General features: G+C 46.1%; 1 protein-coding gene and 4 long non-coding RNA genes across 6 annotated transcripts; 3 read left to right on the top strand and 2 right to left on the bottom strand.

Annotated features, from left to right (window-relative positions):
- Nucleotides 1–22,258: 22,258 nt before the first annotated feature.
- LOC127312887 (uncharacterized) lies at nucleotides 22,259–22,828 on the bottom strand. The gene is made up of 3 exons (XR_007858648.2): nucleotides 22,742–22,828; nucleotides 22,461–22,641; nucleotides 22,259–22,346 (listed from the first exon to the last, which is right to left on the bottom strand). It is a non-coding gene; the product is annotated as an uncharacterized lncRNA (long non-coding RNA).
- A 12,259-nt stretch (nucleotides 22,829–35,087) lies between these two features.
- LOC127316802 (uncharacterized) lies at nucleotides 35,088–38,998 on the top strand. The gene is made up of 5 exons (XM_051347267.1): nucleotides 35,088–35,702; nucleotides 36,047–36,499; nucleotides 37,257–37,394; nucleotides 38,110–38,349; nucleotides 38,546–38,998. Exons 1-5 carry the CDS (start codon nucleotides 35,103–35,105, stop codon nucleotides 38,657–38,659), a joined length of 1,545 nt encoding a protein of 514 aa, XP_051203227.1. The 5' UTR covers nucleotides 35,088–35,102; the 3' UTR covers nucleotides 38,660–38,998.
- Nucleotides 38,999–44,212: 5,214 nt separating this feature from the next.
- Nucleotides 44,213–46,360, top strand: LOC127316803 (uncharacterized). Its single transcript, XR_007860653.1, has 2 exons — nucleotides 44,213–45,218; nucleotides 46,038–46,360. It is a non-coding gene; the product is annotated as an uncharacterized lncRNA (long non-coding RNA).
- Nucleotides 46,361–46,712: 352 nt separating this feature from the next.
- Nucleotides 46,713–47,957, bottom strand: LOC127312888 (uncharacterized). 2 transcript variants are annotated; one of them, XR_007858649.2, is made up of 4 exons: nucleotides 47,448–47,957; nucleotides 47,248–47,349; nucleotides 47,030–47,129; nucleotides 46,713–46,921 (listed from the first exon to the last, which is right to left on the bottom strand). It is a non-coding gene; the product is annotated as an uncharacterized lncRNA (long non-coding RNA). The 2 variants fall into 2 exon arrangements; XR_011748695.1 differs by having other exon boundaries at nucleotides 46,713–47,129.
- Nucleotides 47,958–64,096: 16,139 nt separating this feature from the next.
- Nucleotides 64,097–65,458, top strand: LOC139833010 (uncharacterized). Its single transcript, XR_011747984.1, has 3 exons — nucleotides 64,097–64,185; nucleotides 64,303–64,469; nucleotides 65,215–65,458. It is a non-coding gene; the product is annotated as an uncharacterized lncRNA (long non-coding RNA).
- Nucleotides 65,459–72,089: the final 6,631 nt, after the last annotated feature.

The raw sequence follows: 72,089 nt of genomic DNA, 5'->3' as shown, positions 1-72,089 counted from the left end.
GCATTGGATTTCTCGCTATTGATTATTCTCAACTTAGACATACATACCGGGACAACATAGACAACAGATAATGGACTCCTCTTTTATGCATAAGCATGTAACAACAATTAATAATTTTCTCATATGAGATTGAGGATATTTGTCCAAAACTGAAACTTCCACCATGGATCATGGCTTTAGTTAGCGGCCCAATGTTCTTCTCTAACAATATGCATGCTTAATCATAAGGTGGTAGATCTCTCTTACTTCAGACAAGACGAACATGCATAGCAACTCACATGAAATTCAACAAAGAGTAGTTGATGGCGTCCCCAGTGAACATGGTTATCGCGCAACAAGCAACTTAACAAGAGATAAAGTGCATAATTACATATTCAATACCACAATAGTTTTTAAGCTATTTGTCCCATGAGCTATATATTGCAAAGGTGAATGATGGAATTTTTTAAAGGTAGCACTCAAGCAATTTACTTTGGAATGGCGGAAAATACCATGTAGTAGGTAGGTATGGTGGACACAAATGGCATAGTGGTTGGCTCAAGTATTTTGGATGCATGAGAAGTATTCCCTCTCGATACAAGGTTTAGGCTAGCAAGGCTTATTTGAAACAAACACAAGGATGAACCGGTGCAGCAAAACTCACATAAAAGACATATTGTAAACATTATAAGACTCTACACCGTCTTCCTTGTTGTTCAAACTCAATACTAGAAATTATCTAGACCTTAGAGAAACCAAATATGCAAACCAAATTTTAGCATGCTCTATGTATTTCTTCATTAATGGGTGCAAAGCATATGATGCAAGAGCTTAAACATGAGCACAAAAATTGCCAAGTATCACATTACCCAAGACATTAATAGCAATTACCACATGTATCATTTTCCAATTCCAACCATATATCAATTTAACGAAGGAGAAACTTCGCCATGAATACTATGAGTAGAAACTAAGGACATACTTGTCCATATGCTACAGCGGAGCGTGTCTCTCTCCCATAAAGTGAATGCTAGGATCCATTTTATTCAAACAAAACAAAAAAACAAAAACAAACCGACGCTCCAAGCAAAGCACATAAGATGTGATGGAATAAAAATATAGTTTCAGGGGAGGAACCTGATAATGTTGTCGATGAAGAAGGGGATGCCTTGGGCATCCCCAAGCTTAGACGCTTGAGTCTTCTTAGAATATGCAGGGGTGAACCACCGGGGCATCCCCAAGCTTAGAGCTTTCACTCTCCTTGATCATGTTGCATCATACTCCTCTCTTGATCCTTGAAAACTTCCTCCACACCAAACTTAGAACAACTCATTAGAGGGTTAGTGACAATAAAAATTAACATGTTCAGAGGTGACACAATCATTCTTAACACTTCTGGACATTGCATAAAGCTACTGGACATTAATGGATCAAAGAAATTCATCCAACATAGCAAAAGAGGCAATGCGAAATAAAAGGCAGAATCTGTCAAAACAGAACAGTTCGTATTGACGAATTTTATCGAGGCACCAGACTTGCTCAAATGAAAATGCTCAAATCGAATGAAAGTTGCGTACATATCTGAGGATCACTCATGTAAATTGGCATAATTTTCTGAGTTACCTACAGGGAAAACATCCCAGATTCGTGACAGCAAAGAAATCTGTTTCTGCGCAGTAATCCAAATCTAGTATGAACTTTTCTATCAACGACTTTACTTGGCACAATAAAACACTAAACTAAGATAAGGAGAGCTTGCTACAGTAGTAAACAACTTCCAAGACACAAAATAAAAACAAAGTACTGTGGGTAAAAACATGGGTTGTCTCCCATAAGCGCTTTTCTTTAACGCCTTTCAGCTAGGCGCAGAAAGTGTGTATCAAGTATTATCAAGAGACGATGCATCGGCATTCTTACCAGGGGTGTTGCACTTACCTTTCTTACTCTTATTCCTACTCTTTGGTCTAGGGAATACATGACCGCATCCGGGTGTAGAGGTAAAATTTAGAGTGCCTTTCCCAACATCTATGACTGCTCCCATGAGTTTCAGCAGGGATCTTCCAAGCGTGATTTGTCCTGTCCCTACACATTCAATAACGAGATAATCAGTGGATACTGTCCTTCCAAGAAAGGTTGTGAAAACACCTTCAGCTATACCCTTAGGAATTACAACAGAGTTATCCGTAAGAGTTATTTCTTCTCCCCCTTCAGTAAGTCCCCAAAGTGTCAAAGATTTATAAATTTTTTCAGGCATGAGGCAAAACTCGGACATAATATCACAACGAGCAGGAAAAGTTTCACCACCAATAGTAACTTTAACGGTAGGCACCCACATTGAAGGTTCGAAGCTTAATGGAACATAATCATAGTATTCGCGAATTCGGTTATACACTTCTTTTAAACAGGATATATTTGTTTCAATAGTGTTTAATCTATTATGCATGCTAGCATGAGATGGATCAAAATTATTATCGGAGCTAAATGATGTAATCAATTTCCTTATGGCATTAAAAGCTTGATCCCCATCACAATGAAGGAAATCTCCTCCCACTACAGCATCTAAGGCATATCTATAGCGAAGAATAAGCCCGAAATAGAAATTACTAAGAAGCAAACTTAAGGTCATTTTAGGTTCAGTTTTACTATAAGCATCAAAAATTCTAGACCATGCTTCTTTAAAATTCTCTTCACCTCCTTGTTTAAAAGTGAAGATCGATTCCTCAGGTGATAGAGTAGCAACTACGGGATTAGACATGATAATAAAGTAAATGCGAGTAACTAATTTTTTGTGTTTTTGATATAGCAAACAAGATAGCAAATAAAGTAAAACTAGCAACTAATTTTTTTTGTATTTTGATTTAGTGCAGCAAACAAAGTAGTAAATAAAACTAAGCAAGACAAAAACAAAGTAAAGAGATTGAGAAGTGGAGACTCCCCTTGCAGCGTGTCTTGATCTCCCCGGCAACGGCGCCAGAAATTTGCTTGATGCGTGTGGTTGACACGTCCGTTGGAAACCCCAAGAGGAAGGTGTGATGCGTATAGCGGCAAGTTTCCCTCAGTAAGAAACCAAGGTTTAATCGAACCAGTAGGAGTCAAGAAGCACGTTGAAGGTTGATGGCGGCGGGATGTAGTGCGGCGCAACACCAGAGATTCCGGCGCCAACGTGGAACCTGCACAACACAACCAAAGTACTTTGCCCCAACGAAACAGTGAGGTTGTCAATCTCACCGGCTTGCTGTAACAAAGGATTAACCGTATTGTGTGGAAGATGATTGTTTGCAGAAAACAGTAGAACAGTATTGCAGTAGATTGTATTTCATTATAGAGAATTGGACCGGGGTCCACAGTTCACTAGAGGTGTCTCTCCCATAAGATAAACAGCATGTTGGGTGAACAAATTACAGTTGGGCAATTGACAAATAAAGAGGGCATGACCATGCACATACATATTATGATGAGTATAGTGAGATTTAATTGGGCATTACGACAAAGTACATAGACCGCCATCCAGCATGCATCTATGCCTAAAAAGTCCACCTTCAGGTTATCATCCGAACCCCCTCCAATATTAAGTTGCTAACAACAGACAATTGCATTAAGTATTGCGCGTAATGTAATTAGTGACTACATCCTTGAACATAGCACCAATGTTTTATCCCTAGTGGCAACAGCACATCCATAACCTTAGAGGTTCTTGTCACCCCTCCAGATTCACGGAGACATGAACCCACTATCGAGCATAAATACTCCCTCTTGGAGTTACTAGCATCAACTTGGCCAGAGCATCTACTAATAACGGAGATCATGCAAGATCATAAACAACACATAGACATAACTTTGATAATCAACATAACAAGTATTCTCTATTCATCGGATCCCAACAAACGCAACATATAGAATTACAGATAGATGATCTTGATCATGTTAGGCAGCTCACAAGATCCGACAATGAAGCACAATGGGGAGAAGACAACCATCTAGCTACTGCTATGGACCCATAGTCCAGGGGTAGACTACTCACACATCACTCCGGAGGCGACCATGGCGGCGTAGAGTCCTCCGGGAGATGATTCCCCTCTCCGGCAGGGTGCCGGAGGCGATCTCTGGATCCCCGAGATGGGATCGGCGGCGGCGGCGTCTGCAGTAGGTTTTCCGTATCATGGCTCTCGGTACTGGGGGTTTCGCGACGGAGGCTTTAAGTAGGCGGAAGGGCAGGTCAGGAGGCGGCACGAGGGCCCCACACCACAGGGCCGCGCGGCCAAGGGGGGGCCGCGCCGCCCTAGGGTCTGGGCACCTCGTGGCCCCACTTCGTCTCCTCTTCGGACTTCTGGAAGCTTCGTGGCAAAATAGGACCCTGGGCGTTGATTTCGTCCAATTCCGAGAATATTTCGTTACTACGATTTCTGAAACCAAAAACAAAGCAGTAAAACAAAGAATCGGCACTTCGGCATCTTGTTAATAGGTTAGTTCCAGAAAATGCACGAATATGACATAAAGTGTGCATAAAACATGTAGATAACATCAATAATGTGGCATGGAACATAAGAAATCATCGATATGTCGGAGACGTATCACTTACTAGGGACTCATTGTTGTTTACATAACACACATGTATCAATGTTTCGGTTAATACAATTATAGCATGGTATATAAACATTTATCATAAACACGAAGATATATATAATAACCACTTTTATTATTGCCTCTTGGGCATATCTCCAACAAAAGTTTCCTTTAAATCCTCGATCAATGTTGTCCCCTTTTTTGATGTTATGACGACATCGTCAATGTACACTTGTACGTTTTTTCCAATCTGTGTTGCCAAGCACTTCTGCATCATCCGCTGATATGTTGCTTCCGCGTTTTTTTAGACCAAAAGGCATTGTTCTGTAGCAAAACACGCCATAAGGTGTTATGAACGCTGTCTTGACTTCATCATCTTCTTTTAATCCGATCTAGTTATAACCAGAATATGCGTCCAGGAAGGAAAGACGTTCACATCCTGCCGTGGAGTCGATGATTTGATCGATCCTTGGGAGGGGAAAGTGATCCTTTGCACAGTGTTTATTGAGACACGTAAAGTCGACACACATGCGAAGGACTTTTGTATTTTTCTTCGGGACCAGCACTAGGTTAGCTACCCATTGATACGCGTACAGCACGCGTCCGTTGGGAACCCCAAGAGGAAGGTGTGATGCGGACAGCGGCAAGTTTTCCCTCAGTAAGAAACCAAGGTTTATCGAACCAGTAGGACCCAAGAAGTACGTTGAAGGTTGATGGCGGCGGAGTGTAGTGCGGCGCAACACCAGGAATTCCTGCGCCAACGTGGAACCTGCACAACACAACCAAAGTACTTTGCCCCAACGTGACAGTGAGGTTGTCAATCTCACCGGCTTGCTGTAACAAAGGATTAGATGTATAGTGTGGATGATGATGTTTGCAGAAAACAGTAAGAACGAGTATTGCAGTAGATTGTATTCGATGTAAAGAATGGACCGGGGTCCACAGTTCACTAGTGGTGTCTCTCCCATAAGATAAATAGCATGTTGGGTGAACAAATTACAGTTGGGCAATTGACAAATAAAGATGGCATGACAATGCACATACATGTTATGATGAGTAGTGTGAGATTTAATTGGGCATTACGACAAAGTACATAGACCGCTATCCAGCATGCATCTATGCCTAAAAAGTCCACCTTCAGGTTATCATCCGAACCCCTTCCAGTATTAAGTTGCAAACAACAGACAATTGCATTAAGTATGGTGCGTAATGTAATCAACACATACATCCTTAGACATAGCATTGATGTTTTATCCCTAGTGGCAACAGCACATCCACAACCTTAGAACTTTCTGTCAATGTCCCAGATTTAATGGAGGCATGAACCCACTATCGAGCATAAATACTCCCTCTTGGAGTTACAAGTAACGACTTGGCCAAAGCCTCTACTAGCAACGGAGAGCATGCAAGATCATAAACAACACATAGATGATAGATTGATAATCAACATAACATAGCATTCAATATTCATCGGATCCCAACAAACGCAACATGTAGCATTACAAATAGATGATCTTGATCATGTTAGGCAGCTCACAAGATCCAACAATGATAGCACAATTAGGAGAAGACGACCATCTAGCTACTGCTTTGGACCCATAGTCCAGGGGTGAACTACTCACTCATCACTCCGGAGGCGACCATGGCGGTGAAGAGTCCTCCGGGAGATGATTCCCCTCTCCGGCAGGGTGCCGGAGGCGATCTCCTGAATCCCCCGAGATGGGATTGGCGGTGGCGGCGTCTCTGGAAGGTTTTCCGTATCGTGGCTCTCGGTACTAGAGTTATTATCGACGAAGGCTTAAGTAGGCGGAAGGGCGGAGTCGGAGGGCTGACGAGGGGGCCACACACTAGGGCCGCGCGGCCCCCCCTGGGGCCGCGCCGCCCTAGTTTGGCGGTGCCTCGTTGCCCCACTTCGTTTCCCTTTCGGTGTTCTGGAAGCTTCGTGGAAAAATAAGATACTGGGCGTTGATTTCGTCCAATTCCGAGAATATTTCCTTACTAGGATTTCTGAAACCAAAAACAGCAGAAAACATCAACTGGCTCTTTGGCATCTTGTTAATAGGTTAGTGCCGAAAAATGCATAAATATGACATAAAGTATGTATAAAACATGTAGGTATTGTCATAAAACAAGCATGGAACATAAGAAATTATCGATACGTTGGAGACGTATCAGCATCCCCAAGCTTAGTTCCTACTCGTCCCGAGTAGGTAAACGATAACAAAGATAATTTCTGAAGTGACATGCCATCATAATCTTGATCAATACTATTGTAAGCACATGTAATGAATGCATCGATTCAAAGCAATGGTAAAGACAATGGTTAAACAATTGAATCATATAGCAAAGACTTTTCATGAATAGTACTTTCGAGACAAGCATCAATAAGTCTTGCATAAGAGTTAACTCATAAAGCAATAGATTCAAAGTAAAGGCATTGAAGCAACACAAAGGAAGATTAAGTTTCAGCGGTTGCTTTCAACTTGTAACATGCATATCTCATGGATATTGTCAACATAAAGTAATATAATAAGTGCAATAAGCAAGTATGTAGGAATCAATGCACAGTTAACACAAGTGTTTGCTTCTGGGATGGAAGGAAGTAGGTGAACTGACTCAACATAAAAGTAGAAGAGTGGCCCTTCGCAGATGGAAGCATGGATTGCTATATTTGTGCTAGAGCTTTTATTTTGAAAACATAAAGAGAGAATAAAAGTAAATTTTGAGAAGTGTTTGTTGTTGTCAACGAATGGTAGTGGGTACTCTAACCCCCTTGCCAGACAAACCTTCAAAGAGCGGCTCCCATGAAACATTTTTATTTTTGGGTGGCACTCCTTCCAACCTTGCTTTCACAAACCATGGCTAACCGAATCCTCGGGCGCACCAACAATCTCATACCATGAAGGAGTGTCTTTTTATTTTAGTTTTATTTAGATGACACTCCTCCCCACCTTTGCTTTCTCAAGCCATGGCTAACCGAATCCTCGGGTGCCGTCCAACAATCACATACCATGGAGGAGTGTCTATTTTTTTGTAAAATTATGAAGGTTAATTAATTTGGGACTGGGAATCCCATTGCCAGCTCTTTTTGCAAAATTATTGGATAAGCGGATGAAGCCACTAGTCCATTGGTGAAAGTTGCCCAACAAGATTGAAAGATAAACACCACATACTTCCTCATGAGCTATAAAATTACATTGACACAAATAAGGGATGATAAATTTTGAATTGTTTAAAGGTAGCACTCAAGCAATTTACTTTGGAATGGCAGAGAAATACCATGTAGTAGGTAGGTATGGTGGACACAAATGGCATAGTTTTTGGCTCAAGGATTTGGATGCACGAGATGTAATCCCTCTCAATACAAGGCTTAGGCTAGCAAGGTTATTTGAAACAAACACAAGTATGAACTGGTACAGCAAAACTCACATAAAAACATATTGCAAGCATTATAAGACTCTACACCGTCTTCCTTGTTGTTCAAACCCTTACTAGAAAATATCTAGACCTTAGAGAGACCAATCATGCAAACCAAATTTTAGCAAGCTCTATGTATTTCTTCACTAATAGGTGCAAAGTATATGATGTAAGAGCTTAAACATGATCCTTATGAGCACAACAATTGCCAAGTATCAAATTATTCAAGACATTCTACCAATTACTACATGTAGCATTTCCCGTCTCCAACCATACAACAATTAAAGAAGCAGTTTCAACCTTCGCCATGAACATTATGAGTAAAGCTAAGGACATATGTGTCCATATGCAACAGCGGAGCATGTCTCTCTCCCACACAATAAATACTAGGATCCAACTTTATTCAAACAAAACAAAAATAAAAGCATACAGACGCTCCAAGTAAAGCACATAAGATGTGATGGAATAAAAATATAGTTTCACTAGAGGAACCTGATAATGTTGTCGATGAAGAAGGGGATGCCTTGGGCATCCCCAAGCTTAGATGCTTGAGTCTTCTTGAAATATGCAGGGATGAACCACGGGGCATCCCCAAGCTTAGAGCTTTCACTCTCCTTGATCATATTGTATCATCCTCCTCTCTTGATCCTTGAAAACTTCCTCCACACCAAACTCAAAACAACTCATTAGAGGGTTAGTGCATAATAAAAATTCACATGTTCAGAGGTGACATAATCATTCTTAACACTTCTGGACATTGCACAAAGCTACTGAAAGTTAATGGAATAAAGAAATCCATCAAACATAGCAAAACAGGCAATGCGAAATAAAAGGTAAAATCTGTCAAAACAGAACAGTCCGTAAAGACGATTTTTTTAGGTGCACCAGACTGGCTCAATAGAAAATGCTTAAATTGAATGAAAGTTGCGTACATATCTGAGGATTACTCACGTAAATTGGCAGATTTTTCTGAGTTACCTACAGAGACTACTGCTCAAATTCGTGACAGCAAGAAATCTGTTTCTGCGCAGTAATCCAAATTTAGTATGAACCTTACTATCAAAGACTTTACTTGGCACAACAATGCGATAAAATAAAGATAAGGAGAGGTTGCTACAGTAGTAACTACTTCCAAGACACAACAAAACAGTAGCAAAATAAAAACATGGGTTATCTCCCAAGAAGTGCTTTCTTTATAGCCATTAAGATGGGCTCAGCAATTTTAATGATGCACTCGCAAGAAATAGTAGTTGAAGCATAAGAGAGCATCAAAAAGCAAATTCAAAACAAATTTAAACCTAACCCACTTCCTATGAAAAGGAATCTTGTAAATAAACAAATTCATGAAGAACAAAGTGACAAGCATAGGAAGATAAAACACGAGTAACTTCAAGATTCTCAACATAAAGAGGGGAAACTTAATATTATTAAGATGCATATAACCATGTTTCCCTCTCTCATAATAACTTTCAGTAGTATCATGAGCAAACTCAACAATATAATTATCACATAAAGCATTCTTATCATGAGTCTCATGCATAAAATTATTACTCTCCACATAAGCATAGTCATTACTATTAATTGTAGTGGGAGCAAATTCAACAAAGTGGCTATCATTTTTATTCTCATCAAATATAGGAGGCATAGTATAATCATAATAAACTTTATCCTCCATAGTAGGTGGCACCAAAATACCACTATCATCATAAATGGGAGGCAAAGTATCATCAAAGTAAATTTTCTCCTCCATGCTTGGGGGACTAAAAATATCATGCTCATCAAAACCAGCTTCCCCAAGCTTAAATTCCTCCATAGCATTAGCAATAATAGTGTTCAAAGCATTCATACTAATAACATTGCCATTAGCACGCATATAAAGTTCCATAGGTTTTTTAATTTTCTCTTCAAACACCTCATGTCCTAACTCAAGATAAATACTATAAAGATCTCTAATATTTTTGTTGTTTTCCATTAAGCCTAACTAGTGAAATAAAAACATGCATGGAATTAGGTAAAGTAAAACAAGTAACTAATTTTTTTTGTATTTTGATATAGTGCAGCAAACAAAGTAGTAAATAAAGTAAAGCAAGACAAAAACAAAGTAAAGAGATTGGAAGTGGAGACTCCCCTTGCAGCGTGTCTTGATCTCCCCGGCAACGGCGCCAGAAAAAGAGCTTGATACGCGTACATCACGCGTTCGTTGGGAACCCCAAGAGGAAGGTGTGATGCGTACAGCGGCAAGTTTTCCCTCAGTAAGAAACCAAGGTTTATCGAACCAGTAGGAGCCAAGAAGCACGTTGAAGGTTGATGGCGGCGGAGTGTAGTGCGGCGCAACACCAGGGATTCCTGCGCCAACGTGGAACCTGCACAACACAAACAAAGTACTTTGCCCCAACGTGACAGTGAGGTTGTCAATCTCACCGGCTTGCTGTAACAAAGGATTAGATGTATAGTGTGGATGATGATGTTTGCAGAAAACAGTAAGAACGAGTATTGCAGTAGATTGTATTCGATGTAAAGAATGGACCGGGGTCCACAGTTCACTAGTGGTGTCTCTCCCATAAGATAAATAGCATGTTGGGTGAACAAATTACAGTTGGGCAATTGACAAATAAAGATGGCATGACAATGCACATACATGTTATGATGAGTAGTGTGAGATTTAATTGGGCATTACGACAAAGTACATAGACCGCTATCCAGCATGCATCTATGCCTAAAAAGTCCACCTTTAGGTTATCATCCGAACCCCTTCCAGTTTTAAGTTGCAAACAACAGACAATTGCATTAAGTATGGTGCGTAATGTAATCAACACATACATCCTTAGACATAGCATTGATGTTTTATCCCTAGTGGCAACAGCACATCCACAACCTTAGAACTTTCTGTCACTGTCCCAGATTTAATGGAGGCATGAACCCACTATCGAGCATAAATACTCCCTCTTGGAGTTACAAGTAACAACTTGGCCAGAGCCTCTACTAGCAACGGAGAGCATGCAAGATCATAAACAACACATAGATGATAGATTGATAATCAACATAACATAGCATTCAATATTCATCGGATCCCAACAAACGCAACATGTAGCATTACAAATAGATGATCTTGATCATGTTAGGTAGCTCACAAGATCCAACGATGATAGCACAATTAGGAGAAGACGACCATCTAGCTACTGCTATGGACCCATAGTCCAGGGGTGAACTACTCACTCATCACTCCGGAGGCGACCATGGAGGTGAAGAGTCCTCCGGGAGATGATTCCCCTCTCCGACAGGGTGCCGGAGGCGATCTCCTGAATCCCCCGAGATGGGATTGGCGGCGGCGGCGTCTCTGGAAGGTTTTCCGTATCGTGGCTCTCGGTACTGGAGTTATTATCGATGAAGGCTTAAGTAGGCGGAAGGGCGGAGTCGGAGGGCTGACGAGGGGGCCACACGCTAGGGCCGCGCGGGCCCCCCTTGGGCCGCGCCGCCCTAGTGTGGCGGCGCCTCGTCGCCCCACTTCGTTTCCCTTTCGGTGTTCTAGAAGCTTCGTGGAAAAATAAGATCGTGGGCGTTGATTTCGTCCAATTCCGAGAATATTTCCTTACTAGGATTTCTAAAACCAAAAACAGTAGAAAACAGCAACTGGCTCTTCGGCATCTTGTTAATAGGTTAGTGCCGGAAAATGCATAAATATGACATAAAGTATGTATAAAACATGTAGGTATTGTCATAAAACAAGCATGGAACATAAGAAATTATCGATACGTTGGAGACGTATCACCCTTGTGGCCTTTGTATGCAGCTCTTTGATAAAACCAGCCTCTCTGAGTCGATCAATCTCTGACAGCATGGCTTTGCGGTTTGGTTCCAAAAAACGCCACAAAGGTTGTTTAATTGGTCTCGCTATTGGATCCAAGTTTAGGTGGTGCTCGGCAAGTTCCCTGGGTACTCCTGGCATGTCAGCTGGACACCATGCGAAGATTTTCTAGTGCTCACGGAGGAAGTCGACGAGCGTGCTTTCCTATGCGAGGTCCATGTCTGTTGCGATGGACGTCGTTTTCTTTGGATCTGTCAGGTGAATCTGCACCTCCTTGGAATCTTTCGTAGTATTAAAGGTTGGCTCCCTGAGAGGCCTTCCTACATCTGGCAACACATCATAATCAGTTGTGAGCCTTGACGCCATATATTCTGCTTGCATCCCGAAAGTTTCTGACAGTCGATGAAAATCCTTGTCGCATTTATCAGCTAACGCGAAACTTCCTTTGACTGTAATTGGTCCCTTAGTTCCAGGTAGCCTCCACAACAGGTACATGTATTGTGGTACAGCCATAAACCTGGCATATGTTGGTCACCCCAACAAGGCGTGATATTGCGACGGGAAATCCACGACTTCAAACTCCAGCCTTTCTATCATGTAATTTTCTCGGGTCCCAAACTGAACGTCGAGATTGATCTTCCCCAACGGATAACTTGGCTTCTCTGGCGTGATACTATGAAAACGTGTGTCAGTTGGTTTCAGATTTGCTAGGGATATGTTTATCTTCCTTAGTGTATCTGCGTACATAAGGTTTAGACTGATGCCTCCATCTATGAATACTCGAGATACGTCGAATCCTGCGATCCCTGCTGGTAAGATAAGTGCTGACTGCCCTGGTCGGGGAACTTGCTGCGGGTGATCCGCTATTGTGAAGCCAATGTCCTGTCCTGACCAATTTAGGTACTCAATCGTTGGTGGAGGCATCTTCTCTGCCATGAACACTTGACGCAAGATTACTTTCTGAGCCCTGTTAGACGGCCTAGCTTTTTGAATCATCGAGACCGCACCGTTGGAGTTGGGGTCGACATATGGAGGTGGGTGTGGTGCTGCCGCTATTCTGAGCTGGTGCCGATTTTCGTCCGTAATTGCGGGGGGAGGTGGTAAGTGGATCTCACTCCTGGGCCCCTGGGGGTTTCTATTTGTTGTTTGAGCATTGGCTTGCCCTGCAAACCTCAACATTGCTTGAAAATTTCGACAGTCCTTTTGTAGATGTCCCGACTGCCTCTTCCCATTATTGTCGAGATAGAAATGCATCTGACACGGCCCGTTCATCATATCCTCGGGAGATACAAAAGGTCTCTGAAACCTTGGTCCACTATTTTGCCTGTTATCTCGAGAGTCATCTCTATTATCGCCTCGCTGCTCGTTACTCCTTTGATATTCATCTCTATTGTTTCCTCCAGTGCTTCCCCGAAACCAGCCGATATTTGGCCAGGAGCATCGTAACTCGAGAATTGCCGAGTAAATCGCCGTCTATTTTGAAAATTTCGACCGCGGTCCTCCTCTGGTGACCTGTGTCGCTTATTGTGAACATCATCTTCTCCATCTGCCCACTTGTTTGCTATCTCCATCAGTGCTGATACTGTCCCTGGGTTGGTTCTCCCCAAGTCTTCGACAAAATCTCCTCGTTGAATTCCTACTACGAACGCATCTATCGCTCTCTCGTCAGATATGTTCTCTGCCGAGTTTTTAATGATGTTCCACCTTTGGATGTACTTTCTCATTGATTCATCGTGCTTTTGTCGACATGACCTCAACTCTTCTAGTGATGCGGGTTTTTTGCAGGTGGAACGGAAGTTCTTGACGAACACATCCTCAAAACTGTCCCAGCTGTCGATGGAACCCGGCGGAACCTTCTTTATCCAAGATCGCGTGGCTCTGCTCAGATGTACTTGAATGCTCTGCATGGCTGTTGCTCTGGTTCCTCCTATCAGCTTCACCGTCTCGAGATAATCAACTAGCCAGTCCTCTGGATCTTGCAGGCCGTCGAATTTTTTAAAATTATCGGGTAATTTAAACCCTGAAGGAAGTCGAGTTTTCCGGACCCTCCTTGTAAAGCACGGCAGCCACACATATCCTCGTCATCTATCTCTGGGGAATGCCGATGTTCCCTTCTATTTTGCTGTGCTCTGTCCACCCGTGCTTGTGTTGCTGTGTCTCTTGCCCCACTTGTTCTCTCGGGACACAGTGCTGCTGCAGTAGGTCGTGGACTATTTTGCCTTGCTGATCCTTCGGGAGGCGAATTTACAAACGCCGTTCCCATGGCTCCGACTCCTGCCATGGCCATATTGTACAATGCTTCTCTTGGATCTTCGGGAGGTGGCTTGGATGCGAGGATGAAGGCTTGCGTCGCCATATACCCAGCTTCCGGTGTCTTAGGGATAATATTCCCCCTCGTGCCTATCGACATAAAGGACATGTCGAGGTTTTGAACCAGATTTTCTGTGTCAGCCTCAGGTATATTTTGCAGCCAAGATCTTGCTCTATTTCGAGCTTCTCCGTGACTATCTCCTGAAGTTCCTGAATGTCGGCTTAACTCCGCCCTTCGCCTACTTGACGCGGAAGCTGCCTCCCTTCTTCTATTCAGACCAGCTGTCTGTTTTTCCAATACTCTTCCAACACGGGCGAGTCTATATTGGTATGCTTGCAATTCTTCCGACATAGCAGTTGTAGTCATTGGTTCTGTACCATCCATAGCTCTTGCTGCTCTATCCCACGCTGCTTGTGGAAGTTGAACCCTTAAACGCGGTGTAGGCCCGACATATTTAGTGCCTAAACCTCGCCTAAGGTCAGCGGGATCGACGTATGGATTTTCCACATCGTCGAAAGCTTATGATGTCTCCTCCTGTTCGCGACTTGGTTCTCCAATGGCATAAATCTGATGATATTTTGGATTCTGAACCTTGCTGGGTTTGGTGACACCATCATATAGATTGGTGAAGACCTCTCCAACAATAGTGGATCCGTCGATGAAGTTGAAGCTGTCGATGTTGCCCGAGTCATCGCTTATATCGGAGTCCGCAGATGACTCGAAAGACATGTCGCTGAAGATCTTGGCGAGTTTTTCACTTGCCATAGTGCTGATGAAGCGTGGCGACGAAATCTCCTCGTCGCCTGACTCGATTGACGATGCTGAACTCGAAAAATCGGGATCGGCCGCTGATAATGCCGACGAGATCGGAATTTCGAGACGATACGCTCCTTCTTTCTCGACGCGAAAGTGGAACTTTCCGAACATCATCTCCATGGGCTCCTCCAGATACGCATATGCATCCAAACGGGAGGGCAGGTGAGGAACAAAATCAACTAGACCAGTTTCGATATGTTTACCTCTCTCCATCGCGTTGCTTGTAGTTGATGAAGTCGACGATCTTGAACGTGCCATCGAGATCAGATCCTTAACACCTCTAATCCCCACAGACGGCGCCAATTGACAAGGGGTTAACTTATCAATGCCTACAGATTGTAGACTAGGGTTTTAGTCGGAAGTAGAGGGTAAGTAGATCTCAAAGGTTTCAGCCGAAAAGTACCCGACGATGTAAAAACTAGGGTTGCGTGAGACAATGAATCGATGCTTTCTTTGTCCCTCGACTCCCCCTTATATAGGAGGCGAAGCCGAGGGATTCGTAATACACAAGTTTACAGAGTCCGGGAAGGTTTCTTCCTCATCCCGTAAGATTACAAGTATGTATTTCCTAATACAACTCTAGCTTTCCTTAATACTAACTTGGGCTTCCGAACTTCATATTCATCGAGTCGTGGGCCTTCAGTAAACCCCGGGTACCATCTTTGGCAGGCCCATTGGGGATGCCTATGTCAGTTAGTGCACTAAACAAAAATCTTTGGTGGTACTCTCACAACTCACTCAAAACTGATAAGAAAGGTAAATCTTACCGCTCCAAAGTGAATTAGTATTGGTTACCAACTTGGATTGACGGACTAGTGCACGGATGTAGCGAAGCGAATATTAAGGGTATAAGAACAATCACACGACAAAGCAGGATATATGTGGGGCTGTAGGTAGGCTACCTATTTGCACCAATAACAAGCTCTAGCGCTGACCGTAGACAACCAAAGATACTCACACAAGGCGATAAATGTTGCAATGCACACGAGAGACGCTAGCAAAGCTCAACGGGACAGGCACAAGATTTCTCAACTACAAGTGCAGTTAAAGAAAACTTAGGCCTTCACTTGATTCTACTAGCACTTCACTTTTCTTTTTGAATTTTCTTTTTATCACACGCAACACTTGTACCTCTTTTTTCTTCTTTTCTATTTTTTATTTATTTTATGACACAACTCCTTGATAACACGACCAACAGAAATTGCAAAGCACCAAAACCCTAATGAGCAGCCTGTCGAGCGGTAAAACTAGTCTCTTCTGGGGAAGTTCCTAGTCACTTATATCGAAAGGCTGTGTCTATGGTTGGGAACAAGCGCACTGTACGCTATGTGGATTCGGAGTAACAAAAACTGAAACTAGATGATAGCGGAAACACAAACCCTAACAACTAGATGGAAGAAAAAGATACGCAAAAAAACTACAAAAAGCAACTAAAACTCGAAATTAGTGCAATCTAAGGCTATGGCAAACCCTAACCCTAACTTTTTATGGCCTTTTCTGGATAGGAAACACTCACAACTCAACTATGGGGTGGATTGTGTATGGCTTACCGAGGAAACGCCGAAATCTGCTACCAAGATGATAAGTGGTTGCCCGATCTTCTCAGTAAGCGACGGGGTGGAGATGAACACGCGATGAACACAGCAGATGGAATCGATGATATGTGGAAGATAACTTGTATGATGCCGACGAAGTCTCTCGATTGATTCCGGTCGCCAATGCAATAGTTCTCAACCCTGCAAGATATTCGCAACTCCACACACTTGCGCACGTAGCCGCCGACCACGAAGCGGTAAATTGCAATCTTCTAATCCCCAATGGAACATCAGATCACACAAACTTTCAGTAGCACAAACACCAGATCCCCCGAATTGGTGCGGGTAAAACTCCAGATCGATGCGAATTGGAGAGTATGATTCAATAGAGTTGCAAGGCAATCAACTATGAACTAGGGTTTATCTTAAACGTGGTCTAAAACTATTATGGGGGCGTCATGAGCACTTATATAGACGTTCAGGTCGACCTCAGGTCTAAAAGATACAAAAATAACCAACCCAGATCGTGATCTGGTCGAGACAGACTCGGACTCGGCCGGCCTGGGGGCCGGTCGACCGGGCCTGGCGCCGGGTGCTGACCGGGCGCGGGAATTGTCCTGCAGTACACCTCCCGGTTGGCATGAGCGTATCGTCCGGTTGGCGCCGGGGTGGATCCGGCATGACGCCCGGTTGGACCGGGCCAGGGACCGGGCGCGCCGGCGTGGCGGCCGGTCTGACCGGATGCTGGGCCGGCCTGGACTGTGACATCTCCTCCCACGCATGCCTCCCTCTCCTCCCTCGCGCGTCCATGGGGTGTCTTTATGTCCAGCTCCATGTCCAGCTTCACGTCCATCTTCACGTCCAGCTGCTACTCTCTCGTGTGATGCTTCCTCCCTCTTCATACCTGATCATACATAAATAACAGGATTTAGGCAGTATAAAGTTCCCATCAATCAAAGTATCGTTTAGGAACAAATTCACCTATTGTTTAAGTAGCTTCGCATGAGCCCTTGTAATAGGTCCAATCCTAACTTCATTGGACTTAAACTTCATAGCAACTTAATCTTCATCTTGTAATGATGGAGGTAGTAGTGTGTTAGGGATGTCCTCATCAATATATTATCGTTAATATATAAAGATTGTCAGTATAAAATTAGTATCATCATAAAGTGTTTTTTCAGTATGAATCCAATGATACTAACCACGCACAATATAATCAAGATTTTGTTGCAAAAAAAATTCTGGTCAAAATTTATCTTAAAATACGCGTGCGTCTTGCTAATTGAAATGGATGTAGTATGCTACAATCAACTAAGAGCAACTCTAGCAGATCTCGTAAATAGGCCGGAATTGTAAAATAACTGCTCATTTTCAGTTTTTTACGGAAAATCGGCACCCATCATATCCCGTAAATACGTGTGACATGTAATTTTTTTTTGAAGGGGTTCGGATCGACCTCTACATACTCAGTCTTTGCGGCTAAACCGAGTGTGACCTCTACTCGTCCTCGCATTTTGGTGGGACGGAAATTTCAGCTCGCGCCAACTGCTTTCGCCGGTACTCGCTGAAGTGTGGCCAAATTCTGGCAGAATCTGGCCGGGATGGAGCGTCGCGACCTACCTGACCTAGCTGCGCGTGCGATGGAGGCCGGCGCGAACTAGCCCTAGGCAGTGGCGGGGCAGGCGCCCGGGCGGTGCTAGGCACGCGGCTAGTGGTCAGTAGGAAAAAAATGAAGTTGAGGAGGAAAAGGAAAAAAAAAAAAAGCACTGACACGTGGATTTTAAGTGGCATATTTGCAGGATCTGTTCTACGTGATATATTTTCAGCCTTTGAATCATCCTTACCTTGCTCTTTATATGTGTTTTTAATGGTCGGTATGTACACACATGCTCTAAGTGCATCTCCAACCCCACGATCCAAACGGAAGTGTCCCGTCGTCTGATTTTGGTTGTTTTGGTCAGCCTCCGGGCACGCGGACAGGATGAGATGTCTGTGACCCAATTTAGTCCCCAACGCTCCTACCCAAACAACTATTTCTCCTTCTTCCCCACTAGTAGTACTACTTTAGAAAGTGGTCGTGGCCGACCTCTACCCCGCGCGCCCCGTCTGCCCGCCCGTGGCCGAGCTGCAGCTGCTGCCTGGCCGGGCCTGCTCGCCCGTGCCGCGAGTGGCCGACGCGGCCGACGGCGTGCCCGCCCGTGCGTGGCCGACGCGGCCGGAGTCGAGGCGCGCACGGACAGCTCCGGCCGGCTCCACCCCCTGCTGCCGACGCCCGCCCCCGCGCCGGAGACGCGCACGCCCGGTGACATAGGCATCCCCAATGGGCCTGCCAAAGATGGTACCCGGAGTTTACTGAAGGCCCACGACTCGCTGAATATGAAGTTTGGAAGCCCAAGTTAGTACTAAGCAAAGTTAGAGTTGTATTAGGAAATACATACTTGTAATTCTACGGGACGGGTTAGAAACCCTCCCGGACTCTCTAACTTGTGTATTACGAATCCCTCGGCTCCGCCTCCTATATAAGGGGGAGTCGAGGGACAAAGAAATGATCAACTCATTGTTTCACGCAACCCTAGTTTTCATAATCGTCAAGCACTTTTCGGCTGAAACCTTCGAGATCTACTTGCCCCGCCCGCTCCGGCCCGCTCCACCCCCTGCTGCCGACGCCCCCGTGCGGCGAGGCCAGAGGCGCGGCTTGGGCGCGGATAGAGATGCGGCACGGCCAGGACGACGCTGCGCGGCGCGGGGCTCGGCCTAGGCTCCGCCGTGGCGGGTGAGGGCGGGCGCGCCCGTGGCCGAAGCGAGGAGGCGCGGGCGGGGCCGTGGTGGGCGTGCCCGTGGGCGGAGTGTGCGACGCGCGCGGGGCACGGCCGTGGAGGTGCGGCACGGTGGTGCGGCGCGTGGGCGCAGGGCTCGGCCTAGGCTCCGCCGTGGCGGGCGGGGCCATGGCGGGCGGGGTGGGGCGTGCCCGTGGCCGGAGCCGCTGCCAGGCGCGGCCAGGAACGCGGCGAGGTCGTGTCTCGGCCATGGCGGGCTCGTCGGCGTCGAGTCCGACGTCACCACGGCCATTTCGGCTCCGGCGACTTCCACCATGCATGAAAAAAGGAGGCAGCGGCGACGAGGGCCTCCGAGCGAGGGCGGCGACGAAGCTTGGCCAGGCAAGCTTCAATCCGGCGAGGAGTGATGGAGATATCCATGGCAAAAAGCAAACAAAGAAGGGATAGAGGAAAGAGAAGATATGTGACCTTTTTTGTCACTGCCAAATGGCCACGAACGGACATGTGCGGATGAAAAAGAACGCCCGTGGTTGTCCGGCTCGCCCCAAAAGTCACGCAAATTTGAGCTGGCTTTACGTCGCGCTGAACCTCACGGACCGTCCGTTTTACATTTGGGTCTTCGCGTGGAAACGTGTTTTTACCCAAAAGGACGCACGCGGACGCTTTGCGTACCAGCGTTGGAGATGCCCTACTCCTCCTGAAATAGTAAAGTATCAAAATTTTATAAGCAGCAACTGCGTGCCATCCGGGTAGGTATCCGGCTACGAATATGGCCACCATATCGCGATATCCACTCTGTCTACGCTAATTTTATTTTCTTAATACTCTTCGTCTTGTTTTTCTAGGTAATAACTAGAATTTAGTTAGATCATATCCCCTTTAGCTCATCTCTATATACTCCCTCCGGACCAATTAAAGGGACGTGCACGTAGTTTAAAAAACACTTTAATCATTGTTTGTCAATAAAATATGAACTATATGTCACAAAAAAATCACTAGAAAGTTTTCAGAAATATGAATCTAAAGGTATAGCTTTTGTAGATATATAATTTATATTTTATTGATCAAATTAATAGTTAAAGTTTGTGTTAAACTATCTGGAGCCTGTTAAACTGTAACAGAGGGAGTTTGTTTAACCTCCTTCATCCACAAATTTTCCATTTTCCCCATATAATTGCTAATAAAACACCTAAGGAACTATCAGTTGAGGGCTCATGAGCTAAAACTTTTGGCAAGATCTTCGTCGTCGCTCTAGAGCCTTTAACGAATCGAGCCAATTTTAAGATCCACATCGATCCGAGCCTTAAACAAGCCGATCTGCACACTAAGGGCATCTCCAACGGCCTGGTGCAAACAGACTAAAAGTGTTGGTTTTAGTCAGGCCAGACAGAATTAGGGAAAAACCCTAGTCTAGAGGGCTGACGCAAAGTGATCGTTGTGTCCGTGCCAACGCATTTGCAGCCCAAATTTGAGCTCGAGATGCATTGGCGCGGACAACAAACGAGTCCGCGCCTTTCCTGTCCGCCTTATATAAAACATGGCCCGCCCGCCCGTGACACAATAGCCACTCCAAATCCCGCCACCCGAAAACTCGTATTTGGGCGGCGCCAAACCCTTGCCAACGATAGACGGTGCCGCCATGGACATCGACATAGCCACCCCAACTGGTGCTCCCACTGGGCGCAGACGCCTCTCCAAAGCCGACCCCGAAGCGAACCGCTGCATCGACCGTGGCGGGAAGCTAGAACAAGGTGCCGAAGAAGGAGCAGGCGTCAGAGGAGAGGGCGGTGCAGACAAAGAAACGCAAGGACTGCCGCGCCGTCGTGCGGGGGAAGAAAGCCCATCAAGATGCCGAAGCCGCCACCAAGGTCACCACCAAGATGGCCTTGGAGATGCAGACACACGCCAATGTCTAGCTTGGGATATCGATGTCCATGGCTGATGCCATGTTCATGTTGAAGCGGGAGCGGTTCATCGGCCACGCCTAGGCATCGTCAGCGAGCTGTGTAAGTTCCCATGCCGCAAGGCCACCCCTACATCCGCATCCGTCAAATATGCCGCCTGCTACACCGTGCCCCACAGTGCAGGTCCAGGCACCGCTTTCCCGCCTCACCGACTCGCGTTCGTCTTCACCTGACGACCTGTTCTATAGGGGCTTTGTCGGGCCCCTCACTTGGACCTGAACCACACGCCTGGCGGGGTTCCGAGAGCCGCCCCCTCCTTCGGGAAGGCTTGGGACATCCCGTCGGAGAACATTCCCGTTTCCCACGACCTGTTCGAGGAAATGCCACGGCCCCTTATGGCCATACCTGATGAACAGCTCTCGTGTATGCACTAGTGGAAAACTGCTCTTTTGCACCGGTTCAAAAGGGCCATATGCACCGGATGGCCAACCGGTGCAAACCATCCGGTGCAAAAGGCCCCCCCCCCTTTTGCACCGGTTCGGTTACAAACCGGTGCTAAAGGGGGCACCACGTGGCCGTCTGTGGAGCGTCCGGCGGGGGACCTTTTGCACCGGTTCGTAATACGAACCGGTGCAAAAGGGTTGTGCCGCGGCAGGGTTTTTGTGCCATTCCCTGCCGCGGTAGACTCTGCCGCGGCAGAGAATTGCACTAAAACGCTGCCGCGGCCTGCCGCGGCAGGAATTTTCACTAAAACGCTGCCGCGGGCAGACTCTGCCTCCATTCGAAACACGTTATAATGCACACACATATATATAGGAAACCATTATATTACATATATCGATCGAAGTGACACACGTTCATGCATATATATATATATGTCTACATCAACTTTGAAAATAATTTCTAGTTATATTGGATGGCGGGCACATAGTGTTCTCCGTCTGGAGCTATGACTTGCTCAAGTAAGAACCCCGCCAATTCTTCTTGAATTGCTCGTACACGCTCTGTTACTAGAAGACCGTCCCGCAACCGTTCGATCTAATGATTTGAAGAAGGTACGATGTATATATATATGTGTGTATGTGAATGAAACACAAGGTGATAAAATAAAGCCATGAATGTTGTTTAATTACTTACATCAAGTTGTTCCAAAATGTCCCTCACATGGTGGGTATTCTGGCGGATGAACTCGCAAACGTAGAACCCGCATAAATTATTCCCGTCCTCTTGCCTCAAGCACTTTACGAGAACAAAGTTCAATCAAAATAATATATATATATAATCAAGGATGATAATAATAATGGTATTGAAACTAGAATCAAAGAGATGCGTGGCCTAGCCAGTAGTACTTACCGGTACATGTTTTATTCGAAGTTCTTTATTCTTTAAACCCGGAGCTTTGTTGGTGAACCGTTTCCAAGCCTTGTGGAGGATATCAGCCATGTCCCCCCACGCCTCAAGGGGTTTACTCTTCGAGTCCATGACTTCTACTATCCCGGTGTCGGGTTCAATGACTAGCAGGATATAGTGAAACCTGCGGACACACACATATATATATATGCATAACTCATCAATTACACTTAACACATGGAGTAAGCAAAAAAGATTTAATGTGTGAAGAGAGTAACACTCACGCGAAGTTGTAAGGAAATAGTATTGCCCTTTTGTATGAGTTTTTCCTTAAGACATGTACCAAGTTATTCTCCGTGTCCTTGGGAGAGTTGTCGATAGTATACCCATTCACAGTATATGGGTCAACGAACCCAAGATCATAGATTTGCCCCTTGCGGCATTCGCGAATCTTCATTCTGCATAATACAGTGAGAGTATGGTTATATGCATGCAATAATGGACGAGCCGCGGTAGAGACTTAATTACATAAATAATACTTACAGACAGTATGCACTCAGCAGAGATTTGTCGAGGGCGTCTTGGTTGAATAACTGAAATAATTCAGAAAATTCGATGTTCATCACGCCAGTTCGCCCGTAGTGCTCATCTCTTATTGCCACCATGATCCAGTTCTGACCGTCCTTACATGCATCCAAGTACCAATTATGTAGTCTTCGCAGCTGTGTTGATAGATTAGGCAACTCCGCAGCTCTGACAAGAGGTTCCCCGTATGTGTAATGGTATGCTAATTGGACATCGTCCGTGTACATGAATTCGATGCGGCTTAAGTACTCAAGAATACTCATACCGGCCGCATCTGCCTCATCTTTGTATAGTTTTATCATCGTTGGATCAAGGCACGCTAGGACATCGGGATACACTTGGAGCGGGGGGCACTAGTTTTTCTGGGCTCCAAGCTGGGGAACTGGTTTCCCTTCTACCTTACTTTTTTCCCACCGCTCTCTTGCTAACACATTTGACTTGCGAATAGACCGGTCATAGTTCGATGAAAGACTTGGCTCAGGTTGATGAAGGTTCTTCAGCAGTTTCAACTTCTTTTCCAGAGATATAGCTGGCTCCGGCTCAAGCTGGGGCTTTTTCAGTTTCAACATTTGTTGCTTGTGCTGTTCAGCTACGATCTTGGCATTTTCCTCAACTATATAGTCATAAGGTCTCTTGGGAGCAACCTTAGGCACTCTTGGGAGGGGCTCTTGTTTGCGTCTCGGTGATTTGTTACGACTCAGCTGTGTCGTAGCGGTCCGCCTAATTTTCCTCTTAGACTTGGGCGGCGAAGAAGGCTCACGCGGCGGCGGGGAAGGCTCACGCGGCGGCGGGGATGGCTCACGCGCCGGCGGGGAAGGCTCACGCGCCGGCGGGGAAGGCTCACGCACTGGAGACGGCTGCATCGGTGGAGAATGCTGGCTCGGTGGAGACCTTGTTGGCGCCTTCCAACCCGGAATCACAATGAATTCCTTTCGCCATAGAACTGTAGTGTTCTTGGCCTCTCCCAGCTCTAGCAAATCCCCTCACCTGCAGGGTGGTCAAGCCTCAGCGGCCCATACCCATCCATAACTTGATCCACCCCGGCAACAGCGTATCCAGGTGGAACCGGATTGAAGTGATATCTTTGATCAGGTACTGGCGGTAAGACATAGCCGATCGCCGCCTTGAGCGTTAAGTAGCCCATCGTTTGGAAATGTAGCTCACAAGGTGTCGACTCTGTGATAAAGTCCACAGGGTAGAGATCAGGAGGCATCTGCGGATCCACAGGGGAGGGAGGAGCCATCTGCGGATCCACATCTGCATCATCACCAGGCAGCTCCGTGGAAGCCACGCTGCTCTTCCGCTGAGATCCCTGGCCGGTAGCATCGAATGCAACTTCTTCTATCCGCGGATTAGGTTGAGGTTGGGTGACTGTGACTGAGCCTGACATTATCATCCTCACTTGCTCCTCTAGCTTAGCAACGCGTTCTTGAACCACATCCTTTTGCCTCTGACGGCTTCTATCGGGATATTTCTTCGTTTCTGCTGGAAACCCAATACACCACGGCTTGCCACCTGGTATGGTTCGTGTTCGTCCTGGGTGTTCAGGATTCCCAAGGGCGCGTGTGAGCTGGTCCTTCTCTCTTTCGGGACGGAACTTCCCGTCTTCAACTTCCTTTGCAGCATTTCTAAAGGCTTCGATGGGAAGTGGGTTTTCCCGATGTCTTTGTGTATATATGCAGAACCCTTGTGCGTCCAACGTGCCCCCATGCGCGTAAAACCAATCCCTTGACCGCTGGTTCCATTTCCGTACCTCTGGCTGGATCCCGTTTGCAATTAGGTCATTCTCCCATTTCTCCCACTTAGGTCTGCCAGCCTTGTAGCCTCCTCGCCCCATGGTATGGAAGTACATCTTATTAGCAACATTTTTTTTGTTGGTGTCTGCCTTGTCTTTGCCCTCTCCGATGTCTTGTACTTCACAAATGCCTCCCAGTGGTCTTTTATCTTCTCATAGGGGCCCTTGAAATCTGGAGTCTTCTTTTTCTTGACAAAGGAGTTGTCCAATTTCTTCTTGTAGTCGTTGAACTGCATTGCCATCTTCTTAAGAGCCCACTTCTTGACTCTTCGTTGTATGCTATTCAGCTCGGGATCCTCGAGTCCGCCTTTTATTATCACTATCAGAGTCAGCTGGCTCCGGAAATATGAAATTTACCATGAGTTTCCTAAACATCAGATTTTTGGATCTCGTATCGACGTAAGTAACTCCTTCGTCCGCCTTTGCAGGTTTCTTCCATTCTTGAGTGGTGATCGGGATGGTGTCCCTAACAATAACTCCGCATTGACTTACAAACTTTTTTGCGTGATGCTTGGGAGAAATCGGTTCGCCGTCTATAGCGATTTCCGTGATGATGCACCTTTCATGCTCTTCCATCTTTCTGTCCGCGCCTCGTTTAGTTCTGCCAGTAGAGTGTGTTGATTGGGAGGTCTAAAAGAAGAAACAACGTTAATATATGTATATGCACATATCTGTAGGCTTGGTTAATTAATATATATACACCTCGGCGTCGTGAGCTTCTCCCTCGCAGTCGTCACCTTCTCCCTCACCGGAGCCGTCTCCACGGTGGTCTTGCTCATCTTCCTCATCGGAGCCGTCTCCTCGGGTTCGCTCGTCTCCCTCGCCGGATTGGTTTAGGTAAATAGAGGTGATATCGTCATCATCACGGATAATCTTCTCGACGAGGTATTCTTGTTCTAGGTCTCTTTCCATAGTTTCTGCAAAGACTTAAAAGTTATTCTAATGCTATAAACACAACGAAGCTAGATTCTGCAAAGACTTACAAGTTTCTGCAAAGACTTACAAGTAATTAAGAATAATGCTCAATACATGATCAAAATATTAGAGTTATACATATATATAGGTACTAATTAAGGATAATGCTCAATACATATATAGTTCTTAACTAAGGATCGATAATATAGTGCTGAAAGTAGATAGTGCAGTTACATGCATACATAGATCGATAATACATCAATCACTACTACAACCACTCAACCGCGCAGACCGGGTCCTGAGCCGCGCTGGGTGTACCCCCAAAGCCACGGAACAACAACGGGAGCATAGCTAACATGAGATCCCTGCATAACGCTCCATCCGGTCCTATACATGTTGTCTAACGCATACATGTAACGGCGAACGTGCTGGTCCTCCGCTTCAATGCGCTGAGCTACCTCCTCCGGCGGGGCCGGCTACCTCTGAAACGAACGTGGCCCATAAGACCTCCATCCGGGTCGACGACGGGACCCGGATTCCGCACCAAGGTGCGCGCCCCGGAAGATAACACCTCCCAGTGCCACCCCGGCGGAGCCCAGTCCCGGACTTCCCCCATCTGCTGCATCTCCTCTAAAACTGTCCTAGCTCCAGGAGGCGGAGGCCGCGGCATCGTATGCAAACTAATATTGAATTTGAATGAATTACTTATGAACATATAAATTTGACTACTACTTCTGTAAAAAAATTTGTCTAACATATATTTTCTAACTACAATTTTCTAACATTTTTATCTAACATATTCTAAATTCTGACTACAATTATCTAACAAATATTTTCTAACTACAATTTTCTAACTACAATTATCTAACTACAATTATCTAACATATTCTAAATTCTAACTACAATTATCTAACTACAAATTATCTAACATATTCTAAATTCTAACTACAAATTATCTAACATATTCTAAATTCTAACTACAAATTATCTAACATATTCTAAATTCTAACTACAATTTTCTAACATATTCTAAATTCTAACTACAATTATCTAACTACATATATTTTCTAAGTACAATTGTCTAACTACTTCTAAATTCTAACTACAATATTCTAAATTCTAACTACTAAATTTTCTAACTAATTAAAACAAAAAAACAAAAAAAGACAAGGGGCCGGGGCTCACCTTGTTGCCGCGGGCGGCGGGTTGGCGGCGCAGCGCGGGGGCGGCGGCGCAGCGCGGCGGGCGGCGCAGCGCGGCGGGCGGCGGCACGGCGGTGGCGGCGCGGCGCGCGCGGACGGGGTCGTGGCGGCGCGGGCGCGCGGAGGAGAGGCCGGCGGCGCAGCGCGGGCGGGGGCGGCGGCGCGGGCGCGGAGGAGGCCGGCCGCGGCGCGGGCGCGGAGGAGAGGCGGCCGGCGGCGGCACCAAATTTTTTGGCAGCACCTCCCCTCTTCTGTGTTCCTCGCGCGAATGGAGAAGAAGGGGCGCGCGCGGGGAAGAAATGAAGGGGCCTTTTGCACCGGTTCGTGGCTGGAACTTTTGCACCGGTTCCAGCCACGAACCGGTGCAAAAGGCCCAAATTTTGACTGTCTTTTTTCCTTCTTCCCTCCTTTTTTTCGCGGTTTCCGCCACGACGCCGGGCGGTTCCCGCCACGACGCCGCGCGGGATATTTTCCCGCCAAGACGCCGCGCGGGATATTTTCCCGCCACGACGCGCAGCGCGGAGATTTCCCGCCTACACGCCCTTTATAAATAGTACGCCCCCGTCTCTCCCATTTCACTCATCACCAAACCCTAGCCCATTGCACAATGCCCCCAAAGCCGCACCCGCCGCCGGTGGAGGAGGACCCGCAGCTCGCGGAGATAGAGGAGTGGGAGGAGCTGCTGCGGCAAGAGGCGGCAACCAGGAGGGCAACAGCGGATGAGGTGGACCCGCAGCTCGCAGAGATAGAGGAGTGGGAGGAGGCGGCGCTAGCGGCTACCATAGAAGCATTTGAGAGGCAGAGTCTCCAGGAGCTGCATAAGCGGCCGCGTGTGACGGATCTGGATAGTGAGGAGATGCATAAGCGTCGTCGTGAGGAGGAGCTGCGGCAGGAGGCGGTAGCCAGGAGTGCAGCAGCGGATGCGCGGAAGAACTAGTAGAAGTTGTTATTTTAGTTTAAATCTAGTTAATGCTGAATTTCAATAAAGCAGTGTTGTCGTTGTTTTAGTTTAAGTTATTTAGTTAACGTATCTTGTTAAATTTCAATAAAGTCGTTGTCGTTTTATCCCGGTTAATGGCTGGAACCGGTGCTAAAGACGGTTGATTAGTTTATATACCCCTTTTATCCCTAAGCATCGGGCCGGAACCGGTGATAAAGATGGTGGATTAGTTTATATACCCTTTTATCTCGGTTCTGGCTGGAACCGGTGCTAAAGATGGGGGCTAAATCTGGGAGGCTTATCTCGTTATTTGCCTTATCTCTGGGGTGGTTTCATCTGGGGGGAGGGGATTATCTGGAGGCACACACCGCTATATATAGCCCCTCCGGGGAGAGTAGAGAGAACAAAGAGAGAAGATGCAACGACCAAGAAGGAAAGAGCCTCTCCGGCGAAGTTTCTCGAAGATGTCTTAGATGGCTGGCCGTCTTAGACATCTTCGGAAACTTCGCCCGAGAACTCTACCCGCAAGCTGCTAGTATACACCCAACAAACAGTAGCTCAGGGTAAGGAGGGGAGAGCATAGAGAGCTTCCAGGGAGCTGGTATATAACCCGACGACGGCGACCTCGAAGGAAAGAGCCTCTCCGACGGAGTTTCTCGAAGATGTCTTAGATGGACGGCCGTCTTAGACATCTTCGGAAGCTCCGCCCGAGTAACTCTTCCCGCAAGTCCCGCTCGGAAGCTGCTAGTATACACCCAACAACCAGTAGCTGAGGATAAATTTCCAAACATGTGTATCTAGAAAAATAATAAACTTGGATAATTGCATTTAGTTCAAACGACCAATGTTACTGATACATATCACAACAAACGCTTCATAATATGAGCTCAAGGTACATGATAATAATTAATACATTATGATCGCTTCGACCGTAACCATGGAGTATCTTCAGCATTTAACGCGATGGTTGGATCAATGTTCACTGTGAAGGGCGGAATTTCAGCAAACTTATTATAATCTTCTGACATGTCTGTCTTGTCCTCGACTCCCACGATGGTTCATTTCCCTGAAAGAACTATGTGACGCTTTGGCTCATCGGATGAGCTCGTTTCCTAATATGTGTCCTTTTTCCCACTGCTAGTGTTTGTTGCATCAATGCGGACACCACTGTTTTGGTTGGTGCTCTTTTTATCTTGGGCGAACGTGTAGAAGGTATTTCCATTTATCTTGTACCCCTGAAAAGTCACTATAGACGAAGATGGTGACCCGGCCAACATGTACAACTGATCTACAATATCGATGTTATTAATGAGATGTTCTCGGAGCCAACCGCCGAATGTCTGCATATGTTTATGCGTAATCCAGTCTTCAGACTGCCCCAGATGTTCGGAGCGTACAATATTCTTGTGATCAGTGATATACGGGGCCACCAAGGTGGAACTTTGTAGAACTGTGTAGTGTGCTTGAGTGAAAGAAATGCCTTCCCTACATATCATTGATTTCCTTCCTAGCGTGCCTTTTCCACTTAGTCGCCCCTCATGTCGCGATTCAGGAACACCAATCGACTTAAGGTCAGGAATGAAGTCAACACAGAACTCGATGACCTCCTCTGTTCCATAGCCCTTGGAGATGCTACCTTCTGGCCTAGCACGGTTATGAACATATTTCTTTAAGACCCCCATGAACCTCTCGAAGGGGAACATATTGTGTAGAAAGACAGGACCGAGGATGGCAATCTCTTCGACAAGGTGAACCAGGAGATGTGTCATAATATTGAAGAAAGATGGTGGAAACACCAACTCAAAGCTAACAAGACATTGCACCACATCCTTCTGTAACCTTGGAAGACTAACTGGATCGATTACCTTCTGAGATATCGCATTAAGGAATGCACATAGCTTCACAATGGGTATTCGAACATTTTCCGGCAGAAGCCCCCTCAGTGCAACCGGAAGCAACTGCGTCATAATAATGTGGCAATCATGCGACTTCAGGTTCTGGAATGTTTTCTTCTCCATATTTATTATTCCCTTTATATTGGAGGAGAAGCCAGACGGGACCTTGATACTGTAAAGGACTTCAAAAAAGATATCCTTCTCTGCTTTGGTAAGAGCGTAGCTGGCAGGACTTAAGCGACTCCCTGTATCCTTGTAATCCTGTTCTTGCTTGTCTTTTGGGACTTTCATACGATACTGGTCCTGCCGTGCTTCTGGTGTATCTTTTGTCTTCTCATACACGCCTAAGAAGCCTAGCAGGTTCACGCAAAGATTCTTCGTCACGTGCATCACGTCGATTGAAGAGCGGACCTCTAGGACTTTCCAATAGGGTAGATCCAAAAATATAGATTTTTTCTTCCACATGGGTGCGTGTCCGGTAACGTCGTCATTCGGAACAGATTGACCGCCAGGACCCTTTCCAAAGATTACTTTTATGTCCTTCACCATATCAAGTAAAGCATCACCGGTACGGAGTTCAGGCTTCACCCGGCGATCTGCCTCACCTCCGAAATGATTGCCTTTCTTTCTGACGGGGTGCCTCTTTGGAAGAAATCGACGATGCCCCAGGTACACAACCTTCTTACATTTATGCAAATAGGCACCTTCGGTCTCATCTAAACAGTGCGTGCATGCATTGTATCCCTTGTTTGTCTGTCCTGAAAGGTTACTAAGAGCATGCCAATCATTGATGGTCACGAAAAGCAACGCTCGTAGGTTAAATGACTCCTGTTTGTACTCATCCCATGCATGTACACCTGGTTTGCTCCACAACTGTAAGAGTTCTTCAAATAATGGCTGTAGGTACACATCAATATCGTTGCCGGGTTGCTTTGGGCCTTGGATGAGCACTGGCATCATAATGAACTTCCGCTTCATGCACAACCAAGGCGGAAGGTTATAGATACATAGAGTTACAGGCCAAGTGCTATGACTGCAGCTCTGCTCCCCAAAAGGATTCATTCCATCTGTACTTAGGCCAAACCTTAAGTTCCTCGCGTCATCTGCAAAATCCGGGAACTCTCTATCGATTGTCCTCCACTGCGACCCATCAGCGGGGTGTCTCAGCATCTCGTCTTTCTTACGGTCTTCTTTGTGCCATCGCAACAACCTGGCATGCTCTTTATTTCTGAACAGACGTTTCAACCGTGGTATTATAGGAGCATACCACATAACCTTGGCAGGAACCCTCTTCCTAGGGGGCTCGCCCTCAACATCACCAGGGTCATCTCGCCTGATCTTATACCGAAGTGTAGTGCATACCGGACATTTTTCCAAATTTTCATACTCAGCGCGGTAGAGGATGCAGTCATTAATGCATGCATGTATCTTCAGCACCTCTAATCCTAGAGGGCAGAGAACCTTCTTTGCTTCGTACGTACTGTCAGGCAATTCGTTATTCTTTGGAAACCTCCTCTTCATTATTTTCAGTAACTTCTCAAATGGCTTGTCACATATACCAGCCTCTGCCTTCCATTGCAGCAACTCCAGGGTGGCACCGAGCTTTGTGTTGCCATCTTCGCAATTTGGGTATAACTTCTTTTTGTGATCATCTAACACGCCCTTTAACTTTCGCTTCTCGTTTTCTGTTTCTGCATCTCTGTGTGCATCGGCGATGGCCCGACGAAGATCATCATCAACGGGCTCATCTGATGCCTCTTCATCTTGATCACCTCCTCCTGCATATTCATCTTCATCATGCCCTGTTGCAGTATCACCGTAGTTAGGGTACATATCATCATCCTCTTCTTCTTCTTCGTCGTCTTCCATCATAACCCCTCTTTCCAACAATTATAGCTGGGCATGAAACCTTTCCAAAGCAGGTGGGAGTGAGTGACTTGCCATTCAGGGTATTGCTTCAAGTTATGGCAATCAACACATGGACAACACATAAAACCATCCTCCTGTGGGTTTTCCTGAGCCACACGGATAAATTCTTCCAGGCCCGATCTGAACTCGGGTAGACGTCGGTCAACGTACATCCATTGCCGCCGGTTCATCTACATCAAATAATTAATTAAGTTTATCAATAAACAATTACAAAACATCATAATATTTATAAATAGTGGAAATTAGCACCGTACAAATGAAAGGGTAAAGTTGTTGCTTAACCTTGATCGAGGAGGAAAGAAAGAGGAGAAAGCTTAAGTGTCGCTCTGGCACCTCATCTCATTTTTGTTGGGTGTAAAATCAAGCGGCATCACTCTCTCACACATTTCATCGAGCACCTTATGTGCATGCCAAAGAGAAGCAACTTAGCACTCAACACACACACCTTCTCCTAGCAAAAATGAAGTGAGTGGGCTGTTTGGCCGGGTAGCTGAGCTGAAATAGGGCTGGGGACCTTTAGCACCGGTTCGTGTTACGAACCAGTGCAAATGGTCTATCTTTTGCACCGGTTCGTAACACGAACCGGTGCTAAAGGACACGTGCCTGGCGACGAACCTTTTGCACCGATTTGTGTTACGAACCGGTGCAAAAGATAGATCATTTGCACCGGTTCGTAACACGAACCGGTGCGAACCTTTTGCACCGGTTTGTGTTACGAACCGGTGCAAAAGATAGATCATTTGCACCGGTTCGTAACACGAACCGGTGCTAAAGGTCCCTCTGCCGGCTGCGCCCCACGAACCGGTGCTAATGACCCCTTTTAGCATCGGTTCGTGCCAAATCCGGTGCAAATGACATCTGGGGCAAAAAACCAAAGCCCTTGTTTCTACTAGTGATGTATTTGCTGGAGCTAGGTTCATCAATTGATTTTTGTTTTGAGTGTTAACTTACCACCTGCGTTATACAATGTTTTTAAGCAATGAGAGATAACGCCCAGACCTATCCACCCAAGAGTTAGCCTGCCTCACTCTCTTTCAGTGATAAGAGTCAGATGAAGTATCATGTCATGTACTATAACACATAAAACATCTGTACTAGGCTCGTATAGCTGTATTGGGCAGCAAATATTTCAGTTCTCAGTTCAAAGTTCTTCAACACAAAACATTCTAAATTCTCATTATTTTCATAGTTTCCAAATTAGTATTTTCTCATACAGAACACAATCGTTCCACGGTTAGTTGTTGATTCCCTTTCACAAAAAGTGACTCTCGGTCGTCGTCAGCCCCACCAACTCCATATTTTGAACTACAATGTTGCATTTGCATATATTCTCTCCCTTCATGCTTATATTCTCTCCCTACATCCGCATGACCTCCAGTGGCGGAGCCAGAATTTTCATATTGGGTATTCGAATAAAAATAAAAATCAACACAACAATATAACATATGTAGGTTTGCAATAACAAGAACATAATTATAAAGTTTTGATAGTAGTGACAAGTGATGTTTTTAACTACATTGTTTTGATTCTGCTTGTTCTTTATTTTAATTTTACAGACCTGCAAGTGATGTTTTTAACTAATTAAGAAGAATTTCAATTCAAGGAAATCAAAAAAGAAATTATAGCTGAAGTGGTTCTTACCGTGGGTGAACTGGTTGATCGTATTATCTGCGAATTCACGGACTGTAGTCCCTGATGGATTGTGATGATGAGCTGCAGTACAGAACGGATCAACTACTTTAGGATTGGATCACTCACGGTAAAAAATAATAGGATCGGATCACTTGCGAAATCACTTACTTCAGAACTGAACTGATCACAGAATTGGTCCCCTTCGCGGCAGAGAATGTGGCGGAGCGTCGGTGCGCGGGCGGCGGACGGTGGCTGAGATCGATCGACGATCCTGACCGACAGGGCGCGGCGAAGACGAACTGGCGAAGAGATGTTTTGCGTCGGGGATGTCAATTCAATACCTCTGGTCGCTTGGATCCATGAGCTGAGGTGGGTGCGTGGCAGGCCAAGTCCGAAAATGCCCTGAGAAAGCCCAAACTGCCCAGGTTGGAACGGCCGAGTCAAGAGAGCTGTAGAGCGTGATTTTAGGCTTTTTACGAGTGCAACACGTATAGAAGAACACTCATATGTATATGAATGCATATAGGAGCTTATATACTGAAAAAATTGTAAAAATATTGGGTATTCATTGCATACCCATGAATATTTCTAGCTCCGCCCATGATGACCTCCCATACCTTCTCATTGGGGGAGAGCAAGAACTCCACATGGATGCCATTCATCGAATAATGAGATTATGAGAATGCGGACCAAAAGGCATGACACATCTGACGTATGTTTTGCACGTCATTGAGCTGCTTCCTTGTTTGAGATGCTTCATTCTGCTGTTGCTGAGGTAGCACATTTGGCATCTGTGGTTAGTATGTTACCGACACCTCCCACACCTATCGATCGTCTACATTGCTCATGACACCGTCATGGCGCTCAGCTCACCTTTTTTTTTTGGTGTTGCCCGTCTTTTCTTGACCTTTGGTTCCACCATTGGCTAGGATTGTTATATACTTATATACAGTCACTTACATTACAACGATTAATGTAGAGCAACACAAAATGGCAGGTGAGTTGTTGCAAAATTGGAACTCAATGTATCTTCAAAAAAAAAAAAAAAAAATTGGAACTCAATGTAGCCAAATGAGTTGAAGAGCCACCTACTACGGACGCGGACGATGTGAGCCAGGATGCATGTGCACCCCATTATAAAAAATAAAAAAATATACTATTTCAAAGTTTCAGATTTTTTTTTTAAATGCACGCATGTATATCCTATGTTAACATTTATTTGTACAGATTTTGGCATAAAAAACAACCATGTGTAACCTACACATAAATTGAAAATAGAATTCCCTATTTCCGTGAACAATACAAAACAAATTATTATAGTGTTATTTGGACACTTTGTTATGAAAACTTACACATGTAAGTATCAACATAATATGTACATGAAAAACATTATTTCATTATTTTTAGATTTTTATATAACATTTTTTCCAATGTTGAAGAAAATAGGTGCACGTACATATCTTCTACGTGTACTCCAAAAAAAGGTGTCATGTATAGACGTATAGCACAATCTGTATTGTATAGTGGACTGGTATTGACCTGCTGCACTTTTGTAAGTAGTTTGCAGAATCTGAAAGCAGCACACACCTCAACTCTCAGTTCAAAGGTTCTTCATCAACACATAAACATTCTCAATTGACAAGCAGCACACACCTCAACTCTCAATTCAAGGTTCTTCATCAGCAAATAAAACATTCTCAATTGACAATGATTTTCTTTTTTACAGTTTCCAGAATATTTCTTCTCTTTTTCATGACGCAGAAAAACAGTCCAATTGATCCACGCCAGTTGCGTCGATTACCCTACTACCGGCGGCGCCCTGGCAGTGGCAGTCACCACCACCAACTCCAGAGTCCAAACCCCGTCTCCGCCGCTCTCACTCTCCCCCCACAAGCCACAAACGCCGGACACGACCTCCCATCTCTTCTTGTCAGGGGCAAGAACTCGATGCAGATGCCTATCATGGCTGGATTGTCCAAGATTTTCTTCTTTCCCCTTCTCCTCCTCTTCTCCGCCGCCACCGCCTCGCCGTCGTCGGACGCGGAGGCGGTCTCCCGGTTCCAGGAGTACCTCCGCATCGACACCGCGCAGCCGGCGCCGGACTACGCCGCGGCGGTAGCCTTCCTCCGGGACCAGGCGGCGGCCGCCGGGCTCGAGGCGCGGACTCTGGAGCCCGCCGCCGGCAAGCCCCTGCTGCTGCTCCGGTGGCCCGGGCGGCGGCCGTCGCTCCCTTCCATACTTCTCAACTCCCACACCGACGTCGTCCCGTCGGAACCCAAGAAGTGGGAGCACGGGCCTTTCTCGGCCGCTCTCGACGAGGCATCCGGCCGCATCTACGCGCGTGGCTCCCAGGCAAGATTGATTACAGTCGCGAATTTTACCTTTTTTCTTCGTCTAGAAGTTAATGAGGCCAGAGTTTAATCGTCAGTGTTACTGTACTGCTGTATGCTGTAGCCTTGCCCAATCTTTCTCATATATCAGGCAAGCTTCTTGATTGCCAAGATACAATTCTAGTGTTCGTTCATCAACGACTATGCTTGAGTGATCCATGCATCTATGATATTTTTGGGTATGATCCCTGATTTGTAATTTGACAAAAAGTTGAAACTGCTAAAACCTACAAGGTAGTCTGCTAAGCTAATACTTCTACATGGTTATCTTATCTAAGAGATGTTTGCTGTGGTTCATAAATGTAGGACATGAAGTGTGTGGGGATGCAGTATCTTGAAGCCATCCGTCGTCTCCGTGATGCGGGCTTTGTCCCAGACCGGAACATCTATATAACATTTGTCCCCGACGAGGAGATTGGTGGACACGAGGGTGTTGAGCCATTTGTTGCATCAAAAGAATTCAAAGAGCTGAATGTAGGTTTGGTTCTTGATGAGGGACTTGCATCCCCTGGGGAAGAGTACCGGGTCTTTTATGCAGAGCGTAGCCCTTGGTGGCTTACTATTAAAGCAAAGGGAGCACCAGGGCATGGTGCAAAGCTGTATGATGGTAGCGCGATGGAGAATTTAATGAAGAGTGTGGAGGCTATTCGAAGGTTCAGGACAGCTCAGTTTGATTTGGTTAAGTCCGGAGAGAAAGCTGAAGGGGATGTTGTATCTGTGAATTTTGCGTACTTGAAGGCTGGGACACCAACACCCACGGTTAGTTGATTCAAGTTCCTGTTAACAATGTGCTAAGTCTAGTTTAGATGTTGCTGTTGTATCCTTGACAACTCCATTAAATATATTAGCAGCTTGAATACTTAGTCGCTTGCTCAGTTGCTAATGTAATGTCATTTTTCTTTATTAGCCTACATTTTGTAAACAGTTATTTCCAGATGATACAGTGCATAGGCTTCATATTCGAACAATCAGTTCTTTGACTACGATTTCTTTATCCTATATGTGATTTTATCCTTTTTTTAGTTTTTCATGCATTAGAATCTATGACATGTTTGGTGTCTTTCTATCCAATGAGATAGGCAATGAAGGAATAATCCGCCTGCTAAATAAAAGAGGACCAAATGCTTTCATCAGCATCATAACTCAACTACTAAGGCTTGTCTTATTCTTAGTTAGTGCTGGTCAGTAATCTGAACTCCTGAAGTCTCAGTTTTTTTAGAAATACCATAGTTAATCACACTTATGTGGAAACTGAGACTTTTATGTTCTGTCCATTCTTGGAGTCATAGAATTGTTAGCAAGTTCTCGAACTTCATTAACCTAGAAATGTGCCACTGAGTTCGTAATAGTTAACGTCTGGCTCTGATGCTTTCATGTATTGTAACGTATTTGGGTTATTCCAGTCTTTTGCTATCTTATTCATGTAGTTTTTGTTGGAAATAGGACAATTCACCATCAAGTTCACTCTGATTGACTTATGCTCTCAATTAATAAGTCAATCTTACTCTTATTTCAGGGTTTTGTGATGAATCTACAACCATCTGAAGCAGAGGTAGGTATTGACATCAGAATCCCTCCTAGTGTTCACACTGAAGCACTAGAGAGGCGTCTTGTCGAAGAATGGGCACCTGCTTCACGCAACTTGAGCTTTGAGGTATGATGTTCTTGATAGGGCAATTACTTGTGCAATGCAAACATATTATTTCCCTCCTTGTATAAAGCTAGCATTTATTTGTGATGTTTGTTGAATTGTGTTTGTGTCATTGGAGTAGCCCATGTGAAATGAAGGTTAAATTGCAGTTCTTCTTTTGGACTCTAAATTTTCAGTTGACCTTTTAGTATAATTAGGTGAAAATTAGAAACAACTAGCACAAAGTTAAGATAGAAACTTTTGTGGGATAAGTAAACATGGTTATTTTTCTTGTAATTCTTCGTTCAGTTGAAGGCTTGAGGTAATTATGGAGGTTTGCTGTGTTAGTTTGTACTATTAGCTAGTTTTTATTGGGTACTTCAGGTTGAGGGTGTTTTTTCTGACTGTCTAGCGTGTTAAAAGACTGTAAGATAGGGATGTGTCCACTAAAGCCTGAACTTTTATTGGTTAAAAATAATTCTAAATCAGTTTGTGCCTACTATAAGTTCTGTAGAAGACAACGCATGCTGAAAATTTGCGAAAGGCGGATAAAAAAGGTTTTGTAATAATGGTGGTGTTGCATTTTGATGGGCACAACAGTGGAGTAGTTGAACAGAGAGCTTCCTTTTTGTTTAAAATTCTGCAAACTTTCAAGTAATAATACATGGTGCATATGTATGGCCCTTTGTTGCTTGAAGCTCAAAGAAGTTTGTAATCGTGTTTTTTCTGGCTGTAACAGTTTAAACAGAAGGGCTCTGTCCTTGACAACTTTGGGAAGCCAGCCATGACAACTGCTGACAGCTCAAACCCATGGTGGCCTGTGTTTGAAGAAGCTGTGAAGAGAGCTGGTGGCAAACTTGGTAAGCCGGAGATATTTCCGGCGTCTACTGATGCTCGTTATTTCCGGGAACTTGGCATTCCAGCGTTTGGGTTCTCTCCTATGGCGAACACCCCAATACTGCTCCATGATCATAATGAGGTTTGTGTCACCACACTCCATTTAATACATCAACTTACTAAAAAAAATTATCGTCTTTGTCTTTTAGGATTGCATCCTTAGAACTAGAACCATCAGTGTGCACATATAGTACCTGGCAACTGAAATAGCAACATTTTGCTTTATACACAAGAAATACCAATGTTCTTTACAACTATGATCTGCGCATGTCTTGCAGTTCCTGAGCAAAGATGAGTACCTCAAAGGAATTGGGATATATGAGTACATTATTAAGGCACTGGCCACACACAAAGATGACACCATCGACAGTGAATCCAGGGCAGAGCTATGAGGAAAGATGATCTTATCTCGCAACGGTGGAATTCTCGCTGCATGATTGTAGTGCAGAAGCAGGTTTTGACAAACACATGCTCTGATTCTGCCCCGTGGCCAAAGCTAAACCACAAATACGGTCCTTGTACATCTCTAATAATTAGATCTAAAATAATTGGTGATACGCATCAGTAATTCTTCAGCATATAGTACTTAAATAAGTGATGGTATTTTATTCTCGGCATAATTCATGTTACTGATGCTACTTGATGCCTCAGTGCTGTATAAACATGTGTGGCTGTGTCTCTTCTGAAGTAGTCATTGGTATGAACCTCCAAAATAAATATTCTTTACCTTCTGTGAATGTGTTGAAGCTTTGGAGGAAACTTTCGGAAGCATGTGAAAACTCGCATGTTAAAGCTACACTTTTCCGAAACTAGCTGGAGTTTTGACCTAATGTGAAAATTGACTGGACCTTATTTTTCGTAAAAAAAGAGTCTGCCCTTTCTGCAAAATCCCTTTTTCTGGCATTTTTTGAATCGTTTCATCTGAAATTCCTTGGAAGATCCCTTTTGGGGCCATGCGGAGCAGTGGGTTTTCACGCAGCACTGCATACAAGTTAACACTTCACAGCAAACATAATACAAGTTAGATTTGCCCATGTGCGCTGTTATTTTGTGCACATGAGATTACAAGTTTGGTTCGTTCACTTCGAGGATTTAGCTAAATACCATCTTCAGTCGGTGCTCCCAGTGGCTCTGTATGCCTCGATCTAATTCACATTGTCCTTCAAATAGGATATCTAATAACTGCAATTATTTTCTCCATCTTGTGAAGTGTTGAACCACTGCGTACACACTTCATGCCACCAATTTGGCTTTGCCTGAGTTCTTGACTTGTGGGGAGCATCCAACGGGTCGGATTTGAGGTTTCATAATTGGGAGGCGGTGGACGAGTACTGGTGAAGACTGAAGACAGTCATTGAGACCTTTGCATGTACATATCACTTTTACGAAAAATTTGAGACAGTTGCACATGAAGAGAAGGAGAGAGAGAGAGAGAGAAGAAGGTAAAAGAATAGTTGATGGTGATTTATATTTTTACACTTATGTAGTAGACAGCAAAACATCCAGCTTTGTCGTGCCAGATTTTTTTTTTTGTTTATTCTTCTGCCAGCCAACGCCAATACTATACTTATTATCGGGGCCTAACCTTGCCACCTTTTGAGACATTCAGATACCACCGCGACAGAAGCAGCGCTATATGCATATGATTTTATAAAATGGATTCTTATCTTTTGGGAGGATGTCTTTGGTTTTGAATGGTTTGAAGGGTAAATTCAGAACCTTTGGGCATTGACACTGCAGTCAACTAATACCCAGTGACTGCTAATACCCCTTCATTCCCCTGCGTGAGAGACGGGGAGGCGTTTAGGGTTTCCCTTCCTCTTGCCGGCGCAACCACCGATATGCCTCGCCTCATGTGGCCTTAGGGCCATGAAGGTACGGTGGATCCCAGTCGTTGTCAGGGTTCCTTTTTTCTTGTTTTCTGTTTAGGGTTTGTATCCTACTTAGGAGCCGTGACGGTGACGACTCCCTAGAGATGGAATAGAATCCTTCCCATCTAGCCTCTATTTCGGTGATGCATCTAGCTTCGCTGGAGGGCGTTGGAGGTTTCTGTCTGGTGGATTTCCATGGATTTGGTCCTTGTTCCTTCTAATCTACGCTTCTCTTCATCGGCGATGGTTGTTGTTCTATTGCGTTGGTCCTCTGGGGGTTTAGCACGATGACTTCACGTTTGTCTACTACAACAAGCTCTAACACGTCAAGTTTTTTTCGGCTCCAACGAGGGAGGGACAAGGACGGTGGTGCGCCTTTGGCTCGTGCGAGTGTTTGTAGTCGTAGCTAAGGTCTAGAGACCTTTTTGTAATTTCTATTAATTTTGGGTTTTCTTGTACTACTATTGAAAATTATAAATAGATTGGTGCACTTTTTGCCAAAAAAAAACTTAGCCACAGACCCCCTAAGGTAGACGAGGCACATCATAGGCAGCAATACCGCTCAAATGCATCTTCCCTCGGATATCTAATGGATTCAACTCCCTAACCTGGCCCATGTATTCTCTCTTCTACCCTCTTCCAGTTATCTTTTTCACCGGGAACAAAAACAGGTAAATCATGCATAGTAGTGCGCACCAAAATCTGATTTTTTTTCTCGCTCTCAATCAACGGGATCCTCCAACTTCTCAATGATTTTCACTTTACCTTGGTGCATACTCCCTTCGTTCCGAATTATGAAATGTTTTAAATAATTCAATGTGGACTACATTGGGACTGAAATTAGTTTACATGCACACTAAAATACGTATAGATATATAAAATTTATAAAAAGCTAAAACATCATATAATTCAAAATAAGGATGTATCTCCTAGCAACAATACAAGCACATCAATGGTCTCCCGCGCTTGTGACTTCGAGGCTCCACCCTAGCTGTCGGTGGTGGCAACAGAACAGACATGAGCAGGTCCAGGGGATGACACTTGACAGTGAGATAAGGACATGTTCTACGTTAGCAACGGCGGTGAGGGCAGCAGAGTACTCATGTTGGATCAGTGGCTTGGGGAAAGAGATATTGGGTTTAGTTGATGTGGGAAGAGAAGCTTGGCGAGCACCAGCTGAATGCACAACTGAAGGCGACACGCATGAGGTGCATTGTAAATTACAAGGGCATAATTTTTTCGTTTGGCGAGGCTTCTTTCCCTTGCCTTTGAGGTTGCAACGCCAACTTTCGTGGCCAATATTTTACTGATACCTCACATGCCCATGGCTACACTTAGGATTACTCCGACCCTCATCACGCAGCTCAGCTCGCGTTTGCCGTCATGGCCATATTCCCTTGGCTCTATGGATGCATCACTTGCTAGCAACAAATTATATGTAGCCTAACATTTCAGTAGTTAACGCAACCAAACAAAAGAGGGTAGAGTAGTTGTCACATCGTGGAACTGAATGTAGGCAAACAAGATGGTGACTGGTGAGCCATGTGTCAACAGCACATACACTGTGCATCTATCCACTCGGAGCCTCCGATAGATTGAAATTATATTTTCAATTTTTTTTTCTGATAGTTGCAACATTACCAATTAAACTTAACATTCAGGAACTAGAAATAGCATGTACGCTCGGGCAATAAACATGTCTGATCCAATGTGATCTAGATGTCCACACAAAGCATTTCAAGCGCAAGTTAAGTCACGAGATTTTCATGTAAACCACATTCTTTTGCTCCCAAAATTATCTACTCATCTACACCCCAGAATTCCACAAGAAAATCCCCCTTTTTCTAAAAGGGGAAGCGCTAGCCATAAGAAAATCTTCAACTACATAGAAAACTGTTGACCCAAGACCAGTTATATATGATAGCGATCGATGATCGATCTAAATCATCGATGAAATCAGCATAACTATGCGCCAATTAGGTATTTAATCATGAGGGGAAAATCAGTTGAGTCGGTTCTACATGTTATTTTTGGAGAGAATTTACGGTACCCTGGTACTCTAAAACTGTGTGATCGAAGCGAGGTATCAACTCTTTTCTTCTTAACCAACCCCCCGCGTCGCCTAACCCTGAGAGACTCGGGGGTGATTCCCGCCGCCGGCCGCCTACCACCTCCCACCTCGCCTCCTCCTCCTCGCCGCCGCCGGAAGACCCGCAGGGCAAAGCCCTGGCGGCGACAGCGGCAGCGGGGGCTTCGTCCCTCGCGCGGTGGCGGCTTCCCCGGCGGCGGCGGCATGTGTCTCCGGCGGCTCCGGCTTCGAGCTGCTGCGGGTGTGCGGCGACGTGGACGTCTCCACGGTGGTGGATCGGCTTCCTGCGCGATGGGATCGCCCTACTGGCGGCAGATCTTCGGATCGCTGGTGGTGAGGGCCCCTAGAGTCTCGGGAGACGCTGCCGAGATGGTGGAGGTGGCGTCGCGTCAGAATAAAGGTGCTGGAGCTCGGTCCCCATCTCGGCAAGGCCACGTGTGGCGGCGCCGGCGAGCTGCTGGCCTGTTTTCCTCTCAGATCGGTGGATCTGGGGAGGGTGGTCTCTCCGGGCAAGGTTGTCTGTCGACTCTGCCGTGGAGCTTTGGGAGTCGGAGGGCTGTTGTTACTGTTTTCTTTCCCTCGGCCGGCCGTGGTGGCGAGGGAGTGGAAGGGGACGATACAATCGTTCCTCGTTAGGGTTTTTAGGGTCTTTTTTTTGAGATGCGACTGTCTCGTCGTGAAGCTTCCTCCGGCCGACCATGGTGGCGAGGGAAGGAGGTGGCTTGACGTGGCGTCGATGGTTGGGACCTACTGCTCGGGGTCCGTGGATTGGAGGTTCTGCTTGGTCTCCACCAGCTCCCGCCTGCCCGATGGTCTGGAAAAGATTATTAGCTCTCACCCCTCGGGGTGGGCACTCCTGCGGTGTTCAAAGCCCAATGTGGCGAAGGTGGCGGCGGTGACTCGATGGTGTCTGAAGACGGGCGGATTCCGGATTCGGTCTCTGTACTTGGGTGGTGACGATGAGGACGATGGGCTTGATGGCGATTTGGGAGTACGGTGTGTGGTCTTCTTGGTCCATATTGTATTTTCCTTTTTCTGTGGAGTCGTTTGTAATCAGTTTCGCCATTGTTGAATTCCATTAGTTGCTATCTCAACAAAAAAAACTGTGTGATCGAGTACCAAAGGCATCTGGCCGTCCGCGGTCCGTGACCGAGGACGAGCGTGCAATATTTGTTTTTGAGAGTGCCAGAAGCTCAATTTGCACTTTTACCCTAGTTTACGGGTAGTGCTAGCCGTCGGTCGCCTGATTATGGGTCCAAAAATCGGTTGTTGTTTCTACCACTCGATTAAGATCTTACGTTGTATATTTAATCCCCCGTCGCTTTCACGCCGCACGGCGCTTTCACGCCGCAGGTTGGTTTACTGTTATCCTGCTTTCGTGCTGCACGTCCGTGGTAGCCTAGGCTGAGAGCCCATCATCAGGTGCTCCAGTTGGTTGTATTAAATCAAAGCAATCCAACAAAAAAGAGTATTTACAACAATATTTAGTGACGATTCTAACAAAAAGCAATAGTTTCAGGACTAATAATTTTCTGTGCCAAAACTACATTTACAACAAATCACCGATATATTTACAACAATAAATTAACAATAAAATCTACATTTTTTATTTAGGTGTTCACACCAATTCCCATGCCAAAATATATTTACAACAATTCGATAATATATTGACAACATTAATTAACAATGAAAACAACAACTAATTTGGGTGTTTCCAACAACAGCTAGCAACAATTTTTTTTTTAAAAACAACAGTTTCCATGCCAAAAAAAGTATATTCACAATAAATTGATAATATAGTTACAATTAATTAACTGCAAAACCACAACTAATTTAGGTGTTTACAACAATAGCCACCAAAAATTTTAATAAAAAAAACAAAACTTCCGATGCCAAAAATATATTTACAACAAATGGACAAATATATTTACAGCATTAGTTCACAACAAAAACAACAAAAAAAAAATTAACATGCCCGCGCCCCACACGTCCTTGGTCATCTCCACCAGTACCTTCCGCGCGGGACAACACCGGCGTCAACCACTAGTACCCGGTCGTCGGGGCGTTGTGGTACCTGAGCAGTAGGAGGCGAAGGGCACACTCGCCGGGGGAAGGGTTGGGCGCAGCTGGATGGAGCAGGAGGTTCTCGCTGGTGGAGGAGCAGGGGCGGCGCGCTCGCCGGCCAACGCGCTCGCCGGCAGAGGCGCTTGCCGAGGGAAGATCTGGGGCGTGCTCGTCGGGGAAGGAGCTGGGATGGCGGCGTGCTTGACAGGGGAGAAGCTGGGGAGGCGGCGTGCTTGCTAGGGGAGAAGCTGGGGCAGCGACGCTCTCGCCGAAGGAGGAGCTGGGAAAGTGCGCTCGCTGGAGGAGTAATGGAGTAGCAGGCGGCGTGCTTCTCGCTAGGAACGGAGGAAAGTGGGAGTTGGATAACGAAGAGGAAGGAAAGTTTGTGTGGCCAGCCTTAGTATAAGGAACCAGTGGGACCCATCCACGTGCGGCTTGAACAAAGACCAATTTTCCGGCCGGATCGGTCGACTGATCGGCAGCGTTTTCCTTTACCCTACCCCTCCCTGAAAGTAGCCACGAGGAGAGTAGCGCCGCCTCCCTTGTCCGCGTTCTGCGCCCCCGCCTCCGCTGCGATCGGAAACCCTCGCTGCCCCGCCTCCGCCGCCGCCCGCCCGCCAACCCTCGCGCGGCCGTCCACTGCGCCGCCCTTCCACCCTTATTGCCCGCCTAAAGCCAGGTCGATGAAGTCCAGCCGGCGCTGCTTCGCCCGCGCGAGTCTCCCAACAGTACGCCCTCGTACCCTTGAGCCACCTCCCGCCGCAGCAGTGCACCTGGACGTCCTCGCCGCACAATACAAACATCCGCGCCGGAGTTCCTGAACTAGCAGATCACCGCAGGCGGCCGCTTCCCTGCATATTCGACCTCCACGGCGCCTGTACCCGCTGCGCGGAAGTTCCGTCTTGATTGCCCTCACGCCGGGTGCCGGTAAATACTTTTTGGACTTGTGTATTCTGGTAGAGACGGTGACCTTGTGTGCAGTTTGTAGATTTGCATAGCCATATTCATATTGCTGATTCCTCCTGTAGATATGCATAATTGATTCTCGTACCACGCTGGGAGTGCTGGCTGATGAATTCCATTCAGTTCACTGCTTCTAAAGGTAGGCATCAACTTGTACACTTTCATATTTTCACATGCAATTAGGCTTGGTTATACTTGGTTTTGATATCTGAACTAAATGAGTGCTGAAAAAACCAGCAGTAGGTGCTGATGCTAGCTCCTGCAACCACTTAATTGCAGCTACAGAACCATGCCCTTCTCATTTTGGAATGTACAGATCTTTCGCACATAGCAGGACATAGTTTCGCATCAAATGAATCTTGCGGGATAGAATTTTCAGAGAATATGCCATGTTGCTCTGTCTCCTTGACAAGACAAAATTCAGTAGAGATTTCTTCATCTAAATGCTCCAAAATCATAGGGATTGGCACTTCTTGATTCCCCTTTTTGGTACTTCTGTCCAAGACATGGCGTTCATCTGGTCCTTTTCTGGTACAATCATTTAATTGATTATTTAATCATATTTTTGCAGGAGTATATCGTTTTTGTGAGCCTTCAGTAAATCTGGTTCTGGCTATTAACAGTACAATAGTTTTGATATATTATATGATGCAATTTACTATATGAATTTGAGATATTATCACACCAATCTTTCTGCAGCTAGTTCAACCTTAGGTTATAGATAGCATTTTAAGTAGGAAAGACCTCATTCTTGAACTTATCTATGTTCATTTTCTATTACAGCAGATGAAATGAGATGTATCTACAAGAGGTGGTTTGATCAGCAAGATTGGCAACAGGGGTTGTTTCATCATCTACATACCCAAAAAAGTTTAGAGAGACGGTCTTTAAACAAAATCTTCAGCGAGTATATTAGTTTGTTCCGTCAATCTTGTTGACAAAGATGCTATATATGGCATGTTTGCTCGAAGTGTTCAAAGTGAGAAATGTTTGATTTTAAATTCTTGAACTATAGCATGTGTGTTCCAAGTGTTGACTTGTGGTTCAGAGGGTTATATTTAATGTTTTCACATACACGTATGCTTCAGGAGGTTGAAGAAGCCAAACTCATGATGTGTTGGTTGTAGCAAAAGTTGCTGATGATTGCCCGTGCCTTCTGTAACCACTTCCCCTTCTTATTTTATGTTTAATTAACTGGGTGGCCTTAATCATATATTTTCTGCATTCCAGCAGAGGTTAAAATATTTTTTTACTTATTGCTGCGTGACTAATGCGGAAAGAGCATTCCAGCTGAAACATGATGTACAATGTGTAACAAAAGAATGACCAAATGATGTCGATTTCTCACAAAACAGTAACATCTACATGTTGATGCCGACTTCTCAATTTGAAAGGGATGTCATACTTTTATTACAGTAAAGAAGAATGCACGATATGAAACAGTGCTATGCGGTCAAACAACAATATAAATCTTATGCATAACATTCATGTCTTGGTTCATTACTCCCATTCAAAACATAAATAGTTTATTAACATGAAATACAAAAAATTGTTGCATCAGTGTGATGATCAGTTGCCGTCCACCCTTGTCGCCGCTAGAACTTCTATCATCACCTTGTTGGGAACATCTCCAAAGCTTCTTTCCATGGTCTTCTTCTACTCCTCCCCTGGTGGATCGCCCAACAAATATTCAATATATGCGTCTGTTAATATAGTTGCACAATATCCACTTGAAGGATTGTTACGGATAGATAACATTCAAATTCACCGCTGACCTGCAAAAAACTGACCGATACTTACAACACTGGACATAACACCTTCATCCAAGAAACTCTGCTACAAATCCACTTAGAAGATGTAGATAATCTCTTGGGCCTGCCATCAGAAGGAGGGGTCCCCAATTTCAGTCAGATTCATCCAGATGATGAGATGAGCACAAGAAAAAGGAAATAGGAAGAACTTCACGCTTTACAAAGATGGAGTCAGCAATTACCTTCAAAGGCCTAGTGCGAGAGACCAAAAATGAGAAAGGATCAACAGATGAACACTTCATAACAAGGTTCGTCTTGTGTGCTATATGTGGCCTGCGTATTCCCTGCAACAAAATACAGTGTCAGTTCACAATACCTTAAGCTGATGTTGGAGGTGGATGATACAAAGAAAGTGAACTGGGCAAGGCTGACATTTGATCACCTTATGGAGAGCATAAAGAGTACCGGACCAAAGGAAAAGTAACCTTGCTCGTAACCTAGCTCTCTTAGGGCTCGTTTGGTTGCACACTTTCCCGAGCGGTTCCGCCCGTTTTCCCTGGCCCAACAAACCCCGGGTCCAATCGATCCGGATAAGCTCATTTGGTTGCTCATACGGTGTAGTTTCCCCGTCGTTTTCGCGTTCATCCCCGGGATAACGTTCCATCACTCGAGCGGTGGGGAACCAAATCCGCAACTCTGGCTCTCTCTCGCGCGCGACAGGGAGACGACGATGTTGGGTCGCCGAGAGCTCGCGACCATCCTCTCCGGCGGCCGGAGGCTCTCTCTCCCCTCTCCCTTCTCCTCCGCCGGATTGCCCTCCTCTGCTCTGACGAATTGAATCTCCTCCGCGCGGAGAACGCATGAACTCTCCAAGATCTGGCGCTCTCGTCTCCAACAACTCCACTCCATGCCGCGCGGCGGCCGGCGGCGGCGGGTGCTGCCTCGTCTTCCCCACTAGCCAACTCCAACCCTCAGCACATCTTCGTCTCTGGTTTTTTTTTTTTTTTTTTTTTTTTTTTGAGCGGGAGAACATCATATATTACTCAAAGGCAGAGATACAAAGTCTTTTACAGCTATCTCCTGAATATCAGGTGGGGTGGGATCCATCCACACTTTGCTTTCACCAGATTTCCTAGCAAGAGCTGCAAAATCATGTGCTACTTGGTTGGCAGTTCTCCCTATTTTAACTACCTTACAAGCAGGGATCAAAAGAGAGACGATGTCTATATTATTGTAGACAACCCAGGCTCGGGAATGTTTCCCTGTATTTCTGTGAACATTTGACACTGCATTGGCGCAGTCCGACTCCACCGAATTTGGCTCCAAATTGTTGTCAATTGCAAGCATCAGGCCCTCCAAAATAGCGCAAGCTTCAGCTTCCTCAGGGTCTTGGCATTTCTCAATCACTTTGCTAGATGCCACAATAATCTGGCCCTGGTGGTTCCTCACCACTGCTCCCACAGCAGCCTCCCCAGAAACATGGCAGTATGAGGCATCAACATTCACCTTTATAGCACCCATCGGACACTAACATCATTAGTTTTGATAAAATAATCATCACTACGGTTACCTTTTTTCTTGACATTGTCCACCTCATTGTGTACGATATCACAATAGCTTTGGAGAAAAGCCACAGAGTTGGCAATAGTTTCCTCTCCTTTGCCATGAGTGATATTGCATCTCAGGTGCCACGAACGCCAGAGCAACAGCAACACCCTATCTCTTTGCTTCAGGTTACATTTAGTCAAAAGAGCTTGCAACCAATCTGGACCAGAATAAAGAAAATCGTACTCCCCCGGAAGGTCCCAATAGCTCCTCATGGCATATCTAAGGGCCCGCGGTTTTGAGCAGTCCACGATAGCATGATGGCTATTTTCCTCCACTCTTCCGCAAATGCTGCAAGTGCTGTCAGTTTCTAGAGTTCTTCTGAATTTGTTCTTTTTAGTTGGAAGATTATCACAGGCCGCCCGCCATCCAAAGATTTTGACTTTGCTAGGAACCTTAGCATTCCATATAGTTTTCCAAGATAGCCTGGTGTTGTCTGGTCTGGAACTGCTTCCTGCCCTCCACATCACGCCATGGTTTAAATTATATGCCAGCCGGTATGCACTTTTTACAGAGAAGATCCCCGTTTTCTCATAGTGCCACGCAAAGAAGTCGTCACACTTCTCCTTTGGAAGTTTCAAGTTTAAGATCCAATCTGCATCCCTGGGAAAGCAAACTCTCTTAACCACTTCTTCGTTCCACTGGTTACTTTGGGGCAACAAAAGTTGTTTAACCCTCCGCAGTCTACTATTGGATTTTCCAGGGGACACCTTTAAGTTGTAGTCTCTGGGGATCCAACTATCTCTCCAAATATCCACCTTATCACCATTCCCTATTCTCCAAATGAGACCTTCTTTGAGAAGCTCTAGACCATGTTCAATACCCTGCCACGAAGGAGACGCATCTTGTCTAAAGACTGTGTCCAGAAAATTTCCCCGAGGAAAATAAATAGACTTGAGGAGTCTAGAGCACATGCTACTTGGTTTAGTTAGGATTCTCCAACACTGTCTTGCAAGAAGGGCTTGGTTCATAATCCTGGTGTCTCTGAATCCAACACCTCCTAACTCTTTTGGATCAGTTAGGATATCCCACGCTGCCCAATGCACCTTCCGTTTATTCTCATCTTCGCCCCACCAGAAGTTTCTCACGATACGCATATAGTCTTCGTGGAAACCAACTGGGAGTTTGAATACACTCATGACATGAATAGGTATCGCTTGAACTACAGACTTGATCAGCTCATCCTTGGCTCCCATGGACATGTACCTCTCGGCCCAGTTTGTGAGCTTTTTCCCCAAAGGATCCTTGTAAGGTTGGAACTTGCCTTTCTTCATCCTGCCGTCAGGAGTAGGGAGTCCCAGGTATTTGTCTTCAAATTCCTCTCGGTGAACCTCCATTATTTGTCTCACACTATTTTGTGAGATCTGAGAGCATTGGTCACTGAAAAGGATTGAGCACTTGCTAACACTAAGGAGTTGGCCTGACCCTTTCTCAAAAGTTGCTAAAGCTGACTTAATTACTCTAGCTTGGCTTCCATTTGCTTGAAAGAACAAAATACAGTCATCAGCGAACATGAGGTGAGAGATTCCTGGAGCGGTTCTGCTTATTTTGAACTCCTTCAAGTCATGGTTCTGAATTGCCCTCACAAGAATTTTGGAGAAGCATTCAGCCACAAAAAGAAACATGTAAGGAGATAGGGGGTCTCCTTGTCTTAGTCCTCTAGTTGGAATAATTTCCTTTGTAAGCTGGCCATTAATTTGCACAGTGAATTTCACCGATTTGACACAAGACATCACCAGGTTTACCCATTTTCTGTCAAAGCCGAATCTGATTAGTGCACCTTCCAGGAATTCCCAGTCTACTCGATCGTAGGCCTTAGTTAAATCCAACTTATAAGCACAAAACTGGTCATCCCCTTTTCTAGCTCTATGGATAGCATGAAAGCATTCAAAGGCAATCAGAGCATTGTCTGATATCAGTCTACCAGGGATAAACGCACTTTGGGTTTCAGATATTAGCTCTTGGAGGTAAGGTCTGAGCCTATTGATGAGGCATTTGGCAATGATCTTGTAGATCACGTTGCAGAGGGAAATAGGTCTGTAGTCCTTCAACTCAGCAGCATCGCTCGATTTGGGGATGAGAACAATCTTCGTCTCTGGTTGCCTTCACGTATCCGCCAATTTCACTTCCTCGAGAGCAGAGGCACCTAGCCAGTGCGTAAGGGCATCTCCAGCGGCGCGGACGCATCCGCGCGCGTCCATTTGCGTCAGCAGTCGAAATGGTCGAAATCGACCGTGCGTCCGTTTGCGTCGGGAGGTGGCTCCAGCGGCACGCCACATTTTCTGGCCGAATCATTTTTTTTAAACATGAAAACATAATTTACATAGTAAAAAAAAACCCCTAAACGTGTGCGCCTACTGCTGCTCTTCGTCGCTGTCGAGCACGATGAGCTCCGGTATCACCCACGGCCAGTTGCCATCCGGGGGAGCGTACGCCGGGCGCGCCGGCGGTGCTGGAGGTCGAGGTGGAGGCGGAGGCGCCCAGGGCTGCGGCTGTGGCGGTGGTGGAGGCGCCCAGGGCTGCGGCTGTGGCGGCGGTGGAGGCGCCCAGGGATACGGCTGTGGCGGCGGTGGAGGAGGCGCCCAGGGTTGCGGCTGTGGAGGAGGAGCCCAGGGGTTGTACGGCGACGGTTGTGGCGCCGCCGAGTCCTGTAGCGCATGTCGAAGGGCTTCATCCTCCGACAGGCCCGGCGGCATCACGACGGTGGCGTAGCGGCGGTTGCACAGGCGCGTCGTTCTCGGAGACGAGGACGCCGACCTTCGCCATCTCGTCGTTCGTCATGTTCTCCGGGAACTCGAAATTGCGGCCCTCCACCATGGCCTGCTGCCATTCGTGGAAGACGGCCGCGACGTAGTCGTCGCTGTCGTCCTTCACCTCCTCGTTATGGTACGCGAGCGCCTCGATGTAGTCTTCCTCGTCGTCGTAGGCGTCGTATGCGTCGTCGTCGTGGTCTTCGCGGTCGTCGTCGTCGTTGTACTGCACGCGCGTCGACGCCTGCTGACGACGCGTCGGCGCGTCCTGTCCTCGTGGACGAGTCGGCGGTGCAGCCGCGAAGGGAAAATCCCTGTCGCCCATGAAGCCCGCCCTTCTTCTCCTATCCGTCTCGGTCGACAGATACGTACGCCAACTTTGGGAGTCGATGGCGTACGCCGGATCGGCGCGGAGGTCCGGCGGCAGGTACCGCCTCCTTCGTCGGATCTCCGCGCTCCGATCAGGCTCGCGTGCAGGGACTGGAGGGATGGGCACCCGGCGGCAGCTGAGCCCCCAGGCGCCAGGCAATTGCACGCCGGACCAGGCCTCGTCGCACGGCAACCATTTGCCGTGCATGAGCCTCCCCATCGTGACGGGGAGCGACACCCTCTTGCTTCCGCTGCCGGACGCCTCGAAGTCGTTCTTCTTCTTCCCCATGGTGCTGCGGCGGTGGTGGTGCGAGTGGAGGTGTGGGCGAAGGAGGAACGCGGCAGGTGGACTTTTAAGGGCGGCCGCGCGGGATACGATGCCATTGAAGGCGGCGCAGAAGTCCAGCCGCCGCCCGCCAGTGCGCGCGCAGAACAGACAGCCGCGCCATTGGTTTGATCTTTTATTAGATTATTCACGAAACCTTACAAGAAACAAAATAAAAGATCAAACTCGAAGCAACCTTACTATACCTACAGTACGATGAAGAGGGTGACAATACACCAACTCACATCATCCAAAACTAAATGCCTTCCCAAACCGCCCAATAGCAGGTGAGAAACACATCCAGTCAAGCAGACTCTCAGCGCATGCCAACGCACACGCCACAGGAGTTGTTCCCGCCGTCTTCCTCGACTCCATCTTCAAGAGAGATCAACGCATTAACCTTGCAAGACCTGCCGTCGATGCCACCATGACGCCAGACGGCTCCACCCTCCTGCACATATACATCATCCCGCATCTGTCGTCGATACCCTGCAGCACCATGCCACTGAGACTCAGCGCCAACAATGTGGTAGATGAACACCACACCACCGAAGTCCGCCAACATCCAGCAGCTGCTCCAAAAACGATGCCCCAAGAGGTAGAACGACGCAGGACGCGCCGCCATCGTCCGATCCGGGAGACCCGGACCTAGGGTTTCCCCCGGAGCAGCACGAGTGAGAAACCGCAGACTGCGTCGACGATGCCTTCAAGAAGGTAGCGGCGTGACACGTCGCACTCGTCCGCCAACCGAGGTCGGAACACGGTTTTCACCGGCAGCCGCGCATCCCCAACACGCCGAGTGTAGTGCCAAGACAGGCAAAGATGACGCCTTCGACAAGGTAACGACGCCGACCGACGCCGCCATCATCCGCCAAGACCGAGGTAGAGGCTCAGTTTTCACCGGCCGCCATGACACCCCGGACTAGATCACCATCGTCGGAAACCTGTGTGAGATCCCATGATCCCCCACACAGGACTACCAGCCTGGCCGACCACCTCCGACGAAGAAGAAGACCGCCTCCTCCATCGAACCCGAGGTTGCTGCCCCGGGCGTCCTCGAACCGCGGGAGAAACCCAAGGTCACCACCCCGCACCGGCGAGAAGCGGAAGGGATGGCGCAAACCGTCCCACCACCAGCCACCACCGGTGTGCATCGACGGGAGGCAGGGGAGGCCGCAGCACTCTGGCCACCGCCGCCCCTTCTTCCTCCGACCGCCGCCGCCCCGCCATCACACGGGATGGAGGAGGTCTACCGCCGCCGCCGTCGAGGGGATGACCTAGCCGCCGTCCCATCCGCGTCAAGAGGGAAAGCCCGCCGCCACGCCCCGCGGCCTTTGCCTGGCGGCGCCGCCGGGGAGGAGTCTAGGGTTTCGGGGGAGGGGGTGGTTTCGGGGGAGGGGGGTGGTTTTGGGGGAGAGGGGAACCGCTTGTTATGCATCAGGTGATCGACCGAATCAGAAGGGTCCGCCTGTTATGTGTAGATTGTGTGTATTTTGTTAATTACGCTTTCTATCAAAAAAGAATCCTTCCTCATGTAACGTCACTGGGATAACATCAATTCTAAATCCCTAACATCAATTCTAAAACTGAAACTGCCACCCACCAAAGCAAAACAGAGATTGGCTCTAACAACAATTCTAAATCCATAGCTAAGCAAATGACAGGTAGCAATACATCGCATGGGAAAAAAGAGGGATTGAGGTTGGGATGATCCTCGCATTCTGAACATGTCGATGCTCATCTCGGTTCAGCACGAAGTGGTGCTGCAACGTGCATCCGTTATTGGTTAAACTTATCGTTTTATCACACTCTAGTTGATATTAATGTACCTCAGGAAGGTATGACCATGTTTCTTACTTACTTATTTGTCATTTTACCTATTATTCGATGTTCCAACAAAACTAATAAGCCATCAAACAGAAGGCCGCATTGAAATCGGGTTTAGTACGATGTATAATCATCGTATCTACCGAAATAAAATGGAAAATCGTAGAAAATAATTTAGGGTACAAAATAGTTTACGAGATTTTATACATGGTGCATTGCTTTGCTCCTAATTATATAGACACCTACAACTCACGATCCCGTAGGAAAATCCTCTACCACACAGGGTCGGCCACCACGGGCCAGTTGTGAATGAGAGCGATTGGTCTAAACTACTTAGAAAAACCATATAGCTAGGTGCCTAGGCACTAATGTGTTGCTTAATTAATCATAAGGATGAGTCTATACGGGTATTTGTTGTGCACGATACTACGCCATGCTAGAGGTGAGACATTTATTACATATGCCCAAAATTTTCCCGGCGCCTTCTAGTCCAACAAGAGGGTTCTAACATCCTTATCGACCTTGAGATCAAATGTCCTAATCAAGTCTACTAGCATTTTTAGATATAGAACTGAACTTGACTGAAGTAGATTAGATTCCTTGAGGCAATGAAGCATTCGGTGTTTGTAAGTGGTTGCATATATATAAGAGGGGCGCGTCTAGCGGCGGCCGTGTGCCAGTCCGTAGTTTCTGGCGGTCGTCCAGTTTAGGAAAGTTCCTGTGATCTCTCACAAAAACGGAAAGCAAAATACGGTCTTCCTCCTTCTTTATCTCGATCTGTTTCCTCCATGAACGAAACTCTCCAGCCATGGCCACGGCACCGTGGGGATCCCGCTCCTCGATAACGGCGTCCTCTTGCCGGGCGCGACGCCGAGCCGCCGGATCCGCCGTCCGTGCACCGCGCTGGCCTTCGTCGTTACTCTGCTCGCCCTGGCCGTCGTGATCCTTGGCGCCGGCGCCGCCCCGGCTGGCCTTCCTTCGCGAGGGAATCCCACCCCGGGTGGTCTCAGGCGCATCCGCCGCCGTTCGTGGCCGATATCGAGCCCGCATCGCCACCGTTCCCAATTAGCGCTGCACATCACGCCATGAGCCGCCGCACACCCCTCTGCTCAGCGAGCTGCCTGAGCTCCAATCCAGTGCTCCGGTGGCTGGCAACCAGAGCTCATCGTCCCGGGCTCTTCCGGTGTCCGCGTGCGGCGGCTGCTCCTGGTGCCCGCAGCACACCCCCATGTGTTGCTCCTGGTGCCCGCAGCACACCCCCGTGTGTGGATATCGAAATTGCTCCGTTAGAGACCAAAATTGCTCTATCAGATATAAAACTTGCTCAGTTCAATATTAAAGTTGCGCCATCTGGCACCAAAATTGCTTTGTTGGGCACCAGATTTTCTTTATTCACCAATATTGCGTCGTCTGGCACTAAAGTTGCATCTTCGGGCCCAAAAATTGTATTATCGGGCATCAAAGTTGCCATGTTGGGCATTATCGCGCACTTGAATTGCGTCGTCGGGAACCAAAGTTACGCCACCCGGTGACCAAATTTGCTCCAAATGAGCACCAAAATTGCTCTCTCGGGTATGAAAGTTGCTCTGTCAGGCACCAAAATTGTTCTGTCATGTATGAAAGTTGCCCCCGCCGGGCACCAAATTTTTCAGAGACAATAAAAGGACATTGGAAAGTAAGTAAGTACTAGGTGAACTTAACTATCTGCATTGCATAGAGGATCAAAGGACCGGAACAAAAAGAGTAGAACCTAAACTATGCAGTAGAAGCAACATTTCTATGAACACGAGCAACATAAGCATTGGAAGGTGCCAGTAGAAACAACTATTATGGCAGTAGAAGCAACTATTATTCCAGTATATGCAACTACTATGCCTGATAAGCAACTGTTGTTCCATTTCCAGTTTAACAAAATTGCGTTTTCGGCAACCAAAATTCCGTCGTAAGGTGCCACATTTGCCCTCTAAAAAGTTGATTGTCGTAGAATTGTGATGCAACAACTTCGGGGCAGTGTCAGACAACCAACTCTAGTGCAGCGGTAGGCAACTTCGATGCATGGGTAGGCAATTCGCTGCAGGGGTACGCAACTCCGGTTCATTGGTAGGCAATTTCGGTGCAACCATAGGCAAATTCGTTTCATCTCGAGGCAACTTTGGTGGAGTGGTATGCCACTTCGGTGCAGTGGTAGGCAACGGTAAACTGTAGCGCATTTGTCGAGCATGGCAACCTAACCATCGCCGCCATTGACGAGGTCCACATATACAAAGCCCTAGATTTCTGTGCACCTGACATCCACCGTTGCCACCATGGTCCCTCCACTTGGTGTCCTCGACATCGCCGGTTAGGCAACATCGCGGTAGATCTAGGCAACTTTGATGCTATGTTAGGAAACTTTAGTGCAATGGTAGGCTACTCCAGAGCAGCGTTAGGTGACTTCAGAGCACCGCTAGGCAACTTTGGAGCAACGCCAGGCAACTTGTTTCATCGCTAGGAAACTTCGATGCAACTGTAGGTAACTTCGATGCAGCGGTAGGCAATTTCGGCATGCAGACAAATTCAGTTAAGCTGCAGGCAACTCTGCTGTAGGTATATGCAACTCTAGTTTATCCGTAGAGAATTTTGGTGATTTTTTCTCCACTTATCCTTTCTGTTTCTTCCTTTCGTGGGTGAAGTCTCTCCCCACATGTTGGCCACTGCCCATGATCCAGCCTGGCCGCACAATTGCTCGCCCGTCCCGCTGCAGCCGCCCTCCCCCGTGGAAGAGATCCGTGGTGCGGCCCGGTGCTGGCCTCCCGTTGTTCGCCTCCGCGCCCCCTGTTGTGCGCCGCCGCCCACAGTGCACGTGGCGTCCTCCGCCTCTGAGGTCCGCTGTTGGGCGCCGTCGTAGCCCCCAGTGTGTGCGGCCTCCCCCGATGCGCGCTTCCGCTGCCCCTGGCGCAAGGCCGACGAGGCCCGGCTCCAGCTGCGGCTCGAGGTCTATCGCCGCCCCTGGCGTCAGCACCAACACCATTGCGCCGTCGTTTTCCTCTGCCACGCGGCGCAGATCGGTGGAGTGTCCCAGCGGCAGCGGGGACGCGTCCCTGGCGGCGGTCGCCGTCACCTTCGTCGTGCGTTGGAGCACAGAGCAGGCGCGCTGGAAGCAAGGGCGCGGAGGAAGGTGCTCCTAGGAGAAGGCGGCGGCCGGAACGGGCTTGCCAGGGAGCATGACCAGGGTGGGGCACACCAGCGTCGGTGGTGTGAAGGGGGAGGACGGGAGGTGCGATGCGGGAGTCGAGGGAGAGGAAGAAGGTGAGTGGGATCTCTTTATGGGGTTGACCGGGTCCAGCAGGTAATTTTGCGCGTCGACCACGTGATTGATGAGCGCTCGGCTCGTCCGTCTGGCGGGCGCGTGCCCAGAAGAATTCAGGATATAAGAGACTGCCTCGTTGTTGAAGATAGAACTAGCGGGTGGGCAGTATATCTGGCCATGGGCAGCCCGGCCCGACGGCCCGGCCCGAGCCCGGCCCGAAAAACTCGGGCTTGGGCCAGAAATGTTGGCCCGACTGCCGGGCTGGGCCGGGCCTGGGTAGCCCGAAAACTCACTTTAACACTACGGCCCGGCCCGCGGCCCGACGGCCCGACGGGCTTGGTGGGAATTTGGTCGGGCCGGGCTTGGGCCGGATTATTTTGCGTCGGGCCTACCTCGGGCTGGCCCGAGGCCCGGCCCGGCCCGACACATGCCCAGGTATAGTGGGCAGTAAGAGCATCTCCACTCGTCTCCCCACAGAGCCCCTCACGGCCACTTTTTTTCATCCGGACGGCGAAAAACGGCCCAGTCAGACCCCCGGTTCCTCGTTTTGGTCCGGATTTGAGCCTATTTTCGTCCGGACTCCCCATGCCATCCTCGGTTTCCCGGGGGTCTCCCGGGGACTCCGGATGAAGCTAAACCAACCGCCCACGCACACGTGTCTCCTCTTTCGTCCGGATTCCCCGAGCCATCCTCTTTTTCCCCGAGAAACGCCGCTTGGGGAGCACACGACTGGAAAACTACTCCTCCCCACGCCAAATCTTCCTCCAATCCGGACGAAAATTTCGCCGGATTTGGGCGTGGGGAGCGCCAACGAGTGGGGATGCTCTAAAAACGGCGACTCGGTGTGATCCGGGTGCATGTGGGAGTCAATGCCCTAGATATCGTTTGTAAACTGGGCACTTCATTCAAATGCATGTCATTCGAAAAGACTCGAAGTTCGATGGCTGCCAAAGCCGGCTGGGGGAGTCAGGATGGACGGCAATTAAAAGGGAAATGATATGCTTCGTATGGGGAAAAAGGGGAAGGACAATATGTGCTCGCAGTGGAGGCAAAGAAAGCTGGAGGTTGTGCGAAAATACCCAACGGAACCCGGCAACGGGCGAGGATGAAATCGCGCCCGTCACCTTGTTCAAGATTAGGAATGTATTAACAGATAAGTACGTATTCGGGCTCTGTCCACAGATTAGCTCGGTTTGTATTCGATGTATTTCGCTCACGCGCTTTGCAATAACTGAAGGAAGGTCCCGACACGAGTTTTTTTTTTTGAACATAAGAGGGTCCTGAAGGACCCAGAGCTTATATTAATATTGAACAGTATTACAACACAGCTCAAACCAAATATTCGTGCTCTGAAAACCAGAGCCTAAACATTTAGTGTCTAGAAGCACACATGAAAGAGAAGTTGCTAAGGAACCACACAACCTAAACAGAAGAATGCAATCGGAGCCTGCCAGGGTGTCCGGTGAGAACTCGGACTCGAAGAACCTGCAACCGCATTCTCCAGGGGCCTTCTGCGAAGTCTCCAACCGTAGAGCCAGCGGCTCAACCAGCAATCGCGTTGGATGACTCGACCGAGGTAGAGGGTTGAGCTGTAGATCAAACAGAGGCATCACCGAGCTCAAGACCAAGATATCTTCTCCGCCAAATCTGAGGAGCGACAACGGAAACGCTCTCACCCGTTTCCGGCGAATCAACTCGAGCGGCATGAAGATTGAATAGGCAGCATGAACAGCAACTTGCATTATGTATGATGTGCAACATCTAGGCTGAATCATTCTAAGCATAGGCAACTGATATGCGCTGACCAACCGAAGAGCACGAGGACGCCATTGAATATTCAGAAGCACCGGCGTCGACCCAAAACATGAACAAATCAGCATTCCCACATCATCCTTTGACAGCTTCATAAGGTTGCAGCCAGCACAACCCAAAGACCTCCAGCACACGGGCATCACAGCAGTAGTAGATTGAGTCAAAAAACAGGAGCCTGGGGCAGCACAACAAGTGGTGCACCTCACCCATGTGTGCAGGTACAGATTCACCTGCAACAGTTTGCTCAATCCTTGGATCAAATGCATCAGTACCATGCCCATAGTTTTACCATTTGTGCCTGAGCTGCCAAGATCTTGGAGAAAGATAGAGATGTGAAGGGCCTTCAACTGCACCAAATTATCCCCAACAAATTGGTTGAAATCATGAACTCCGTCAGTAGTAGCAAACTTGTTTTCCCATGGAGCACAAGATCCCAACTCCCCCTTCGCCCTTCCACCACCTCGGCGACACAGGCGAATGGAACTGGGGCAGAACTTCACCAAGATAGGGAGCAGAATCCCTCCGAGAATCTCCTTCTCAGCCACCACGGCCAAAGAGAGAAGAGGACAGAGAGAACAACACACATCCAACTCGAATTTATTCCAGCAAGAAATAGAAAGGAACATGGGAGCAAGGAACTCCGAAGAAAATCCTCGCCATGGAACCAGCAGGGAGGTGCCGGCATAGGAAACACCAGCTCCCTCACTCGCACCCTCCGCCTCGTTGCTACGCAGATGAGGAAGAAAAGATTGAGGAAGAGAAACCATGGATCTGGATCCGGCCACCGTTTTATTTGCTGGGAGAAAACTAACTAAGAGAGAACCTAATACTACTAGAAACCAGACCCCCCTCTCACCCATCACCGGCCACCATGGCCGCCGGCAACGAGGGAGAGAGAGGCCGGTGAGGAGATCTAGGGGAAGAGGCTCAAGCAGAGCAGTCTCCACAGGGGTACACGCCGAGGAAGTCCCACACACCGGATTAATGGCTCAGTCCGACACGAGTTAATGCAGTCTCATCTTCTTCTAGCCCCCGCCCCCCTTCTCCTTCCCGCACCCATCCATCCACAATCAGTCTCATCTTCTTCTTAGCCTAGATGTCGCAGTCAAGCTCCGCGCCAGCGCCGACTCATGCATTCGTCGGCGAGATCGCTCCGTTGCCTCTCATCCGATGCCCGTTCTGCCACGCTGGCCAGGTGCTCTGGTTCGTCTCCGGCACCACGCTTGTTGCACAGTTTCACGTTGGCGCCAGCGAAGATGAGTGCACGGAAGGCGTCCACGTTGCCCTCCTTGGCGGCGGCCATTATGGGAGAGCGGCCGTCAACAGTGAGTCCAGGCGGCGCCCACCTTCGTCCAGGCCGACAGCGAGTCGAGGCGGCGTTTTGTCGCAGCGGCGGCGGCGCCTCCTCAGATTCTCACCAGCGAGGACGACGGGGGATGCGTCGCCGTGCGCGGCGAGCCAGGGCTCGAGGCCTTCCGGGCGGCATGCGGCGACGACCGCCTCGAGGGACGCGAAGGCGTCGTCGTAGGCCGCCGGGTTGGAGTGCTCCGGGGCGAGGCGGTAGTCGACGGAGACGATGACGGCGGGGACTGCGGCGTCGAGCGTCGCGGCGAGCAGCGAGCTAGCTTCTTGCCATCCAACCTCCGCCACATCCTGAAGGCGACGACCTCGATGGCGCGGAGGCCAGGTGCTCGTACATCCTAGCGCACACCCCGTGCGCGCCACACTACGTCAGGTGCTAGAATTGCCAGCACTTTCTTGCCGGCACTTCTAAAATGTGCCTGCGTTTGTCCCATTTGCCGGCATTTTTTTAGCAGGTGCCAGTAAAAAGTGTCGTTTTCTCGGTATTTTTGAAAAAGAGCCGTTAATTCCTAGGTTTACCGGCAGATTATCGATATGCCTGCAGTTGTTTTCGTGGCATTTCCAGAAAAGTGCCGGTAATGCATAGTATTACCGGCACATTATCGAATGGCCTCCAGTTTATTTAGTGGCATCTCCTCAAAAGTGCCGGCAATTCACAGTATTACCGGCGTTTTTTGAGACTGCCTTTAAAATACACTCATTACAGGCATACAGTAAGTGCCGGCAATGCCTTTTGCTGGCATTTACCGAAAGTGCCGGCAATTCCTTCTGTTGGCACTTACTGATAGTGCCTGCAATTCCTTTTGCTGGCGCAATTCCATGAATTACAGGCATAACATGCATTACAGGCATAATAGATAGTTCAGAAGCAGTACTAACTATATATATATTACAGTCCATACATAATAATGCCCATTGGTAGGCATCAAAAGCAGTTCAGAACTTATAGGTCCACATAGTTCAACAGTTACCAGGTCTTAGATAACTAACAGTCCATAGATAACTAAAAGTTCTTAGATAACTAAAAGTTCTTGATGACTCAGGAGAGTTTAGCACTTACTCTGATGACTCAGACATATCAGAATCAGAGTCATCACGCACATTGTGGATCATCAGTCCAAGCTTACCTTTCCTCGTAAGGAAGAATTCAAAGATGCAGATGTCTCCTTCTTCGATCTCATATGTCTTCATTGCTTTTGACCATCCAGTTGCTATGATTGCATTCTCGGCCTTACCCTTTGCCATCTTCATGGTCACATCAAAGCATGCATCGTTGTCTGTGTACTCCAGACCAACGGTAACAGCATTGCCTGGAGCACGGTCAATGAACTTCTTCAGGTACTGCTGAGTGAACTTCTTTCCAATATCCTGTCAACCATACAATGTATCCAATCAGTTCCAATCATCAACAGTAACAACATTGTTATGTAAATATTAAGGAAGGTTAGATTTTTACCAGCTTGCATTTATTTTTGACCACTGATGATTTGGTCATCCTGTAGACATAGTACTCAAAATCCTCCTTTGGAAATTGGTGGCAGTGGTCATTAAGGAAAGTGACTTGACCTTTTGTCAGGTACATGTCATTTCCAAACATGCAGTGCTCATCAAAATCTTGTATCCCACTCACCAGTGGCCCTAGTTGTAACAAAGAGAAATTTCATTGTTAAGTAATGGAAGCCTACATTAGTATAAATAAATAAATAACAACATTATACTAGAGATGATGTTAACCCACATTAGACTAGAGATGATGTTAACCAACAGGATGAAGAAAGAATCAAATGCATGTTAATACCTCTGAAGACCACATTGGAATGACAGTCACATTCAGACATGTCACATTCAGACATGCCATCACTGTCAGAGCTTGAAGAACTGAAGAACATGCTTGGAGCACTATTGTCAGAGCTTGGATCACTGTCAATTTCTATTGGATTGTCTTTAGTGGATCCCATCTATAAGGTTCAAGTTATAATATTAATAGGCAATCAATAATATGAAGATAGTAGAGCATTAATAATATGAAGACATACAATACAAGTTACTATATTTGTGTTACCTCCCCAACTAAATCAAATTAATATCAAAGTAATGCATTTTAACTTAAACTCATCAACCAAATCAAAAATAATATGAATACAGACAGACAGTAATGCATTTGAACTGAAGACAGTAGGTTGGGCTACATTTTCATGTACTTTTTTCTAAGACTGGTAGCTAAACCAACCAGACAATAGGAGGAACTGATCCAGACAGAATTAAACCACTTCAAACAGTTGCATATGCTTTTATACTTATTGTCCTATGCTACTGCTTATGTATCTGCATATCTGTATAAAACCATAACCAGACATTATCACCAGACAATTGGTGAACAGAGACACTAGCACTGACGATAAGACACAATAATGCGGTGGTAACTACAGTTTCCATTGCCATGTAACTCATCCAACAAAAGCAATTGCCATGTAAAACAAGTCATTATCACCAAGCACAAAACAAATTTATCTCTTGTGTTTCATTTGTTTGAATAGCCAAAAAGACTTGACAGTTGACAGTAGCCAAAAAGACCACTAGCACCAGCACCACTGGATGCACAAGCCAGTACATGCAATCAATGCAAAATGACAGAAATGCTCCTCATCAACCACTAAGACCAGTAAATGCACAGCCCAACAAAACTCAATCATCTGAACTTCAATTGTTCATCTTTTTAGAAGCTTCACACACATGAATTGCCTATTTAAAGCCTAATTAGCAAGGTCCAGGAAAATTAAAATGAATTAGTCACAAATCGTACTACAGTACAGTCAAGCACTCAAGCCCAAGGGTCGTCTCCACCATCTCCATCCCCAACAACAGACCATCCGTGATTTGCCCAACTTTTCTTTCTAGACGAGGAATGGTTGACAAGATTTTGGGGATGGGGATCAAGGATTATGGAATGGGGATCAAGATCTTGGAATGGGGATCAAGGATCAAGATTTGGAATGGAGTGTCCAAGATTTGGTTGTACCTTTCCTCGCCGGCGTTGCCTCCGACGTGCGCCGGCGTGGTCTCCTCCTTCCGGCTCCTCAGCTCCGTCTCCTCAGCAGTGGAGTGCTCAGTGGAAAACCCTAGCTCGTGGGGGAAATGAAACCTAGATCTTCCGGGCGGAGAGGAAGAGGCACTTTATGCACTTCTTATTTTGCACTTTCGTCCTCCCACGTCTACGTTCATTTTGCAAAAAAGCCATTGGTGCTTTCTCACTTGAACACTTTCGTCCTCCCACCGCGGCAAAAAAGAAAAAACCTAGCTTTCTCCCTCGCCACCATTCGTGCTCTCCTTTCGACAGAAGAAAAAACCCTAGCTTTCTCCCTCGCCACCGCCGCCGCCGTTCTTCCTTCTTCGCCACCGCCATTCTCCCTCGCCGACCGCCATGGATCCCTCTTATCCGCAATGGCCGTTCTCGTCTGGTCTTTCTCTCCGTCGCAAGCATGCAGAGCCATCGCCACCGGTGCAGCCACCAGCAGCTTCACGCCGCAAGATCACACCGCCGTCTCCGTCGCTGCCACCGGTGCAGCCACCACAAGCTTCAGGCCACAGGATCCCCAATCTTGGGCCGCCGTCTCCGTCTCTGGCGCCACCTGTGCAGCCACCGCAAGCTTCAGGCCGCAGGATCCCCAATCTTGGGCCGCCGTCTCCGTCTCTGGCGCCACCCGTGCAGCCACCGCAAGCTCCTCACCGCAAGATACTCGTCCCAAGATCTACCGGAGCAGGTCCCCATCGCAGGCCCTTCGCTGCCCCATCTCCGTCACCATCTCATTCGCATGACCAAGGCAAGGAGAGGAGAGACAAGGTACTGACATCAACTGCCCCTCAAATTTCTCTCTCTATTATGTAGATTTAGAAGCTCTGTTTATGTCCTTAGTTGGTGAATGTTTGAAACAAGGTACTGACATCATCTCCGGCGCAGGCACCACAGGCTCCCCTCCGCGGGACCGTCACCATTCCGCTCTCACCAACTGCCTCAACATTTCCCTCCCTGGAGTCCCTGCCACCGGGACAGATTCACAACATCTCCGTTTTACGACCTGCAACCACCTCAGGCGAAGGACACCGAGGAGTTGGTGCATCCCACAGGTTTGTTTCATGAAAATTATGTTTGACATCATGGTTTGCCCATTACTTTATCTTGTTTGTCCATCATGAAATTTATGTTTGCCATCATTGGAAGCTTATTCTTGTTTGCCCATCATGAAAATTCTGTTTGCAGAATGAGGAAGTGGATATTGGGTTCAGTTAACTTACGAATACATACCCCTTTCTTAGTTCAAAAATTATGTCAACAAGGATAGGTTACTTGGTGTTACCATTGCTTGAATGAATATGTTTGCTTGTACAGTTTGTTTTAAGACAACTTTGGTGATAATCAAGGCATAGCTGCATTGTGACTTCTTCAAATCTGGCACTTGTCTTGATCTCAAGGCCATGGGCTATATGCTAAGTTGTTCCTATGCTTGTTTTTAGATTGTAGATTACATGATGTGAATGATTACTGCAATTTGCTTATGCTTGTTTGTCCCTGTTGCTACTGCTCATGCTCATGCTCACTGCCAAAAAAGAAAATAAAAATAAAAATATTATGTTAAGCATATATCTGCAATTTGCGTATGCTTGTTGAAGTGGTTTGCATGTCTGGAGTATTTAAGAGCTGATTTGGACTACTTGTTCAACAATGTAGTTAATTCTTTTGTGAGTCAAGACAATGCAGGCACCTAGTTAATTCTAGCCTACCCTTATTTGCTTTGGAAATTTCTTGTTTGCCTATCATGAAATTTCTGTTTGCCATCATGGGAAGCTTAATTCATCTTGTTTGCCATCACAGTGAGAAGAACAAAGAGGAGCCAGACTATGAGACTGAAGAGGATGATTATTACAGTGAAGAAGATGATCATTACAGTGAAGAGGATGATCATTACAGTGAAGAGGATGATTACTTCAGTGCTGATGATGATGATTGGAACACGTGGACCATTCTTAGAGGTTTGTTTCTGAATCAAAGTTATGTTTCAAAGATGACAAGTGCTGCATTACCTTACTATTATTCTAACACCACACTATTTTGTCAAATAGGGCCAGGTTTATCTGGTGATCAATCATTTGACAAGTGCTGCATTTTTTGGTAATGAAGTACAGCTGACTTGTAAACAAAGGGATCAGCTATGTAGCATTGTGGAGGAGCTGCCAATGCCAGAAATGAAGCACTATGTCTGCACACTGATGAAGAACAATGTAATACCAGGTGAAGATAAACTGGTAAGTCCTCCTGCTTTCTCTGCATTATTTTGAATAGCATCTGATGATGAATGTTGTTGCCTTCCATTGATGCATGTTCTATAAGATTGTAGAAATTTTACTGAATTCAAATTCGATCCATGAATTTCAGGATTTTTCACAAGAGTACACAAGTGCATACCTTGTTCAATTTCTCATGTCACAACAGCACATTAAGTATGGTATTTCTGGTGGAGCTCAGGATGTCGCTGTAGTTGTCAACTCTAGTACAAGCAGTTTAAACAAGTACTGCAGGATGAGGTACGATGGATCTCGAAAGGCCAAGATCAGTATTGGCTGGACAAAAACTGTAGAAGCATTCAAGCTCAAGGAAGGAGACGTTTGCAAGATAACCTTCAAGGATGAGAGGGAAATTCCATACACTAGGAGGGACCAATTTGCCTGGTTACGGATGGTGATCACAAAGCTTGAAGATTTACAAGAATGACCTAATGGAGAAGAGCAGTGTTGGATGGTTCACTAGTTATAAGTTATGATGTTAAGTATTATTGGGTACTTCTGTAATACTGGTCAAGACTATTGTAAGTTATGCATGGATCTTATCAATTAAGTATGATTATCCTGCCTGCATTGTTCTACAATGTATGAAATATTATCAAAGATTAAATCAATATCCTGTGTCATATTGTTGATGATTTTATTCCTTTTGTACAAAATGACTATCCTGCCATCAATGTTCTGAAATAATCTATATTCAGAACAAGGCAGGTAGCCAACATTTGGCGTTTACATTTTTTTGATTTGTTTTCTTCAAAAAGCAATTTTAAAAATGTCCATTCAATGTTTTTCTGTTCTATTGGGCCTGCACATTAATTACTTATTTGCACAATGGGCCTGTGGGCCTTTTTGGGAAACGACATGAGGGTGTCTCCCTGTATATCGTGGGAACGTGGGTAAGTGGTACCACTACGTGGAATCATTGCCTGGCACCTACATAAGGAGAAAAACCGGCCAGGGAAATCCAAAGAAGCAGTTCCTGGTGAGTTCTACTGTTTGTCACATCTCATTCTTCTTCCTTGTTGCTTCATTGATCATGACTTTGTAATTCTTCTTTATTGATTGATTCATGCAGTGCAAGAACCATAGGGTGGATCAGTTTGGGCAGTTTGTTCTCCTTCATTTGCGTTGCACTTTTGGTTGGTAAATTTCTTTACATGTTTCACATTCTTGCATGAATCTTCATGTTCATTTGTTCTGTCATCAACCAATGGATGAGATTGCAACTCATGTTCTTATCAGGGATGGATGCGGTTGGTTGTTTTTTCTGTCGTCAACCCCTGGAAAATTGTGGTCGCCGTTCTAACAGGCGTGCAGTTTCCTTCGAAGTTCAGATGATGCAGGGATTTGAAAATGGAGTGGTTAGTGCACTAACTTGTATTTTTACATTGCATTAATACCATTAACATGCTATTATTTTTTCTTCCCTCCTTGCTATACTGAATTATTTCTTGATGTGCCTTGCAATGCTCAGTATGACATGCTATTATTTTTTCTTCCCTCCTTGCTATACCAAATTATGTCTTTATGTGCCTTGTAATGCTCAGTATGACATGCTATTACTTTTTCATTCCCCTCTCTGCTCTTCTAAATTATTTCAGTCTGTGCATTGCAATGCTCAGTATTATTTTTTCATTCCTATCTGCTCTTCTAAATTATTTCAGGTTGTGCCTTGCAAATTCAAGGAGCAAGTTAGTAAGCTTGCAAGTTCAGAGAACTGGATGGTGGCAAAATGCCCAATGAGGGTTTTTGACATGTATCTTGAGAAAGATGGTACCACTACAACAATTTGTGGTCCATACTGGAGGTCCCTTGTGAGGTTGTATGATATCCAACTTGGTGATGTAGTTTCTTTCACCTACATGGAAGAAGAGAACAGATTCCATCTCAATGTATACCAAATTGTGAACACTGACAAGGTAGAGAAACCTTATGTTAGAGAACAAGGTATGATACATTATTCACAAACATACCAGGGCATCAAATTGTTCATATACCAAATTGTGAACACTGACAAGGTATTCATTTTTATACTGACTTGTTTCTTTGTTCTGCACCAGTTGTTTATGATGTAATCCCAAGAATCAGGATGCAACTCCACAAGACAATATTCACAAACATCAGAGCCATCACTGAGGAGCATATGGCTGCCATTACCTTTGGCCTGACCAAAGTTGTGTTGGCTGCTCCAAACCAGGAGCTTGATGAAAATGAGTTCTATGAGAGTACAAAGGAGTTGCAGTTCTTTGCTCACATTTATAATGAGGAAAATGTGCACTTTGATGCCCTGGTATGTTGTACATGTAATAAGACATGTGCTGTGAACTGTGAATACAAGTCTGTACTGACAAGATTTTTTTTCCCCTCTTTCAGTACCTGAATCCAAAACCATTTAACCATGTCGGCTCCCCTGTCAATGGATTTGCACATTTGTGGAAGAGGGACCTTGAAGAGCCTGTTGTAGCCTGGTACCACATTGAAGGAGATGATCACATTGCAATTACCATTGGGTGGGATAACTTCAGGGAGCAATCACATATTGTTGAAGGAACTCTCCTTCTGATGATTGCAACACCAAGGGCTGAAGCAATTGTTCTGGACTTTGTGGAGGTCATCAACCCATGAAGTATAGGGTCTAGTTGTTAAGTGGTCATGTGTGACTTGCTGTTTAATCTATTTTATGCCAATCTATTGTGATTTGTAATGTTTAGACTACTGTGGAATCTATTGTGATTTGTAATGTTTTAGACTACTGTTGAATCTACTGTGATTTGCTTGATGATATTAAATGTGTTTTGAATGTGCTAAGATTCAATTTTAAGACTACTGTAATCTACTGTGATTACTACTATATATGTGAAAGCAAGAATTCCTAAGGCACTTGTGTTTTTATCACATTTGCATGGAATTTTTCTTGCAACAGCTGTTGTTCTTTTTGCCATTTCTAAAGGAGATTTCCAAAAAAAATCAGGATTTTTAAGTTTTACCATGCAAGAATTCCTAAGGCACTTGTGTTTTTATCACATTTGCATGGAATTTTTCTTGCAACAGCTGTTGTTCTTTTTGCCATTTCTAAAGGAGATTTCCAAAAAAAATCAGGATTTTTAAGTTTTACCATGCAAGAATTCCTAAGGCACTTTTTTCATCACATGTGCATGGCATTTTTTCTAGCAACAATAGCTGCACATCTTCAAAATTGTTTTGGCTAAATTTTGTTGTTCTTTCTGCCATTTATAAAGGACATTTCAAAACAGAAGTTTCTCTGCATCGTGGGCTAACATTAACCAGATCTGGGCCTTCAATTTCATTTTGGGCCGGTCGCCAACCCATATATAATTCATCCTAGGCTGGGTTGTTGGAAGTCATACCGTCCCCCTACTATATTAACCAGTTCATCTCTCTCTCCGTCACTTTTTCCACTTCATCTCTCTCGCTCCACTTCTTCCACTTCTCCTGTAGCAGTTCCTCGACGGTGACGACTGGAAGCGGTTATCTCCTGTAGCAGTTCGTCGACGGTTCTTCTTCAAGTTCATCTAGATCTTGCAGTCGCTTCTTCTGCAAGGTGAGTTCGAAACAAAAAAAACCCCTCTTCTGCAAGTTTAGTTCGAAACAAAAAAACCCCTCTCCTTGCTTCCAGTTCTTGCCGTCTTTTCTGCAAGGTGATTTTTTTGTGCCACTTCTTCTTGATTGATGATGTGTTCGCATGGGTTCAATCTATTGAACATTCGTCATTCCCTCTTTCTAATCTTCTCAGATCTGTTCGCATTGGTTCAATCTGTTTGACCTTTTTCCTCCTTGCATGCGTTCATTTGCTTGATTTGACTGCATGGTTCCAATCCATTTAACCTTTTTCATCCTTGCATGCGTTCATTTGCTTGTTTTGACTGCATTGGTTCAATCTATTTAACCTTTTCATCCTTGCATGTGTTCATTTGCTAGATTATATATCATGGTTTCAACCCATTCAACCTTTTTAGGGTTCATTTGCTAGATTAGATATGTTTCCATCACTGTAAACAATTTTTTTAGGGTTCATATCGTCTATCACCACGGCACCTATCAATTAATATACTGACATTTACTTTGGGATAGGTTCAAATGGATCAAGGCAACTGTCGGTTCTGCCATCGGCCTATGGCCAACTGCAAATATTCAAACAGGCGTGCTACATCATTCAAGATCATCATGCAAGAGGACTATGATCACTCTGCGGTATGCAATTCCTTGTACATTGATTACTTGAATTTCATGCTTAAATTTCTATTTATCTGCAAGACTAATCTCACATTGTGTTTCATGCTTTGAACAGACTGTACCTTGTTACTTCAAGGAAAAACTGAACAAGTATGGGGACAAGTGGTTGCATGCTCTTGCTGCTGGCCACAGGCTGGACTTTTACTTAGAGAAGAGTACAAACTCCACAGCCATATGTGGCCCCTGGTGGTCTTATTTCCTCATGTCACACCTTGTTGATGTCAACGATGTTGTCACCTTCAAGTTACCTACTGAAGATGACAGTGAAGATGAGCTTGATGATGAAGATGCAGAAGGTATGGAGTATGAAGAAGAGGCTGGTGATGGCATCTTCCAAGTATCTGTTGCAGATCCTGATGGAAACCAAAAGCCCTTCTTTCTTATGAATGGTATGTACATTACTCTTCTGGAAACTTGTCAGACAGTTAGTTTGTTTAATAATTTGTGTTCATTGTTTTGCAAATTTGTGCAGGACCAATTTATGTACCTGAGCAAATCAGAGACACACTTTACAAGACAGTTTTCTCAAACATGCATGCTGTTGGTGAAGCAGACATGACTGAGATTGTCTGGGAAATGTACAAGGATGCCTCAAAAGATGTCGACTCAATTGATGAGCTTCAGTACTTTGTTCACAGAGTTGATGCAGTTGATGCTACATCAAAAAGATTGGTAATCTTCATGTCTCACAAACCTTGTTCATACAGTTCATACAGTTCTTACATTTCACATTCAGCATTGCTTAATGTTCTATTCCTGTGGTTTCTATTGCAGGCACTGCCAGAAAACCTTGTCCATGGTTACAATTACCCAAAGAGGGGAATTGCAAGGTTTTCTAGCAGGACTATGAGTGAAGACATTGCTGGGCATTACTTCATTCAAACTGGGGTCTTGGGCAGGCTGGTCGTCTGGCTAAATGGACAAGACATGGACAATTTCTGTGAGGCCAACTCCATAGTTCAAGGCTCTCTTCTTCTGATCAGGGTTGATATGATGCAAGACTACATTGGTGTCTCTGTCCACAAGATAGAAGACATCTAAAGAAATGCTGATTCAAGCTGGTTGCTGACTGAAGATGCTTTAGTTTATGTTGGTGCTTTTGGCAGTAGTTTGTGCAGTATGTAATTACTGTTAGTTTGTGGAAGACATATGGCTGGTGGTTACTTTTGTTGATGTGCTGCAATGGCACACATCTTGTTGTTGGCTTATGTTGATGTGATGCTATGGAACACATCTTGTTGGTGTTTACTTTTGTTGATGTGCTGCTTATGTAAGACTACTGTCATTATGTTGTCCAGTCTTTGTATGACCTGATGATGGCATGATCAACTATGTGTGCTATTACTATGTGTTAGGAAGTTAACTGATTTTGTATTACTATATATGTCAATGCAAGAATTCATAAAGCACTTGTGCTGTCATCACATTTGCATTGAATTTTTCTTGCAACAATAGCTGCTGCATATTTTTGAAAATTCTATTGAAAATTCTGTTATTCTTTTTGAACAACATAAATGGATGAACTTCTTATGCAGTAGTGATTCCCTTGATATGTTTACAAACATGGATAGAAGCCAACCTCTGCATTGCTTTTAAACATCCTTAAATGTTTAAAACTTTTTACCAAAGGAGCATGTACTCAAGCCAACCCTTTGATTCTCAATCCTTACATGGAGATAACATGGTTCTCAATCCATGATTTCATAGACTACTGGTTACCAAAGGATGGTTCTCAACCCTTTGGCTTATGTTAACATGGTTTCTTAAATGCTAAAATGTTTTAATGTTTTAAAAAAATTACCAAAACGTTTTGTTTTCAAAGAAAAGAAAATGATTTGGTCCTTCCACCGAAAGTGATTTTGTTTTCTCTCTCCACCTCTGCAACTCAAAACGTTTTACCAAATGGTCCTTCCACCGAACTCATTTTTACAATATGGTCCTTCCACCCAACGTTTCCTTCAACCCTTCGCATTTTCCTTCGCATTTTTCCTTCGTCGATTTCCTTCGTCCTCCTCTGTCGATCTCATCCGCCGCCGCCGCCCTCCTCCGCCGCCGCCGCCTGATACGTCTCCAACGTATCGATAATTTCTTATGTTCCATGCCACATTATTGATGTTATTTACATGTTTTATGCACACTTTATGTCATATTCGT

This window comes from Lolium perenne, chromosome 7, assembly GCF_019359855.2.
Source record: "Lolium perenne isolate Kyuss_39 chromosome 7, Kyuss_2.0, whole genome shotgun sequence".
Classification (NCBI taxonomy): domain Eukaryota; kingdom Viridiplantae; phylum Streptophyta; class Magnoliopsida; order Poales; family Poaceae; genus Lolium; species Lolium perenne.
This window is presented reverse-complemented; position numbering and strand designations above follow the sequence as displayed.

Bases quoted from the DNA above. Each gene is read 5' to 3' on its own strand.
- LOC127316802 (XM_051347267.1), top strand. From the start codon at position 35,103: ATGACGCAGAAAAACAGTCCAATTGATCCACGCCAGTTGCGTCGATTA. The intron at 35,703-36,046 runs GCAAGATTGATT...TCATAAATGTAG, and splicing joins TCTACGCGCGTGGCTCCCAG to GACATGAAGTGTGTGGGGAT. The intron at 37,395-38,109 runs GTATGATGTTCT...TGGCTGTAACAG, and splicing joins CACGCAACTTGAGCTTTGAG to TTTAAACAGAAGGGCTCTGT.